The sequence below is a fragment of the Merops nubicus genome, unplaced genomic scaffold (assembly GCF_000691845.1).
Source record: "Merops nubicus isolate BGI_N331 unplaced genomic scaffold, ASM69184v1 scaffold16559, whole genome shotgun sequence".
Taxonomy (NCBI): domain Eukaryota; kingdom Metazoa; phylum Chordata; class Aves; order Coraciiformes; family Meropidae; genus Merops; species Merops nubicus.
Window position 1 is genome coordinate 30048 of NW_008630348.1, and position 62921 is coordinate 92968.

The following is a 62921-nucleotide window of genomic DNA, read 5'->3' on the forward strand; positions in this document are numbered from 1 at the left end:
AGGTAAGTGTTCGGTTGGGTATTTGTTATATCTAGATAAAAGGAAGTGACGTGTTGGATACAATTAGCTTAGAGAAGGATAGAAACTTTTTAACACTGCATAGGATCAGTATTTCAGGAATATGATTCTTTGAGATACATGTGCTGAATTTAATCAGTCTTCACTTATGCTCATTACATATAGATGCTGCTTCATCTTATGCACAAGACTTCAGCTTTCTCACAACTGTGTGTGATATGCTTAATAACTCAGAGCATTGACATGCTGCATCTATTGTTGTCTTTGCAGCTATCCATAGACCTGCAACTTTAAGAATACTTTTATATTTCCAAATCCTCTGCACCAAAAAAAAATAAGAGTCATCCCTCCATGGCTTATCAAAGGAGATTTGTGATATAGTGTCAACATATACCCCTCAGTATTTCTGCTAATTACCCTGATCTCACAAATTTGTACTGATGCCATGATTTAAAGTCCTACTGTACTTAATGAAGTCACACACACCAGCATGGAGAGTGAAGCCATTAGCTAGTGAGTCTTACAACTGTTCTGTAAAAGTTCTGTGAACACTACATTTTAGGAGCTAACAGAACGTCATTACAGCAGAAGATGTTACCTTTTCTGGAAAACAATTCAAACTTGCTTATTATGCACCAGGATACCTTTCTGCCTTTGAAGAGAGTGCCTCAAAAAGAAAGCACAAGGAGAACAATGAAGTGTTCACACTGAAGTTTGAGCTACCACGATGGGTTGTGCAGTGCTGCTTTTAAGCCCAGGTTAGTCTGTTCAGTGATTTACATCAATGTAACATTTGCTACATTCCCCTCTCCTCACCCCACAATTTTTACAGAGTGATAGAAAGCCAGACATAAAAACAACAGGGAATTCAGCTGATACCCTGTCTTTGAGCAAAGATCCACTTAAAAAAACTCCAAACCCTTTTGTAGGGATACTTTATTTCATCAGTCAGTGGTACCACAGCATATAACATCATTCAACAGCTAATGTTGTAAGCAGATGGGATTTTTTGCTAGTGTGAATCAGCATCATTTTCATGATGCAACTTCTTTAGCATTACAGTCCAAATCAGGAGGGTGTGCTGAAGTGACTCTCCTGGTTCCTGTGCTTTGGTTTGGCCTAAGAAAGCATGAATTGCATCAAACTTCAACCACAAATAGGCATACAATCCACAGGGTAAAAAAATCGCTGAGATGGAGATAGTGGGGATGCTCTGTAGAGCCACTCCTACTGCTCTACACTGATTGCTAACGTAGACACGGCCTCAGAGTGCTCATCTCTGCTCCTTTAGCTGTTTTGATTTTGGGTTTTTTTTTGGTGATCAAATCACATTACCTTCAAGAGAATATCTTCCATAAAAATAAAATGCTTTGGAGTGACAGAACATCTTTTTGGAAGGAAGGAAGGGGAGAATGATTGAAACAATTTAGGAATGTGGAATTGACTAGGGTGTGGAGGGAGCTTTTTCAGTTGGCTTATGTTCAATTTCTGGTGGGATTTTAGCTTTTGCTAGGAAAGAATATGAACATTCTAACATTATAAAAATGTATTACAAAGTTATTTTTCTGTTTCTGAATGACAATATTTTGCCTCCAAGTTAAAAAAAAAAAAAACCATATAAAATTTTCATCTAAATCTGTGCCAAAACTCCCACACTTCTGAAATATCAGAATTTCTTACAGGACTGAATTTCATTTTCCAGAAAACTCTCTTAAACTATTGCTGAACTGGCACCAGTATACCAGATACGGCTGAGTACATGTTTCATAACGAAGCTATTTATTCCAATTCATTTTGGTATCTGCTGCTAATTAGAAATACTTCAGTCAGTTGTGAGCTGTTATTTTCCAGGAACAGGCAGCTGAAAATTAACATCTGAATTTGTGGTACGTGCCCCAGGAGCCTCACCTTTATTCCCATTAGCTTGGTCTCCTACAAAAAAAAATTACACAGTGCTCTGCATTCACAAAGTTTTGTGCATTTTCAAAGAGTCAAAGGAAAGCATATTTCTTTTCTTTTGTCAGACTCTGCCCCTTCTATGGTAGCACGCTGCTGAGCACGCAGAAGAGCAAATATTCCTGTTCCTTCCTTGCCTGATGCCCTGCCACCACCCATAGCATTCAGGCTCCTCCAAAGGTCAAAAATGACAACTGTTTCTTTTTTCAGCTGGAAAGAGGTGGCATTAGGAACCTTGGAGAGCATGAAGCTCACCTGCTCTGCCAATGCAGTGGAAAGATTTATAGTTTCCAATGTATTTGGGTTGCAACACTTTTAATGTAGTAAATTATACATTGTTTTTGGACTCCTCATACTGCTGTTCCCGTACAGGAACTGAGTAAATGCTATAATGCATTTTTAAAGATAGTAGAATAACAGTGTAAACAATCAAGTTTGGGACTTGTGTACGTTGGACATACAACCAGCTACATTTTGTCCATTTGTGTGGGGCATCTTGGGTAGTTTTGCATTTGACTCTGGTTATGACCATCGATCTGTGGACATTTTAGTTTTATTGGGCACTGTCTTAGCTTTAATCTTATGTTTTCTACAACTTCTCCCTCTTGCCACCCCGCAGGCAGTTTAACATTTCCCATGGAGCAACACCCTCCTGTGATTTCAGCTTGGATGCTGAGGAAGAAGTGGTGAGAAGGATCCCCCCAAGTAAGCAAGAACCAGAGGGGGAAGAGATGCTCAGGATTAGGGCAGCTGAACTGTTCAGGCAAAGGCAACCCGAGAGAAACTGGAGCATGTTTTTCATCACCCTACCATAAGGGATGGCAGTTGAGGCTTGATCTGATGAACCCATGAGACTCAATGGCATGATTGGAGCTGGAGAGGGCCTGACTCAGCCTCCTGGTCAGTGGAGGTGGAAGCGCTGGGGCTGACCTGCTGTGGCTGTTTGGGTAACCCAAAGGCAACAACCTCACCTGGGTAATGCTGAGGCTTTCAAACGGTTTCCCAATCTCTGGGCAGGCACCCTGCTGTGTCAGGCTATTGAGGCGTCTTCTCCAGGAATGACCACCTTCATTTTTTCCTGGTTCAGTGTCAGCAGTAACTTTTCCTGCCTTTGCTGAGGCATAAAGAAAAAAAAAAATCTGTATAAAGTTGCTCTTTGTACTGGAAGGAAAAGAGAAGTTTGACATATTAACAACAAATTAAAGAACTTCCTGAAGGCCTTGCTAAAACATGTTTCCTGACATGGACTTCAATTACTGAATGAAGTCTCAGATTGCTTTGGAAATTTGCCTTCTCTTAACACTGGGCTTGACTAATTCTCAAAAATCAAATTGCAAATTATTAAAATAAGTTTGCCAACACTGTGGACGAAGCAAACTTAACTTTTTACTCTTACTAAAAAACAGCAAATCAAAATGCCCTGTGACTCAGTTATTTGTGAATTGCTCTAATTTTCCTGTGAAATCTATAAAGAAACCTTCAAATTGCTTGTATGCCTCAGCTCATGAACACATGATCAGTCAGTCCTTCTAATTTTTATATTTTTTGTGTTGTCTGGGTTTAGGGAAAATGTGTAATTTATAAATCAGTTGGTTACAGCCTTATGTTAAACATCATTGATATAAATTAGATTCCTTCATTATTTTAAATTGTACCCGTAACAGAGAAGTTTGTAGCTAAATACACAATTATATACTCATACTAACGTGGGTCTGGCCAAAGGCTAGTGAGGAGATGTCAGATACTGAGTGAGCCAACTGGTCAAGCAACAACAAAAGTTCTTTGTACAGCCAGTCCCTTTCCCCAGGGCTTCCTTGAAATCTCAAGAGCACTGTTTACATTAGAAAAGCTGCTTACAGAGGAAGCTCAGGCTTGGTTGTGACCACTGGCTAACCATTTGGTGGGGATTTCTCCCTCTCTCTACAACTCCAGCGATACTTGGCAGCTTTGGCTTTGCTCTGAATATTGGACTGGCCTTTAGACGCCAGGTCCTGTCCATGTTGCCCACCTATCCCTGTGTACATGAAATATATGATTGTGATAGTGCAATGACACATGGTTTTCCAGTAAAGTATTTTACTGGATCTCTGGGTCTTTGTTTTAGAGTTTATGGTGCTGTTTTTAAGGAGGTCTGGGGTGGTTCTGCTCTGGGAAACAGGAAGCTGAACACAAGGAGCCAAAAGTGCTTTGTAGCTACTAGTCGCCCTGAAGGATAGGTCCTGCTTGGAAAAATCTCATGAACTGAGAGTTAATCATTCAAAGAAAAGGGGAATGATAGCAACAAGATGTAGGTCATGCTCTGGAAGAGCAGATTAGGGATGGATCATTTGCAAATGCTATCCAGCTGGCAGCCATTCTCTCCCTCTTTGTAATAAAACACATTTAGTATTTGCTATCAGCAAAACACAGTTTAAGATTATGTATAGGGTGGACTTGCAAAGCATGGCTTTTCCAGAGGCACAGAATTTGTTAGCTTGTCTTCATTGCACATTTAGTAGTGTGATACATAGCCATCCATATATACTGCAGTGTAGGGTAGGGCAAGACATCAATCACATTTGTTAGTGAGTTAGGTAAAGAAATTCTTTATTCCAAAGCTCCATTTCACCAATGTTACGAGACATCTCTGATTTATGACAAGTCTCATATCAATACACATGCAAGTTCTTTAAATATATCTCATCAAAAAAACTGTTGATGAACTCAACTCATGAAAAACTGCAAATCTCCACACCTCTGCATGGTTAGTAGAGGAGACAGCAGAACATGAGCTCAGATTTTACTCATCCTGTGCTTAAACTACTCCTCAGTTAGAGCAATGCAAGGGAGATTAAAACAAGAGCCCAAATTGTCACAAACTCATTGCCCACTGTAAGAGGAAGAAGGGGATTGGAACCTACTCTCCCATTTCATTCCTTCCTCAGAAAACCTGACCTATGCAAGTGCTTATGCACCCCATGAAAGGATAAGATAGCCTCAAAGCACTGAACTACTTGTGAGAGATCCTGCCCTCCGGGCCTACTCCAGCCCAGGGGAAGAGCCCAGAGCAAAGGGTGTCAGGGTGTGCTTAATTTGCAAGACCTACTACTTTGCAACTAGAAAAACAGGCCAAAAATAATTTCCTCAGGGTCTTTCCATTGATTCTTACTTGAAGGTACTATAAAAATATAATACAAGAAATAGAATCAAGCACCACTCACAAATCCACTTCCAAATAGTGTGAAGGAGGGTGGAAATAAAGGTGCCTGAAAAACTAAGGCACAGATGCTTACACATGTATCCAAAGCACCACTATTACAAAACAATGAAAGGAGAGCCTAAGCTTGAGTAATGCTTGGCCTCAACACACAGCAACCACAGCATAATTCACACACGACTCTGAGGAAATACATCCTCCTCTCAAATCCCCTAGCTGGCATATCGTCCGAGGTCACCGCTTCCTTCGCTGTTTATTCGGCAGAGTCAGTAACATCATTTTTCTCAGCACCTACATGCACATATTTTCAAAAGATTTTCCAGGTTTATCTGGATGCCTTGGGACTCTTTGACCTTGAAAGAGAAGGTCTATGTGAACCTAGCTATTGGTCAGGGGTGTCTCTTAACTAGGGTGAGAGAAACACGTGCTGTGTGGAAACAGGCTGTTCAGATATTGGTTATTCTTCTCTGCCATGAGACACCTGCCAAGGCCATCTTATATAAGGGCGTATCACAGGGACCTGTGGAACATTCAGTCCCATACATCATCTCCATCCAACGCCTGAGGGAAGGGCTGAGCATGTCGTTTGTCAGTCATGCTGAGGAGCTGAGAGTAGAGGACAAGGATTCCCACCACCCTGTGTCAATTTAAAGGGATATGGTAAATATATGCAAACAATGTGAAATGGGATGCAATAGGGAAAGGGAAGACTCATTGTCTATGGACCTTCCAGAAGGCTGTGCTGTGCTATTGCCTCAGGGAGGGATGTGAGGGCTCCTTGGAACACCAAGTGCTCTGGGTCATGCTTGTTGTGTACTTGCTTGTAAGTAGAGCCAGTTAGCAATTTTTTTTTTCTCCTTCAGCAGTAAGTAAACTGGGGGAGAGGGGAGGGCAGGGTGAGGAAAGACCAAGAGAAAAGGCGGCCTGTTGGCTCAGATCAAGCCAGATTAAGTTATTTCAGCTTTCTTGTTAAAGTAGGGGAAAAAAAAATCATTCCGGGCAATGCAAGAATTCATTCATGCTTATAGATAGTGATGTCTATAATTATATTGTTGTGTATATTATGTATTGGCTTGTAAGGCCACAGCACATTCTCCTGTTCATTACCAGTTGACTCTGATTCAGTAAAAGCAAAAGGAATTAGATTAATATGCTTCCTCTGCTATTTTGGGGGACAGTTGATGTCTGATCATAAGGTGCTCAGAGGTACATGATGAGTCTAACCAGAGGAAATAAAGAAAAGAGGTCACTTGGTGCCCTGACTGGAATGGTTACGCAAGAATCAGGCACAAACCACTTCATTATCTAGGGCAGTCATCAGGGAAGTGAAAGGTGGGGAGCTCAAGGCAAGAATGGGGCGCTGTCAGGGACATGAGTGTGTGATACAACATGGCAGCAGAAGGAAGCTGACTGAAGAGTCATCTCATCAGATATGTGAGACGAGAAACTCTCTCTTGAGGTGATTTGGCTGAGGTGTGACCAGGAACATCACATAGGTCCAGGCATTCCTCTGCTAGAAAGCAAATTCTGTGTCAGGGGGAGGTCAAGTGGTACCAGCAATGATCTCCAGGCTGGGAAAACTGATTTAAGGAAAATTAATGAAGCTTGGGTAAGCTATAGGCAGTTTCTGGGACAAGGCTATCTGAAGGGTAGATAGGCAAAAAAGGAAAACAAATCAAACAAAGCAGTATGGCTTAGATTCTTATGTATTTGCACAGCACTTAAGGGTTGTACAGAAATTTTATAGAACAAAGTCCATAGTTTGAGATCCTTACAGTCTAGTCAGAGGCATGACAGGGTGCGTGACTTAAAGACTGGAAGGAAAGAAAATGGAGATTGATGGATATAATAATAAATAATATGCTGAAACTAGGAGGGGGCAAACTTAAACTGAACATTAATATTCAAATGGATCATTAAGGCTATATCAAAATCTCCCAAATAAATTGATTAAATGTTCCATTTGTCACACCTGACCAAAATGCCATATATGATATCACCTGTGAAATGAGTGATCTCTTCCTGGGGGAGTTCACAAACTGTTCCATGCAGGTGAAGGAGCACAGTTGGGCTCTCAGCAAGGAGCACACAGAAACAACGCAGAGAGCAGAGCACTGGACACAGGCATCAGCCTCTGCAGGCATCGTTTCCTCTGATCACAGAAAATGCAGAGTAACAACTACTGTCATGTAAAGCCTGATTACACCAGTGATACATCACTATAATGGGGTTTTCATAAATACCAGGAGTGCTTTCGGAAGCTCCATTTGTGTTTTATAGAGCGTAAGGGCTGGGAGTGTTTTCTGATTTCCAGAGAGAGATGGGCTGGATTCTTTGCCATCCTGCTTCCCAGTAAATCATTTAATACCATGAAGAAACCTGTAATACAATTCCGTGTCACAACGCTACTATCATGACTCATTTACAGCTGTTCAAAAGACAATCTAGGATGCAAAAATAACTGATCTTTATTATCCTTTTTCACTAAGACTTAAGTCTCAAATATTGGATGCATGCAAGACCAGACATCTTTTATGGCAATTTTATGTCAGGAAGTCCACTGGAGTCATTACTAATTACACAGGAGTTAGATCAGGATCAGCTCTCAGGGCAATTTTATTGATTTCCTCACTCTGTTTCAAATTTCTTACACTCGTCCCTCACTGGCTTAGCAACAGTGAAAGTAATGATCAGTGTTAATGCCTAGAAAAGTTGGGGCAGAGAGAGAGAGATTTCCTTTAATTTCAGCCAAGCAAAATGTCTCTGGGAGTGGACACCTTCATTACTAAGTGCAGTAAGGAGGCTTGCAAAATATGTCATCTTTCAAAAAAATTTCATTATTGTACTTACCAAATCATATTCTTCCAGGAAACACATTTCTCAAAGACTTGATGCATCATCCACAATTTTGTTTCCCTAAAGCCACTTGCCTATGACTCCAGGAACTGGTATTCCAGAACTGACTGAATGATCCCAGTAGTATAGGATGCTTTTTCCACTGTGGCTGAGCCTAAACATCCTTGCTTTTGAATAGATAAGATAAATAGAACAGATAAAGTTTGCCATCTAGAGGAACTGTACAGAAATCAGCTTTTCTTTCTACTGAATCTGTTCTTGCAGTTACTCATGTGAGCATGAGCAGGCCAACAACAGCAAACGACACATTTTGGCACTGATCGAATTTACTCTTTTTGCCATTGAACTTTTTAGCATCCAGTAGAAGGCTCCCTGCTCCATATTGCCCCACAGATACTCAGTGGTCATGTCCCTTTCCTACTCCTTTCTATGCCATAATGAGGAAGGACATCAGAGAGACGAATGTCTGCCTTGACATTTTGATGAGGTGAAGTCTGGAGAATGCACAAGATACCCCCTCTGAAATCTTGACAAGCCCAAATTATCCCATGGTGTTACAGAGCCCCGTGGATGTTTCCTCGACAAAAGCAGCTCCTCTTTTGCAGAGCTTGCCTTTCCCAGTACTGACACACAATATGAAAGCTCGGGGCTCAATTACATCATCTGTTTCAAGGAACTGAAATATCACCCTCTTCCTATCCAGGACGTGATTCTCTGCTCTCCACAGAAAGACAGTCTTTAGACCATGCAGAAGGTCAAAGGACAAGGACACCCTGGCTTGTTCACCTGTGGATAAATGGAAATAATTAAGTCCCATCACCTGTGTGTATTTGTCTCAAACAGCAAAGGGAAAAAACACATAGGCAGCCCTCAGAGCCAGACCTGTAACAGGATGTTAGACCACAGGGAGTTTATAGATCATAACCAAGATCTTTAACTACTAAGACCTCAGCTCCAAGTAACTTGCCTTCTGAAACAGGTTACCTGGTGGTGAATAGGGCTGTGAAGTGCCCTACTGCAGAGCCCATCACACTCCCATCGGGGCTCGCTGCTGTCTCTAGCAGCCCTAGTATCCTACTCGCCTCCAAAAGGAGCTGCAAACTGACTGAGCTGCAGGTGTCAGCCCTGGAGACTCTGACAGGACTACATACCTGAGTAGAAAGGGCAGAGGCTAGCAAACAAGCTAGCCACAGACGGAACAGCAGGTTATAGGGCAATTGGTGCAACAGGGGCATAGGAACAGAAATGGATCCAGGCCACAGGGTCCTGGAGCTACCTCAAAACCACATCTGATAAAGCAAATGTAAGGTGATAGAGCTGTGGTCTGGCGAAACCTCACAGGCACATGGCAGTCCCTCGGGAGGACATGCCTCTGTGGTGGGACTTGTAGAGCAGCTGCACGTGGCTCACTTGCTTGGTAAAGCCAGTGGAATTTCTCACCCTGCAGCGATGCGTGTGGGACCGAGTGGAAGGAAGATGAATGACTGTGGTGGGCAGGCACGATGGTGTCCAGGCAGCAAAGCCAAGAAAAGCCAGGTCTCCTGCTCTTCAGGTGAAAGCAAGCTGTCCTGGCTGTGTGCAATCAAGTGGAAGCTGCTGTGCCACTCACCCTGGTCAAACATGTAAGGTGTCTCCCAGCTACTTTCTCTTGCATAAGAGGGTGTGGGGTAAGCACCAGCGTACAGCACGGTGGTGAAATTGTTTGGTTAGGTGCAGTGCTAGGCACAAGGTCATTGCCACTGTTTGTTCAAATGCCTCAATTTCAACTCTTAGCTTCTGCTTTCAGAGCAGATGCTTCAAAGAGATTACAAGAAGAGTGAGCATCACTCTCATTCTACAGGATGGAATGTAATATCTCCTTCCAGCTTCAGGCACAGCAGGGTAAAACAGTGAACAGAGATTCACATTAGTTTCTATTACATTTGGTAGAGAGGACTTAGTATAATTAAGCAAATAGCTCTGTCCTGATTCTTTTGAAATCAAAAGGAGTTTTGCCATTTATAGAAAATAAAAACAGAAAAATGTTTGCTCTGCTTCTGCCGTTTCACAGGCACACTGGTATCAGAAGAATCAAATCTTGGTGGAAGTCAGTGAGATGCTGCTGGTTTACACCAGGGGCAAATGCTACTACTGATCTGAGCTGTTATCCCCCAGGCTGATTATGAGCTCACCAGTTCAGGGATTTTTCTCAGTTCACTTTTAGGAACGAGTGTGGTTCACCCTCTGAACCGTAATTTCTAGCACTGCGATGGCATACTTCAGGACCTGTTTAATTTCGGGATTACCACTCCTTTGGGCTGAGAAGCTGGTGACAATTATATGAGTTGTCCCCAGTTAAGCACTGGTCTGATACGTTAGCCTCCCTGCTGTACCCTAATCACTCCTCTTAATGAGTGATTTTTCTCATTTATCTTTCTTTCAAATTTCATACTATTTCCTGCTTTACTGTGATTTATGATGAAAGAGCAATGTTGCTAATTGATCCCCTTCAGGTGACATTATCTCTTGCAAGAGCATCAATCAGTGGTGGTAAACATCTGTTTGACAAGAGTTTTCCTTTCTATATTCCACTTTGGAAATTTCAGGAACAGCTAAAGCTCTGCTGATAAAGGGTGAGCAATACACAGCCTTCATCTGAGAAATTACAGGTACAGGGAACGCAGTAATAGAAATCTCTCAGAGTTCTGGTGGCTTGCTGGTGATTACAAGATCTAGTTGACCAGACTGACAAAACCTTTTCATCAAGAGGTTCCCTTTGCACGTTAGGCTACACGTGTAAAAGCTTCTGATGACAGCGTCCACAGTAGCCTGTGTGCATGCCGCCTGTGGCAGCCCATGATGGCAGAAGTTTCCACCTTCAGCCATTTATTGAAAGAGCAAGAAAGGAGCATCCACCTTTGTCCTTGGCCCACATCAGTTATTTGGCAGACAGGAAAACACAGGGAGAAAAGCAGTGGAATGGACTGACTGAGGCATCCATGCCTGTTCAAAAGCAGACTGACCACTTGGATCCTCAGTCAGTGTAGCTATCGCTGCCTTCTGACCTCGATGGAAAATGATCCTGTCACACAGAGAGCGTTGCGACCTTTAAAGAACAGTTGTCCCTAGGTTCAGGCCCTGAGGTCACTGATAACACCTCAACTGCCTGGAGCAGCTTCCCAAGGACACCCATTATCCCTTCCTGGCCCCAGGGATCTGGTTCAGATCTGTCTGGGTATCCCATCCAGCCCTTCCATGCCCTGCAAGGTGCTGGGACTGAATAATGCTAGAATTAGAGACCCTCTTCAATGTCTCCATCACCTGTCAGAAGATGTGCAGCTACATTTAGTACTGGCCTACAGCTGAGGGACTGATTTGGTAACGTCTCAAGGGTTCTTCCCTCTTCATTTTGCTATCCTTCCTTAATATATTTGGCTCACAATTCATCCTTGATCTCACAATGGCATGTCACTGCAAATATTGAATTCCAAGTCATCTGCTGGAAGAACCCAGCTTTGTGTGGCTCCTCTGTACTTCAGCTAAATAGTGTACCTATGAGGATATCGTATCTAAGGGAAGAAGAGCCCCTAGAAGCAAGAAATGCAGACTGACTTACTCATAACCTCTGTCTGGTTACAAAAGACATGGCTGCAAGGATACCCTACCATATTTTTAAGTTCACGAACTTCAGCTGCTATGCTAGCAACATTAGCCTATGCCTTGTAATACTTCACAACAGAAAAAGAAGAAAAAAAAGTTGGGAAATATTTTGTGCTTTGCAGTTTCAGCAGATAAAAATTTTTTGCTTTACAACTTCTTCCCAGTAAAACCATCCTACTGATTCTGGTCCTTCATCACCTTGGAATTCTCATCGGTTATTCATCACCTAAGTGAGGGGATTTCAGAACGATACTGAGGGAGGATTCTCTGCTCCCATGTGATTATGGTTTTTACACATGGGCTGCACTGAGACAAATAAGCAGGTGCCAGGGAGAGAAAAATGAGACTGCTCAAAGGTTCAGCTCTTTGTCCCCATGATTGCCTCAAAATCTCATTGACCTGTTGATCCCAGTTCACACTTTTTGCATTGTATTTTCTAAAGAAAGAAACACAACACCACAGTTAACAGCTGTAATGCCTTTTGCCTGCTGGCACTGAAAAAATCTGATTAATTACTCTTGGATGCAGTTAACTTAGTAAATTAGGAAGTGGTGCATATTTGTCTAATCTTTCAAAAATACTTGGGCTGCTCTTCTGCTGACCATTTGCCTGATATAGAATGATATTATCATTAACAGGCAGACCAGCAGCCGAACTCCTCCCTCTGCTACCACATCACCGACCAGAGATCCAAAGTGCCAGACAGCCAGAGAGAGGAACAAGTCAATGCACTCACCCACCACGGAGGACACGAAGAAGGGAGCGAGCCAGGCAAGGAGCCAAGCCATGGGCAATGATAGCAGCCACACCATTATGCAGTAGGGACTCAGAAACAGCTTCATGTTGTGGTCCTGTCATCCTGGGAACTCCACTTGCCATGAAGAGTCAGGGAGCACTTCTGATAGTCAAAATCCTCACACAGCACATGCACTGTGTACATAAACTACCAAAGCCCCCTGCAGGCAGCCAGCTCCTATAGAGGTGGCTTCTTGCACCACCTCCAACTTAATGTGGAAGGCACCTGGTGGTGATCTCCTAATTAGTTCCCACCCAAGGCTGACCAGACCCTGGGTGAAAAGAAATCAGGAGGGTCTTTCTTGCCTGGTTGTGGACATCATCCATATGCCAACTGTCATTCAGGTCTGGGCGTTTAAACCCCAGCACTTCAGCTGCATGGATACTTGTTTGTTGGAGTGCTCAATCAACCCAATTTTTAAAGTGTTCAGTTCATACTTCTATAAAATCAAATTTATTAAGTATCCAAAACTGGGTATACAGAAATGAAAATGCTTCAGTCACACAGCAGCTTTCTGAATACCAGAAAGATCCATTTAGACCATACTGAGGGAAGTAAATGTGATCACCTCTAATCTTCTAGAGGAGATAGGAGTTTACCCAGCAGATAGAAGGCTAATTCTGCTGCTGTCTTCACTGGGACCAAGACTGACCACATTCCAGCTTTGCAAAGAAAGTATTAAACATGTCCCTCATGACCCAAAGTAGGAAAACAAACTTTTCCTTGATTGAGTCAAAAAGGGAATCAGCCAGTAAAACAATGGAACTAAACTTATACCCTGAACTCAGTGCAAGTTTTCATTTAAAACTAAACTCAGAGCCACTCTTTGAGGAGCAAAAGTGGATGTATCACAGCCAAGTCTGTAAACTGATGGATCCAGTTTTATAATAATACAACATTTTGACCCAGCTTGCCAGAGAAATGGTACCTGTATGAACCGCTGGACCCTTACTTACCACAACTGCAGATGGAGAATGTTGTTCAACCCTGTTGCTCAGGGGACAATTTGGTGGGTTCTCTGGTTTAGATTTTCCAACATTTGGCAAAGGATATTTGAAGTCACTTACACTTCTCATTTGAGGAGAAGGTTTGAGGACTGTAGCACATGACCTTCATAAGTCCACTCAAACATAGTTTCCCTAACACTGTCAAATCAATAACCAAGAAGCCCACCAGAAATGAACGTTAACAGCAATGAAAACAAAATTTTGCGTTAATTGAATTAATGAAAAACCCACTGTATTAATTCTTTTTAACCTTATTAAGTTGATATTGCATCACAACATACTGGTTGGCTGAATAACTGAGGAAACAAATAATTTATAAGGAAAAAAGAATCACAGTGAACTCCACATCAGTGTAGTCTGATGACATTGCAGTTCATGTAGCTTTATTTTTAGATAGAAATGAGAAATAACTGAAAGTTTGAGCAGAGAGCTCACTTTTAAGGCACCATTTTCTAATTCCCCAAGTCCATTCATGAATTTGTAGCCATATTTTCAGCTGGATTCCTGAGTTTATGGTGATGCTACCCTAAGGGCATCAGGGAGTCACGGTCTCTTGGTCTCTTGTTCTACTGACAGCCTCTTAAGAGGTTTCATCTCTTCTGCCATTCATGCTCACACATCCTCTTTCTGACAGCTGCAGCTATTACTTCCACAGAAAATCCAGGTTAAGAAAGGCTGAGTGTATATCAAAATAATGCCAGCATGAAGAGGTCAAAACCTCTAAACTGTGTTTCTAAACCAGTACGTCTTGCTACAGCTGGAAAGCTTTTCAGCTTTTCATTGCAAGATTAAAGTCAGAAGTTTCCTCTTTCTGAGAAAAAAAAATGTGTTGCTTCACACGGCCTTCCCGTCCAGGTTCTTCCATATCTGCATCCAGATACGATTTTATGGTCCATGATTTTCAGGTCTACTTTGTTGTGTAGTTTGATTAGTAGCTTCATCATCATGTCCATATTCACCATGAGTTTCTTTTTCAAGAATAAGCCACCAAGAGCATGATTTCAGTGCCTTCTCTCCAGGATGCAGCAGTTAGTGGGCTGCAATAACAGGAACTGGTAGGGTGAACTATGGTATGGAGCTTCACAAACCTAGATATTGCTTTTATTTATATTAATGCATTCTAAAAGGCTTAGATAATTGTATTTAGTTTTATTATTCACTTTTATTTTTGTTCTCATATTATTTCTGAACTGAATTATGAGGTTTTTTTTTTAACCTATAAAGAACACTGTACACAGTAAAGTATCCTGTTATTTAACTGAAAAAAAAAGAAATCCATTTTTTCTCTGTCTTCTGGCACTTGCTATCTGATACCTTTTTGCCTCTCAGTCTCTGCCTGTTCCTTGTGGCACAGAGCTTATCACCAGTGACTTCAGAATAATAACACCACATACTTAAGAAACTTTCCTGATCTGGGCAGTTTCTGAGAGATTTATGTGCATAAGTTAAGGGAATTGTCTTGCAGCAAGTATTCCTCTCCACACATAATGTGATACCTGACTGCATGCCTCCTCTCTAGCTGCTGAATCACTCTGGATTTTCTTCTCTTTGACAAATGTCACACCCATTTCTCCAAATGACCGACCACATAATATCACTATGCTAACTCACAGCCTTTCAACTCAGAAAGCTGTGTCTTATTTAGGCTTTTCAAAGCTAAATTCCTCTTACAAAATGGAAATTATAATTTGAAAAAAATATTTGCCCATCAGTATTTTGGGGCTGATTGAAGAAATTAGAAGAAACGTAATGGGGTAGAATGATCCTCCTAATCCCAATGTTCTTACTTGAAGTCGAATGTTTATCTAAAAGAAGTGCAGATAAACATGCTAATTGCAGTACCTGACAATCTTATTTAAATTGTATATAGCTTCTTAAATACATGGTTTCTGGCTTGTATTGTTTTTACACTTAGAAAAAAGGTATGGTAGGAATCCACTTGCATTGTTTGTGCGAACCTCTGATACAAACAGCTCTCAATCTTGCTTGACTCATTTAACCAATTGTTTCAGTTTACCTGTTCAATGAAATGTCACAATCTCTCTTCCTCAACATATTCTTCACTTTGCACATAAATATCTCTAAATTACCATGCTGTGCCAGCAGGAAACCATGTGAGATTGAATGGACACCAAATTAATACCATGACAACAGAAAATAGCACGAGAACTCAGCAAATTACTTCCCTGAGATAAAACCTTGTACAACTAGTTAGCAAAAAATCTTCCAAGCAACTCTCGTGCTAGCAAAGCAAGCTTTGGATAGTGAGTCAAACAGAGAAATCTTACATTCTTGTTCCTTAAAACAGAATAAAGACAAACATTTTACATAAGACAAATTTGATTTTATTCAGTATTGAAGGGTTTGCTGGAAGAACCTTTTTGAATATTAAAGTACATACAAAGGCTCTGAGGATATCCTCTGTTGCTCTGAGGATAAGCAACAGTCCAAAGCATTAGGCTAAACTACTGAATTTGCAAATATCTAATACATGACTCACTGGGAATTACATCCATGAACAATGGATACTGCAGAGGTTCTTCTCCATTTGTAGAAGTGAATAGATGGGTTCAACACTGCAGGGTCTGCTGTAGTCTTCTGGTTTTGTTTTGCTTTGGGAAATAATAACTCACAAACTTTTCAACAGCTTTATCTGATTCATCCATTACAAGGACCAGAAAACAACAGACTTGACATTAGGTCACAGATGGCTTTACACAGCCTCACAGAAAACACAGCCTTTTCAGAGACCAAAAGCTGATTTCACTTCTGGACTGAAGAACCATATCTGTGTTAATAATCCTGGATGGAGTACTTTAATCCAGAGGAGACACCTCTGAAATACAGCAAAAAGTATGAGATGGGCTCAGGGATGGAATATACTGTTTATCTAGGAGGAGCTGATGTTGACACACAGATTTGCCATGTGTTGACAAGTTTTGGTTGCAAGTCTTCAATAGATCAGCTCACAGAAGAAACTGGTTTAACACAGAAATACACTTAATTATGTAATTTCAAATGTGCTATGAAACTTTTGTACCAAGTCCAACTCCATGATTTCTCAGATTTCATCTTGCCTGGTTGGTCCCTCAGCAATTTTCAGTGGCAAATGCTACAACATGCATTTTTTTTTGTTTGTTCCCTTTCCCCATCCTGCTTTTGCCATGGTCCATTCCGCAACAGCCCAATTCTTGACTATCACCCTTCTAAGATGACTTCACAGCACCATCAGAAAAATTACTGACTTGTTCTGTGACACACATTTCTGGGATTATTACATGGAGGTTTCTGACGTACCTCTGCACATGGAAGCGATGCTCAAAGATGCCTCAAGTCAAACATCTAACATCTCACTAACATCTCTCCCTGCCTGCAGTTCTAAGTGAGCCACTTTGCTCCTCCTTATACAGGACACCTGCCTATTTTCTTTTCCACTGGAGGGGATCCACAACTTCCATCACACTGAGTGAGCCTCAAAATAAACTGGTTGACATGAAAGGGAGGGAAGAGAGGCCTCTTAAATGGCACCTTGCTTAAGAGGTACCTCTCTGTTGATGACTTACTCTGAGTTCTCTGAATCCAATTTATAAGCCTAAGCACACCTATGTCCTTTCTTTCTTGAATAAATAGCACACTGGGTGGTGAAAACAGAGTACTACTTTCTTCTAAACTTTAGCTGAAGGAGATGCCACTTTTCTTTCCCTCCCTCATTTTTTTCCTTTTTGCTCTGGCCTTGCAGCTGGTGCATCTAGCAAGAGGTCAGAAATATGAGTTCATTTCTATTTCTGCTTTTGAGGATTCAAACTTGTGTTTCTCCTAATGGTCTATTCCAAAACGTTCTTGGGGCATTTTCCTCTATGCTTGCTGAAGTTCCACCTTCTACTCACACTCTGGTGGCCAGAGGAAGGAGAGAAGCCTCTCCAGCCCACTGACTGACATGCGCAGTGGAGAGGAGCACTCTGCCTTCTCCTCCCTTCTCCGGGGGCTGTGTCTGTGTTTTGCCCAGGTCGCTGCCTCCTGACAGCTGTGTAATCAGAGAGCCAGGGACATACCTACATCTTTCAGCGCCACAGGCGTGACCTGCCTGGGGGGTTACACAGACATGCTTTTCCCCTCCCGCCCTCCACGAGTCCCAAAGAGCATTAATGAGCAGCTTGGAGTCCCGTGCAGATCCCGCTTCACTGTGCCGTGTCCCCCTCTCTCTGCCCCAGTGAATCCCAGCTCATGTCCATGCAAACCTCATGAGAGGGGAGGGACAAGCCTTCCCGGGGACTCCCGCACACGCCCGGCCCCGTTCAGTGCCCAGGCTCGCCTACTGACTGAGGAGTTAGGCAGTGGAGAAAGAAGCTGTTGGATTCCTCCAGGCAAAGAGAAGGAAATGAGCCCACTCTTCTCCAACACCCTCAGTCAGAGCTCCAACTTTTAGATAACAGAGATGGCTCCAACATATTTTAAAGGAAACTGGTGATTACTAGTGCATTTTGCACAGGGCCTGAGCTGAGTGTCCAGCTGAATGGTGTGCTGACTAGACAGACAGAGGCTGTCAGTGCAGTAGGTGGAGGAACATCTCACTTGTGAATTCCAGCAATAATGAGACATCCCTTCAGTCCTGAACCACATACTTGCCCCATGAGCCTAGCAATGTCTCCAAGAAGAATTTAGCATCTCATGAGCTCAAAGGTCAAGAATGCAATCACGACCAGTAGACGTGTCAAGCACAATATATATTTTATTGGTTTAATTTCCAAGAAAGTTAAAAATGAAATTGAAGAAGAAACGCATAGCATAATCTCTAAAATTTACAGACAACATTCACGTACTTTATGGAGTCCTTCCAATTGATTTGTATATAATTTTTGACAGAAGGATGACCCAAAATTTTTGCCATATTTTGAAGTATGCCATTGAAAGTATATAAATCATAAACTGTATCTGAAATATCTTAGTCATATCAGAGAACACAGTGTTCAGAGGCTTCTCCTAAAAATGCTGATTTCTCTTCCGTGATTTCTGTCTCCTGCCTATTAGAGCTTGTAATAATCACCATTTTTGCCTTGAGATTTGAGAAGGAGTTAAGTCCCACAGAAAGTGGAATGCGTCTAAATAGTTAATTGTAAAGAAATAAGGACTTCTTTTTTCAAATATGTAGAGGATGTGCAGAAAACTGGAAATACAGTACTAAGTAAATTTCTTGTCTGTATAAAGTAAACATAAACTTTCAATTAGTCCAAAGATTTAATTTTGCAGCAATTGGGAGGATATAGATCAAAAAGCCTGAATTTATATTAAATGATATCTTTTCTATATACTCTGAAGAATGAGAAGTCACCCCTTATAGAGCATATAATCTTTCTATGTAATATATACAGTTTTTCAAAGTGTTTATGTCCTTTTCATTCTTGCAGTACCTGGCTTTACATTATGCTAAGTTTCTTCTTTCTTTGATTTTTTTTTTCACATTATGGGAGGGATATTCTTTCTACAAACTTAAATCACATGTCTTCTGAAAGTGACTCTTCCTATTGCACATTTTCCACAAAGTATTGGCACTGAAAATAATTTGTCTTCATTGATGGGAAGACATATCAATACTGGCGGGAACACTCCACTTACTAGAAAGGAAATATTATCCTTTGTTGAGATGAAAGAGTCCTTATGTCTCTTCCATCAATCTGAAGCGATGTGACATTTCCTATCACTGTAGCACAAGGATGTTCCTTCTGGGAAATGAATGGAATATACTAATGTGTATGTTCATACATCAGACAAAATCTTTTTTTTCCCCCTGTAAAATGACAAAATTATTCTTGATCTAATATTCCTAAGCCACAGCAGAAAGAAAGTGTAATTGCCTGTAAATAATAGGTCAAAATGACGAAGCATGACATTTTTAAAGTTCAAATCCTCTCATCCTTAGTTATCATACATTGCATTAAGGCTATTCACAAACAGTATTTGTCAAGCCACTGTGTGCCAAAGTGACTTATTTTGTAGTAAATCAAATAACAAGTGAAACAGAGCTTGCTGAGGTTTGCTTTCAATTTCCTTTTCTAACTTCTGTGCCATTTTAAACAAATGACATATTGGTGAGGTGAAGAGGACAAAGCAAAGCACAAGAGATCACCTGAAGGTCAGCATACAGCAGGTCTCTTCATATTAAATTTGCCAGAGCTGCACTGGCTCTCTATCCAAGAAAACAATGTTCTGCATAACAGAAAGGCCCAGAGTGAAACAGTTAAGAGATTCAGATACCAGAAAACTGCTTTTCAAAGTTCCAAAAGCTTGCTCATTACAACACCAGATAATTGACTATTAGACAGATAAAACCCCTGCTTTTCAAAGCAGACATGAAGGAGCAGTGCTTGGGCTCTGAAGTGGAAGGTACAACTCTCAAAACTGATCCTCAGTTTACATACAAATGAAACACTCTCTCCATGTATTTTATGGCAGGTTGTGAGAAACAGATAATGTCTCTTCTTATTTCCATTACAAAGCTCTGCTGGGAGACTCATAAGAGTCTCTTCCAGCTGAATTGAGTAAAACCAGTTCTTCAAAAGAACAGAAGGAAAAAAAAAAAAGAGAGAAACTAAAAAGGCCATCTCTGAATTCTGCTTCACCCACTGGGCAATGAGCTTTCCCTTTCCTATTGTACACTGTTCTGGGGTAGTTGCTCCCTGTGTGGAATGCATGCCTCTTTGACCAATTCTTCCACAAAGTTGCCTGCTCCCCTCCAGGAGCAGACTTCCTCCAGGAATCTGTCCTCCAGGGACAGACTCAAACAACTCAAGGATTGTTTCAGCCAGAAGCACTTTCACACAGTTTGAGCCAAAATTACTCCGAGGAAGACCTAAATCATTCTAGATGAGAGGTATGATGTTGCTTTTAAGAGGGTCAAAATTTCACTTCCCATATGGCAATAGAGTAGCAAATCTAGGAGAATTCCCTCTTCCAGAAGGATTTCATGGAAGCATGAAATCACCCTGTGGTTTGATGTTCGCATCATAAAACACCTAGCCTCAGTGTCTTTGGTCTTGCATTACATTGACTTTCTATATGCCCTTTGCTGTGTGGTTTGCCTTTTTTTTATTTTTAATTTTCACAGTAACTGATATTTCAGATGAAGTCCTAGATTTCAGACATTTGCTCTCAGAAATCAGAAAGCATAAGTCATATTTAGGAGAATAAAGAATCCATAAGCCTTCCAAGAAGGACATTATCAAATGCACAAAGAGTAAGAAAAAAAAATATTTTGACCTGTTCAGGTTGGAGAAGCATCCAAACTTCCAAGAGTTCCCTTTTTGACACCTTGCCATTAGATACCACTGAGGATGAACAGAGTTTGTATAGAAAATGTGACTGCATTAGCTGAAAAGTCTCTAATTAGAAAAAATGTGTCCACATCCACAAATATGTAAGGAAACAAGTGTGTGGGAAGGCATCACAAAAAATAAAACAGATGGAAAAGCAGCAAATGAAAATGAAGGAAGCTGAGAACAAATGGATGAAATTACTTCACAGGGAATATGCTTTGCAAACACCATGCTGAATCTTCATTGATCTTTGTACCTTTTTGGCGTCCTCACGCACTTCTGTAGAGGGGGAGACAGATTTCCCAGTAACTTGCCTCTTCTGCAGTGCTTTCAGACTGTCTACACATCACATTCAGTCTCATTTTTGAAAAGCTTGAACGGACTGCTGCTCTCATGCTGCTCTCCCACTGCTCCCTTCCCACCCACAGTGTTACTAAAATATGTTCTTCATCCTCTCTCCCAGCTGTGGTTTAAAGAAAGCAACATAAGGAAGTGGCGTATTGTTGTGCTTACTTTCCTTCATTGAGATGTGGGTTTCTGACAAGGATGTTTGCCTTGTTTTGGGAGTTATCCGCCAGTAAAACTTGATCAAACCTGCTGCATCCTGAAGCAATTGAGCAAAACAGAGTTATGGCTTCTGCCCTAATCACAAGCAAAAACACGTAGGTGAGCTGTAATTATCAAGGGTTCTGCCATCTGATAACATTTACAGCAAATAGAAAATGAAGACATAAACCACAGGCAAATAAGTGGAAGCTTTTTTTCTTTCTTTTTGAATAACTGACTTTTCCCTGCAGTTGCATAGGAATCTTGTCTCCACCAGAGAATCTACCCTGAACATTTTTCCTCACTGGATGTTGGGGGCTGAATTTCTGTATTCTCCTTCAGCACTGGAAGTACTTGAGAGCCGACTGATAAAATACCTGGCAAGGATGAGCACAAGGGCTGGTTCATCAGGTATATGCCAAAGTTAGTCTGAAAAAAGCAAAATATTTATTGAGACACAAATCATGTTAAAGTAATCAGATCTATAGAGGATCTCACAACCCAGATATGTTTAGAAAAACAATGCTGCTTTAAGAGTAAGGAGGTATGTACTACCTCCTTGTAATTAAGAACATTTAAAACTAATTAACTATAATAGACTAGTAAACAAAAAATAACTCCATGCTATTCAAGAAGAATACCTTAAGGAAGTGGATGAATAACATAGTATTTCATCATGAGTTCCATAGTATCATAGATGTAATTTACACTCCCTTACAGTCTTGTCATTTAGTGATTGTTCTGGCTTCTTGACAAATATTGCTAATGCATTATCACAGAGAAAGGCTAGGCAGCACGAGAATGCATGTATGTTTGAACAGTGAGGAAAAGCATTGCACCTTCTACCATGAATTATTCACTTTGGTAACAGAACTTCGTCTAGCCTTTGTGGATTTCCCTTCATTTATTTTTATGAATATTTTAGAGAATTTTTTTTTTTTAATTAGGATTACCACCTGTCTGTTATTACCTGTGAAGCCATCTGACAAAAATATTAGAAATACTTAGGTATGTGTCCTTGTGATACAGAAAAATAAAGAGGAACAGAATAACCACTTCACCCACTGACCATACAACCCTTGGAGGCACTGGAAAACTGAGAGTGTCTGCACTCTCATGTATGGTCTTGATTTTAAGCATGCTGAGCATTACAGTTGTAGCCGGGGACAGTGGAGTGTGATCTGGACATGTCACAGTAAGACAATGGTGTGTTTTTGTTGTTTTGTTTTCCAGCAGTGGAGAATCTAGAAATATGCAAGAAACAGTCTTGAAATCTCATAATAATATTTTCCAAATGATTAGAGAATAATTAATTAAAGAAATATGTAAAGCAAGAAATAAAGGAATGCTGAAGACCATGCTGAATGGATAATTGATTTGTAGACTTGAGAATGTCTTTCTCCTCAAACTGAGGACCTTGGAAAACCAATACTAATCTTCTTTGGCTTAATAACAGGTTTCAATAAAAAGTACTTCATTTTGGTAGGTTACAGCCAAAATGTACCAGTCACTCTTAGGTGTAAAATTAATAAAGAAGGAAATGAAATTAATAAAAACCAAAACTCTGTTCTTCTCAATTTCCTGATTACATTTACTGTCATTGTTCATATTGATGATCCTGAAACTGGGAGAATTAGAATTAGATAAGTTAAAAGGAATTGCAACAAACTAAAAAATATAGTGTAAGCTGACTTTGATGGAGAATATTTGTCAGACTGAATATATAGGCAGGATGTTTTCTCCTCCTCTTGCACTGTATGATTAAATAAAGATGCAGTAACACGAGGTAACACGAAACAGCTTTTAGTCTGTGAAGAATTAGTGAGAGGTAAAGGCTGAGACCTACTCCCAAGTAAGAGAGATGCTGTAAAGCAGAGATGTATCCACACACGGCCTCAGACTCTGAACTTGGGTCTTTCTGTTTCACTTGTAAACATAAATATTAAAAAGAAAAACAGTTCCCAAGCATAACATTTTTGGCTACTTCTGCTATTCCTTCATTTCACATCTCACTGGCATTTCACATATATGGGGAAGGAGTTGAACCTGATCAGGCCTATCCTATTAATGACACCTTTTGGATATCTGTGACTGTAATGGTGTCAACACTGGTGGACACAGGTTAGATCCTTTTGGTCAGTGTTCTAGTATTTAATGCTGAGGAACAACTGCAGCAGAGTAAGACCCCAATCCTCTAGCACAGTGACTGTTGGATCAACAAATCAAATGCTAAGTTAGTAACTGTTTCTTTGAAGTATTAAAGTACATAATATTACTTTTCCACTCTTGCTTTTCTCTTATCTGTTGACAAGCTGTGGTTTCTCTACAAACATTGTAAAATGAATATTGGTCCATCCTACACCACATTTCATGTATGAAGGAATTTTATAACTCATCCATGTAAATGTATTTATTTGATTATTGAGAAGTTTATATTTACTGTATTGACATCTTGATTTATCTTAAGACTGAAAAAAATCTGGGCAGATTGTTCACTGCAAGAATATTTTTCTTAAAGCACTTTAAACCATTCAGAATTATTTAAGAAAAGGCATGTGTGAATACGTCTTATCTTCACGAGTTCTTAAATAGTATTTTAATACTGGTCCTCTGTATTTCCCTACTCTGATTTGGCATCAAAAGTCCTGTATTTATTTCAGTGCTGAAACTGCTTAAGGAGTTTTCAAGGTGACAGTATACTGATAGTATACATATTTTAATACTAATACCTGCTTGGAATTCCTGACCTCTTTCTTCTGTGAATGTTCTTAAGACCAAAATTTAGCTTGTGATTACAAGAAGTGGATTTAATATCTTTTAAGTACATTTCCTTATTTTTTTCAGTAATTACAAATATTGACTCAGCAAATCCTCATAATAGCAATCCCACTGCCCCAAATAACCCCAGAAGCTGTGCATCCTGCCATTTCTCTGTTCCAAGAGAAAGATAAAATGTAGAAATTGGCCATTCTTCTTCTGAAAAATGAGACTTTCAGACACAGAGATTACAGCCTGCAGAGTTATTCCAATGAACTGCATAATCTCTCTCTGCTGTTGCTACCTTTTCCCAACTTCAAGGGCATTTTATTCTGCACATAAACTCCCCAGAACACACCAAGAACTTGGCAAGGAGTGCTGGGCTGTGAGTTCTGTGTCTTTATCTGCTCAGACTTCTGATGGCAGTAGGGGCTCTTCCTATCACTCTTAAACCTCACAGGGACAAAAATGTAAGGCTTCTTGATTAGTAAAAAGCACAACGGTTCACTGCTGGGAGAAACAGGTAAAATGTACTTATTCTTGCCAACAGTGAATCATATGATAGTCATCACACTCACTTAAAGGAGGAACTATAAAATGCTGTCATTCTTGCATGTTGTTTCTAGTACAATTACTGGATCAACAGTAGTATGCACTGCTTAGATATTCACTGACAGAGAAATACTCTGGGCACAGTGTCTCCTGCAACATAGAAACCTGAGGTGCTACATCTGACAAAGGCTGAGATGCCTTCAAGCTACAGCTCCTAAACAATCAGATAATTCAGACTAGCAATTGGTAGGGAAAATGCTCTGCCAGAATGTGTAACAAGCACGTAAGTGATACTGCATGCTAAAACTGAACTCTGGATGGATGAGTTCTGTATTTTGCTCTTGGTTGTGGTTCTCAGCTGCCTTCTCCCAGTAGATAAATTTACCTGTTCACATCTGCTCATTTTATTTATACAGCAACACAACCTCTGTCCCATACACAGATTTGGGAGATGCAGTTATTAGAGCAGAATATACATTATTTTTAATGTCGGGATGTTTTACTAGCTCTAGATTCACCAAAACTTATTAGTAAAGCCTTACAAAATAGGAGAGTGGAAGTACTCACTTTCAACAAAATGATTTTTCATACTGGAAAGAAAGGGAAACTTTTAACTTCCTGTCAACCCCCCTCAACTTGCTCTGTTGAAAAATATCTGGGCAGCAGAATGTTTTCCTGAGAACTGCATTTCCTTTGCTCTGCCTTAAATAAATGCATTTTCCAGTTCAGCCACCGGTGAGAAGAGAGAACCGTATTATTTCAGAGATCTAATAATTACAATCGCTGTTTGCAAATGTTCCAGATCTTTGGATGAAAAGCACTGCATAGTGTAAAAGCCCTGCATTACTATGAAAATGATGATAATGATGCATCAGATAAGGGAAGTCATTTGCTATCCTTGCTAACATTTCAGCAAGCGATCCAAAGGCATGGCGCCTAAGTCTGCAGAGAAAGAGGCTCTCCCAAGGCATAATGAGATACATAAAGGAGGATCAACAGCCCACAGGAAAAAAACCACAAGCATTCTAGTGCATGAGGGCATGTGCAAACCTAATGGATTTCTCTTGATGTACTGCTATCCATACATTTATGCTGGTGTGGACTGCTAATGCAATTCCCTTTGCTGCCTTGCCAGCGAGCCCCGGTTTGCAGCAGTGCTGCAGATCTATCCGCAGGGCTTCTGCTGCTGGCAGCGTTAAACTGTGTGCACGGAGCACAGGGGGTGGGCAAGAATTCAGTTCTCTCCCTTCTGTGTGTGGTTTGCATCAGGTGAAACACATGAAACAGCAACTGGCTATTTTTATGCTACTTGCTTAATTTAGTTATCTAGTCTTTTGCCATCTCCTGCAGTAACAGAGAGGGCTCTGTCACAGAAGGAGAGCTCATTTTTCCTTTTCAGTCAAAAATTACAGAAGGAATCCTTAATGAGTGTTTCTTCAGAACTGATGGCAACGGAGCTCAAGTTTGCTTTGTAGAGGTGTTTGGGTTTTATTTCAAACATTGTGATAAAAGCTTTCACAAAAAGTAGCTGGCTAGGTGTCAGCACTGTGCTGTACATTTACCAGGAAACATGCACATTGCTTGTGTGTCTAATTACAGTAGCTGGTTCTGACTTCCAGCTGCAGTCCCTCTATGGAAAGCCTCAACCTTTCAACCGGGAGCAGCAAGTTCTCAAGAGTCTAAGAGGGATGGAGGAAAATATTATTTCAGAAATAAATATCAAACCACTTCTTAAAAGCCTTACTTTATTTAGCTCATTATTGAAATTCATTGGCAGTGCTGTCATTTGAACTACCGGTTTGATAAAGTTTGATATATTTTTTCCAGGTTAGTGTTCCTGGAAAACCAAACCAAAACGGTAAATACTGACATGTCTTTCTTGTTAAGTGTTCAGGATATTGCTATCCATTCATATGTGCAGTATCTTCAATGTTTTGGAAACCGAGCAATTACAACAGCCTTTCAAAAATATCAGTTCCCTTTGTACTAGGAAATAAATCTTATTTGGCTGCATTTGTTTTTTGTAGTTAGGATCACATTGTTGACAGCTGAGAACAAACACTGCTAAATTCCTTCACTGGATCTGTATCTGGTAAAAAAAGAAAATGAAGTCTACTCGATGCCTTCTTAACAGAGAAGCGCGTGCTAGAGACATGAGTCACTGAAGGATTAGCTCTGCAGTTTAACACAGTCACATGAACTCCTCCTCTCTCCCCACCATGAACTGTGAAGGTCTGGATCAATGTCCTCTGCTAGGTCTGCTTAGTACACTGAGGATGACATAGTCCTTGAGTGCTAATCACTGGTAACCAGCTGGTGACCATCACTCCACAGATGACTTGAAGGAAGGATGGGCTCTGAGGTCTTTTCAGACCAGTTCAGGCCAACTACCAGTTCAAACTACCTCTTTCAGCTATCAAGCTAACTCAGAGGACTTGGCCTTATGCAGAGCAGGGCACGCTCACAAGATTCCATCTGCCAGCAGTGCTGAAGGCTGGGAAAAATAAAAAATGCTGAAGGCCCCATTCTTTGCAGCATGAATTTTGTTGTGCGGCTGAGGGAAGCAGAGCTCTCCCCCTCTGTGAATAGCAGCACTGTGCTGTGCAGTGCCTCGCCTTGCCATGTGTCTTTTATCTGGTGCCAGGTTGTTCTCAAGAGGCTGGAGTGCTCTCTCTGCCTTAGTTCAGTTTGAACGACTTGGTTCTCAGAGTGCTTGTCGCAAGAAATCTGCATGAGTTAATCAGAATGAAAGAGAAGCTTATCTTTGCTGCAGGAAACATGCACAGGATTATTTGCTTCTTCTTAGAATATGTGTCTTGCATAAAGTTTTGTTGCCATTTGAGATGGTCCCTGAACACAGAGTGCTGTCCCTCTGTGGAGGATTCAAGTCACAATCCAGTAAAACCTCTACTGCGCTCCATGTGGCAGCTGGGCAGCATCCCTGCCAACTGTCAGAACGTGCTCCAGTGTCACAGATTCCAGCTGTGGCTCACCATTACCTGGAGAGGGCTCTTGTCCTCAGGCTACCCACCATGACCATGGCCAGGAGCAAACTGCACAAAGGCACGTGTGCTCTGGAGATCTGGATGCCAGGGCCTGCTGTGCAACCCGAGTCATCTCAGGTCAGCGGGAGGCTGTGCCTGGACAGCTGGCCCCTGCCTGCTTGCCTCTCCCCTGTCTCAGCCCGCACCAGGCTGGCTCTGAGACGGAGCTGGCAGAGCTATTCACCAAGGATAACATCCATTGAAAATGTAGCTCTTTGTTTGCTTAATGAGTCACTGAGACAAACCAATCTATTATTTTTTTTCCAAACAAAGAACAGTAATTGTAACTTATTTGTGCACTGTTTGGGTGAATGATTTTTGACCTATTTGTTATTGCTCTGCCCCTGTGCTGTGCCCAGTCTCTGGTGTTTGGTTGGCATTGGCAAAGCTTCTGAGCCCTGACTGGCTAATGACCTTTTACAACAGGAGCTTAACAAACAGGAGGCAATGAATTTTGAGTAAGGATTTTCAGCTAAATAAATACTTATGAGGAGATTTGTGAAGCTTTGGGGATGTAGAAAGGTCTAGCCATCATCTGAGAACTCTCAATTCCAAGAAGCAATACAACCTTAAAGAGCAGGACTCCAAATCAGTGCCTGTATTTCACACTTATTCTCCAGTCACTTGCTAATCAGTTACTCTGCTTTGACTATATTCACTTCTTCTCTTGTTTTTCCTGCTAAGTAGTTTCTCGCAGAAAGAATAAAGTTTAGCCTTATGAGCTGAATGTATCCTTTCAAACACTTTCTGATTTTTCTGCAGATTTCTCTTCTTGAATGACATCAGTGCTTCAGCTTGTGTTTTTCAAGACCAGAATAAACGCATTATAAAGCAATATATATTGAATAAAAGCAAGCACAGTAAAAAATAATGCTTACTAATAGTAAATTTCTGAACAGAAAACATGTTGAGCATTTTACAGAAATAAACCCTGTCATATCTGGGTTGTAAGTGAATCCTCTTTTTACTGAGAAAACAAATGGTAAGTATCACCATAACAACTTAATCGTGAATATTCTCTCAATAGATATTTCACTATGCATGCAATAAAGCCAGTACCTCTGTATGTACAGCTATTTGGGAGTACTGTACTGACCTTTCTACCTCTGGCAGCAGACAGAGACTGCAGAAATTCTTTGTTTCGTTCCCCAGACTGTTGATCAATGCAGATTATTTGACATCTGCTACATGGACCCACAACCTGAAATTTTAGTTAAGGAAGGTTCATAGCTGTATATCAAAGTAGTACAACACAGAACAGTACAAGCTTCTGACCAGCATAATATGATAAACACATACCTTTCACGTAACTTTCCTGTGCTCTCCTACGCTTTCGTTACGTAAGAGGTCAGGCCCGTTCACCTACTGTGGTAGGCACGTTTTCAAAGGGTCTATTTGAAAAGGTCTTAATGAATTTTTAATTAATTTTTTAATTTTCTTTTTTTAAGGAAAACTTTCCCAGAGACAGAATCTGTGTAATACCAAACATTTACATGTTTGTATTTCCTGGAGGCTTCATTTCATCGACAGGCTGGCAGGGCTACTTTGCCAAAGGAGAACTGAACACAAAATTGAGCCAGCGCCTCAGGATTTAACCCAAGGAGGATTTTCCTGGGTTTGTTTTACATTGTTTCAGTGCAGCTGAAAGGCACAATATCTTTCTTTATAGGCATGGCACTTGCAGATAATCAGAATACAAAATGTGAATTTTCAAAAGTTTACATAATGAGAGGGAACAATGAGATCCTCTAGTGTAACATTATATGCAATACAGAGCATGGATCTTGAAGTTAATTGTTGTTTGAACTAGGATGTGTTTTTAGGGGAAAAAACCCTGTAACAAGTTTCTTCTTAAAGCATTACAATGAATAAGCAGGACATATTTATTGCAGTTTCACTTAATATTGCATCCCTAACTTTAGCAAAGCTGTACGTTATAGAAACAAACTGTTCCTGCAGTATCCCAATATACACATATACACATTCTACTTTTGCAAACTGTGCTGTAAATTTCAAATAGGGCAAATAATTAAACTTTATGCTGAAAACATTTTTATATGCTGATCTGAAGTGATACTCCATTTTTTTGAGATACATCTAGAACTGCTTGTATAAGTCTTCAATGTAATCATCAAACCCATACATTTGGTTCAGCTTTTTCAGAAGATGTTTTTCCACAGCTTTAATATTTTATTAAAAGAACAAGAAAGCAAGACAGAGAAGAAAATATTTTCCCTGCTTTGCTCTGTTCAACATGTTCTTCTACCATTTTACCGGCATCAAGCACCATTAACATAATTTCTACTGTTACTACATCAGTATCTGAATAAAGACCTAGCAGAGACTGAAGAAGACAATACAAATTGCATAAGCCTTTCTATTTTTGGTTTGAATTCCTAAAGTATTTCAATGCCAGAGACAGAAATGCCTTTTGTTTTGCAGTTTTACAGTATCTTCCACAACAGGATCCTGAGATGAGTTCCCTAGTGCAATTTCAGCCTCCAACAAGCTACATACCAAGGGTTTTGTCCTTTTTGTTCCTCATCTCCTACCTAAAGAAATTTTCCCTCAAATTTCTGTAATTCATACTACAGCTTACTGATCAAAGTAAACATAAGGAGAGAGCAGATATGTCATATTTTCCAGCCTTACTGAAAAAATGACCTCTCTGTCTCTTACAGTATGCTGACCAGGAATAGGAATGATGTTTATCACAGCTTCTAGATTTGGCCTTAGCACTTCTGTTATTTACATCTTCATTATCATCCCTGACGAAACAATGAATAATCCACTTTCACATCCCAGGCAATGTATTTTCAAATACATATTTCACATCTAAGGACCAGAAAAATCCAATACAACATGTAATACATGTGTGTATCATTCCCTTAGGTTTCACGTGTAGCTTCATCATGGATCCTGTGTTGAAGCTTTTCTCAAAAGAATGTATTTGCTAACAAAGTCTGAATCTTCAGCATTTTCCTTACAGTACAAAGCACATTATGTTGTTAGATATGATATGAAGCAGAACATACAAAAACTCCTATCAAGCTAAGCTTAGAAATGTGTCTTGAATGAAGACAAAATGTATACACCAGAGGGCAACAGACAGTGATTGCTCCTTAGTATTACTGTCCAGTGTTTTGGCAATCAGTTGCTTGATGTGCAGTAATCTGGTTATATTTGGACTATTACGCTTAAGAGCAACCAGTATTCTCTTATGATGTGCTGGCTAAATATTTACTGCAAACTCTGCCTCAGAACAGGGATTCTTATTCTGCTCAGTTGGATAGAGGTGCGAAATTTTATGAATTATGAAATTTTTTAAAAAAAAAGTGTGGAGAAATATGTCAAAACCTTTCAATTCTATTACAATATGTTTGGCACAGGCCACAGCATGTTGTTTTTTTTTTTAATTTTTTTTTGTTTTTTTTAAACACTTCATGAATTTCATCTGCACAAACTGTGCTGCCCGTGTTCTAATCAAAGTCTTGCAAAAATTGTTCTGTCTGTAGGGGTCAAAATACTTTGTGATATACTGGGACTAGGACAAGAGAGATGAGTTCACACCTGGAATTGCAGAGCACCTATTGAAATTTCAGCCCATTCTTCTTCTTCAAAGGACTCTGGTGCACTGATGACAAGGTTGGCACGGAAACGTCGGATTAATTCCTCTATTTCCAGTGGCTCTTCCAATCTGTCTCATGAAGTTGACAGAGAAAAATAAAAAAAAAGGTTTATTAACTCATTCTGCACTAGATGTTTGTGCTGTAAGAATCTAGTGGCTAATATAATTCAGCAAATGTTTCTCCAGAATAACGCAGACCAAGTTTTATTGCAAAAGCTATGAAAATGGCACAAAAGTATTTAACTATAATTTATAATTCTTTAACTATGATTTGTAGTTGTCTAGGTGGCTTGTTCAGAGGTGTAACATGGAACTGCAGCTATGCAAGTGTGTAGACAGGTGAATGTGAACAATGCATATGAGAAAATTCCTTATTACTTGTCATCTGTAAGGCTAATGGTAGCAAATGAAAAGATCTTCTGAGCTGGCAATTGTCTGACTCATTAAATACTTCTAAGCAGAAGGCAAATAGAAACTTATTCTGCACATGCTGCAATGGCAAAAGGGACAAAAAGAGCAGATGCTGAAGGTGAAAAAGACCAGTAAAGGCATTTTATGAGAGGATGTATTCCTCATATTATTATTATTTGCCTTTGGGATCCAGCAGATTGCACCAAATGATAGGTGTTTTGAAAAGAATTAATCTCCATGTGGCAATATCTCCACCTCTTTACAAGCATTTGAACTGTCAGAGTGTAGATTTGTGTCAGTGCAGAGAACATATATGAGGCAGACAGAGCAGCAGACTGCATACAAATATCAGAAATCTGGCTGCACCTTTGAATTGTCATTCTTTACTCTTCTTTTAAAAAAGAGCTCAAGCAGTACCAGAAAAAAAAAAAAAAAAAGACAGCTGTAAAATTTGCAAGATAGTTCTCTCAGCAGTATAGTTATTGGGGAAGAGCATTTCTTTCTTCATTAACTATTATGGACATAATTTTTGATATTCCGTTAGCTGTGCTCTGACAAGTTGGAGATATGACACCCTACAGCACAGGCAGAAACATGGGTAAGTAGTGAAGACAGAAGTTTCTGTCCTGGAAAACCAAAAAAAAAAAGTATTTCAAAAATTAAAGACATACAGTTTAAAATGTGTTTTAATTAAAATGGGGAAAACCATACAAAACCAAAGCAGAGGGAAAACCGTTCACATCACGCAGACTTGGCAGAAGAACTCTGTGAGGTGAAAAAGAGTCTGGTTTTATTTAAAATAACCTGGATGATCTTCTTTAGCAGACAAATGTGCTTAAGGATAAACTGCCTGTGCAGACTTTCAGTCACACCACACAAGCCTTTGCTGTTCACAAGGGCTCCAGCACCCTGGGGGTAGAAAGTGGGATGGGAAGCTAAAGGGCTACAGGTTTTCCCTTGAGATCCCACAAGTGATCCCCTGGCTGAGACTCAATTCATCATGATCACAGGAGATGGGAGCCAACAGAAGGTGCAGACTGTGCTGATGCTCAAACAGACAAGGATGAAAATAGCAGCTTGTCATGAACAAGATCAGTGGCACTGTTGTGCTTCCTAGATTTGCTGTGGGCTCTTGGAGCTTGGGTGCTCTGTAGCCCCTAGTTCTGAAGGCATTTTGTGACATATGAGTGCTTGCCACCCTAGCCGATGACTGTGGGGGCATCAAAAGCCCCAGCAGCCTTAAAGCTGGGCCTGCATCATCCTGAGCTTGCTACTGAAAACTATTTCAAGTTTCTACTGTTTTATCCCTTGCTGCTGATCCTCAAAGATTGCAATCCTCCTACTCCTAGTCTCTCTGCCTCCAGCCAGCTCAGGCTCACCTCCAAAATACCTCATCTCTTCTGCACCAATCCCCAGCCCTCAGAACTGCTTCTAATTACTCGGCAGCATGTATCTGAGTAAATTCCCATTATTTCCTCTCCTTCAAAACATGCATTGGTTGGATGGAGTGGCAGGCACCTTCACCCTGCAAATCTCAACAGAGATCTGTTGTGAAAATCAGTGTAATGTGCCCAAGCCAGGCTAGGTACTTTGGATTTTTCCCAGTAGTGGGCCCTGCAGTGTAGAACACATTACATATATTTAACAGGCAAATTTTGAAATAAACATTTGCATCTTCAGGGGAGGCATATTTCTGACAAGAACATTCAAACGTAAGGCCAGGCTGTGGGGATTTTCATGGAGTTGACCTGTAACAGCAACATCAGAGAGACAGATATCTCCATGTACATGTAGCTCTCCAACAGTATGTGACATTCTAATTTTTAATTACATTGCTTTTTCTGTTTCAGAACATCTCTCAAGAGCCAAGTGCAAACTGGAAGATTAATTTTTACTTACGGAAGATACAAAGAGAAACTACTAAAACTTGATTGAAGGTTCAAATTGCTTTATAAATTTTAGCAGGTTTCTGTTAAAAAAAACCAAGCCCACATACAAAGAAGCTAAATATTACTTTCTAAAAAGGAAAAACATTTTTAAAAGACCCATATGTGCAGATTCTTGAAAATACATTGCACAGTTCAGTGTTTGGAAAGTTCATACACTGATTTAGGAGCAGTGCAGAATGAGGATGTATTATCTATGTATAACTTTATGCTGAAGTAATTTCTGCAGCACTCTGCCAAAGCACTGCATGGCAAAATACGGAGGAGTTTTCCAACTTGTGCTGCAGAGTGCAAAGCAAGATGCTTCTTGGGCACCACGGCAGCTCCAGCCACTTTTGGAATTTCTTTTGAGGAAAAGAAGATTACAAGACTAGTTGTACTACAAGATGTTAGGCATAAAATCGGTGGATTATCTGACATGTTTTGCCAAAGTTCCCTGTTCTCCATCCTCACTTGATTCTCCCTCTGGTGCCTTGCTCTTCTTTGTGCCCAGATCCCATGCCTGGAGGGTTCCTCACTGAGTCTCTCCATAGAAAGGCCCAGCCTGAGTAAAGGATGCCTGAAAGTGTTGTTCTCCTGGGAAGATGAAACCAAAAAGAAGGCATTAACTATCACTGAGAAAGAGTAGTCAAAATGGATGAGATGGACTGATTTAAACCTTTCCCATGCACTTTTTGCAGAAGAGCACTGCCACGATATCCTAAAATTGCTCAGCGGTCTTCTTCTAAAGAAAGAAAACCCTCAGGCAATGCAAGCTCCAGTGGCCTGAAGCGATGCTTCATTCAGTCAGTGGTTTTAAATGCTGAAGCTATATAAATATCCTCCTACAGATATATATATATATATATATTTTCCTCCTCTAGTCAAAACAGGAATTTCAATGCAGGGGTCATGTTTGACTAAGAGGAGAGATGACTCCAAACAGAGGTAGGAAATTTTGCTGAGATAGGAAAAGTGGGCTCAGAGACAAGTGCCAGGGCTGTGGGATGCACAGCTATGATGGAGGCCTTGAGGGCAGATTTTCTGTGGAATTTGAGCATGTCCTAGTTATAGTCAAGAAACAACAACTTTTTATTGTCAGCATATGAAAATTTAGTTGGTAATGGGTGCCGTATCTTTGAACTGTGGGCCGGCTCAGTGTTTAATCTGCTTTTTCTAACTCCCACTTTTGCACAAGTAAAGTCAAATTTAAATAAGAAATTAAATTAATCCAGTCCTGCAAAGTTGTTTTTAAATAGTTCTCTTGTGACTGTTTGCTCTAAATCTTAATTCTTCCCGTAGGAAAGAAGTAGTTCAGGAAGTAGCAAGATTTTGTATTTTCAGCTGCCAGATTATTTATCTTGAGAAAACCTAATTATCCTTGTTCCCCCACAAACAGAAGCTGGCTGGTTCCCAATAATCTCCTGCCACCAAAACATTTGACAGAATTTTGTTTAAGTTTCCCCAAAGATAATTGGTAGAAATATTATGTTCAACCATTTCATCCAAATTTTCAGAAGTCATACAGGAATGAGTAATTATAGCAATTTAGTACCTGTATTTTTGTTGAACATTGAAAAGTTAACTATCTCTAAATTTCAAGATAAAACAGTTATATTGGCATCTTATGGTAAGATTCTGGAATCCAAAACGACTGAGAAACATTTGGAGACAGAAGGATCTTACCTTGCAGAAATATGTTCTTTCAGCTGCAAAATGCTTGCTACATTTATCAGGAGGTATTGTGCTTCATTCACAAGAGAGAGGGAGATGCTTGCAGCAGATGCCAGACCTAAAACAATCAGTCCAACATTGTAAAATGATCGTTAAAAATCAGGAAGATAATATTAGTAATTTCACCTCATCTTTCCTTTGACCTCTTATTAATTCTCATTAAAAAATTATTCACCGAGCTCCAGACACTAAGGAAATATTCCAAGAATCCCTTTAAACCTCTAAATGATAATGATGCCATGCATTTAGAAACTGAGATAGAGCTGAGATTTTACTAAATTTGTAAAATAATTTATAAGAGAAATATATATGGATTTTCAATGCTCTTTCAATTTGATCCTTTTTATAATGAAATTTAGTCTAAGGATAAATTCTTTATTTATAGATTTTTCATGCTCATTTTTCAAAATGATCATTGAGTTTCCAGGAAAATCATGGATATAATGATAAAAAAACCCAACCCAGACTGGCATATCTGTATATTTTCCACCAAATGTAAGAAGTAGAAGGGCACCATAAACACAGTTTAGGTTTAAATGTACTCTTTGAAACCTGCTAGGTTAATATTGGATGACTCTTTCACCCTTTATCAGGGTAGTTATATACACAGTATGAAGCCTAGGAGCCTGATGTTTGCTAAGTGAAGAATCACAACTATTAAGAATGACAACTATTAAGAATGACAACATACCTTTTGTATTTTTCTGATGTGACCTGTTTTCCATATCTGAACTTTGTCTTATCAAGCGACACGGACGACCAAGAAACACAGAGAACCAGCCAGCGATTCTTTCTCCACAGTCATATGTTTTTACCCTATTGTGAGAAAAGAGGGACTTCACAAAATTTGATTGCCCAAACGCTAATTTGCAAATCTGAAGACAAATTACAAGGATTTTTATCCTACTTCTTTCAATATGAAATCCAGAATTCGCATTGTCTGATGAGTCTGATGTGAACTTCTGCATGATTTTAACTCCTCATTTCCTCAGCTTTACTCTGTTACTCTTGAAGTTAACATTCACAAGACCTAATTTAGTTTTATACAGAAAATTACTGTGGAATAAAGGATTAAATAATCACAATGGTCAAGACACTGGCCCTGAAGTACAGTAACTGCTAGCCTATATGACAATATTACAATACGGTATTATGAAAAAGTTACTCTCTGCTCTGTTTTACTAAAACAAAAAGGATTAATCTGAGTTGAATTTAAGATTGTCCCACTATGCCACATGGTATTTAATTTTTAATGACCCCATCAGGTAAAATAATGTTAATTCCCCAATCTAGTTCATGTTAGTATAGACATTCCACATTAAAACATGGATCCACTAGCAGCAGCCACATATCCCTCTATCTAAAGATGATTTCTGTTACTTGTAAATTGAATTATGCAAGGCTGGGAAGAGAAATGCCTTCGTTACTTAGAAGGATTTTGAGATTACCTCTCTCAGTCCAGGAAGGGTACAGATCAGACCACTGCAAAGCAATCCTATTTGCCACTAGATTCCTCAGCCCAGGGTAATCTTAACATCAATCTTTTAAAAACTAGGCATCTAGCTTAAGTTAGTTGTCTGGGTTCCCCTCACAGATAATGTGAAGAGTTATCTATATTAAGCCACAGGATGGAATGACTGACTCTGGGAGTGTTAAACTCTATTGACTACAAGAAGAGATTTGACAGAGACCTAACTTTAAAATGGCTTAAATGGGTAAAAAGAATACAAATTCTCATGATGATCTAGGCAGGGTTCTTGTAAAAAGGAGAGTGAAGTACCAGTGATCACATGTTCACCTTGTTCTACCCAGCCAAAGACGGTGATCTGCATGGAAACCATCTGGTTTGTGAAACAAGAAAACAGGTCGTCACAGCAAAAGATGCTAGGATTGAGGGAGGAGGTGGCTTGGCTTTATGAAAGTCTTTGTAGGTTCAACTGAGTTACACAGGTAGAAAGCCAGGACAAGTGAAATCAAAGAGATTTTATAATCCTGCAGGGATCACATATCACTTCAGTGCTTGTTCTGAATTTTGATTGTGGTGCAGCTCTTCATCCTTCTCCCCACTCTGTGATGACAGATGCCACTCACAGCTGCACTGAGCCAGTGGTGTCCTAGAGCTGAAATGAAACTCTGGTACTATAAGATGCAAGCACTGGGGCAAGAAAGAGGCCAAAGGGTGAGTCTCCACTTGAGATTTCACAGTCTGAGGCTGCTAATGAGAAGGCAAGAACCTCTTGTGCTAACTGCATGGGTAAATCAAATTCACCAAATATTTTTTCCCACCCAAACAGAGCTTCTAGGGGTATATAAATTCTCTCCTGAGTCAACTGCCTCTAGCAGCCTGCTAGACCTTAACAGTGTATAAGTCAGCAACAAAATTTTGCCCTCTTGTTTGCTTGCTATTTTGAGTCACAGTGGCTGAGCCAGTGACATAGAGCATTCTTAGTATTTAATCAAATTTCACTGTGTAGTTTTTGTATTCTGATTCTTGTGTTTTCAAATTGCTTTCCCTTATTTTCAGATCATTTTCTAAGCAAGTACCATCATCTCTTCAAGGTCTTGTTTAAAGTCCTTCTGTCGTAGCTCAATTCTACTCATTTTCTGCTTGTGTTTCTTTTTTTGTGGAGTATTACTTTACATCTGTGAGCATTATATTTCATTTGGCATGTCAGGCAATTTATAAAGAAGGGCATAGTTCTCTTGGATTGCTGAGAGAACATCAGATTGTTCTTTGCCTTGAGTTCGCCACTCATCTTCCCATTATGTCATTGAGCTTCAGTGTGTCACAGCTGGTTCCTCTAGCTAGGAGATTTATAAAACAAGAAACAAGGACATATGAAGTCTGAATATTGAAGGGATATAATACATATATTACAAACAGGCTCAGTTCACCTTGTTTTTAACTACACCTTTGTCTTCTTCTACCACTGATGTCCACTTGGTCTCTTTGATATTGTGGCCTGCCAAAGAGGAGGCTGTGTCCCTGCCTATTTGAGTAGAACACTAACCTTGAGCATTTAGGGTCTTCTACAACATCAATAACCTTAACATCATTAACTTCTACTTACATCTGTCCACTGTTAGAGATTCTACTAGAAAGCCATGTTCTCCTGTTGTGAGCAGCACATGCTGATGGACAGCCCCTGCCAAGATGAAGGCTAACACTGATGAATCGCTTCACAAGAGAAACTCAGGCTCATTAAACTTTTGTGGCTGCTGTGAAATTAAATCTCCTCACGTGACTACTTGTGGTTTCTGCATCATCATGTGCTTTCCTCAGCTATCTCAGTGTAAATTCAGAGTAAACTAAGCCAACAAAACTGGATGAAAACACAGCATCAGAGAGCAGAATTAATCTGTGGAAAATGTCGCCAGTAGGGGTGTCTCTTGAATAAAACCTTTTTAACAAAGACTTTTGGTCACAGTGATCACCTCGGACACCTTGCAGAAAGGACACCAGACCACAAATTATCTCCTGTTCTACTGAAAAGCACTGTTTTGCTCCTATTCCCATTGTTTTTTGCCCCAGAGGCTTCCCTGCTGAAAAATGAGAACCTGGCATCAAGTGCTGTTTGATCTCTGAGCAGTTTGGGAGCCTCATCAATGCTGTCCACTCACTCTGCCTTACTTCCTGGCTTGTTTATTTGCTAGTCACAGTCCACTCTATGCAATTTGTCTTGTATCTCCCCTTCCTTTGACATTCCATCCTTTTCTTTCTCCACAGAACTGTAAGCAGTTTCCCATGAAATTTTCCAATTTCATACATTAAAAATGACAGTCGGTGACATGAAAGACAAGCTACAATAAATAGTATGGCAGCCAATTATATGCACACAGAGAGAAACCTAGGCTATTTTACAGCCTGTAATAGATGGGCTAACCATGGGGAAGCTAAGGATGAGTCACCACTAAGGGAAGTGGGACAGATGGTTAAAACAAATTACTCCTGGGTGAATTCCACTACCTGAGGAAAATTCAATTCTGAGAAAAAGATCATCTTTATCATCTGAATATCTAGTAGAAAAGAAGGAGAAGATAATTTCCTGCATGGGTTTATGAGGAAAATGGCCAGGTGTCCTGATATATGTTACTCTTGGAGAAGCAAATGTAGAGTGTTACAAAGAATTAGTAAACCTTAGCTAAAGAAGATGTAAATCTGTAAGTGGCTCTTTTAGTTTGACTTACCAAAAGATTCAATGAAAAGAAGTTTAGTAGATAATGCAAATGTATTTTACAAAGGCACTTGATACACTGCCCCTCAGGAAACTTAATGAGACCGGGAAGTAGATAGAAAATGTGATGGATAAACACTTAAGTTCACTGATAGGAAATTAATTCATGCATAATGTTATATTTCACTGAAGTGGTCTGACTCTTCATTAGAGTTAATGTTATTTCACACACTCACCTGCAATCTTCCCAAGGTTGTAAGGGGACACTGACCAACATGGGTGGTCAAAACAAAATTAAAAAAGGTTGTAAATATGGAAAGCTTTTTATAACCTCAGTGGTTTCTAGCAATTTTGAATCCTCACAGCATGAAATGAGCAAAGTTGCCAGCATCATTACTGTCAAATGAAGGAACTGAACTCTGAAGTCCAGCTGAGGTCCCCAGCTGGCATTCAGAAGTAACTGGAGATATCTTTCCCTTTTCTCATACTTGCAGCAAGTAAAATAAAGATTGCCCTTATTCAAGTGGATGCCAAGTCATCTCAGTCTGTTGTACTGTACTTCTCCACCTTTTTAACTTTTATTATTTTTTGTTTTCTACCAGACATGCTAAGCATGCCAAATTACCTATTTAAATTTGTCTTCTCCTGGTCCCCTATGTCATCCATTGCTTTCTACCCTCCCTCTCTTTTTTTGAGTACTTATGCCCCTATGTGTCCATCCAACCATATCCTGTGTGTCATTGCAGTGATTTTCCAGCTTCATATTCCTCTCAGTTCTCACTCACCTGTGTGAGCAGACTTTACTCTCACAGATCACAGTCTCTTTTGCAGTGTTTTCCTCTAGTGATAGAGATATTTGGTCCATGCCTAGATAAGCAGAGAGCAAAACGTATTTTAAAACCCCCACATTTATGCAGAAACATAGGATCATGAAAAAAGTTTTTATTTTTGTGCTTGTTCACAATCACAGCAGCCTCCCAAATAGCATGTGGCAAAAATCATTTCCTTTTTGCTAGAATTACACTCTCTGCCTGCAGGTGGCTCCAAATGATAATGCAAAGAACAAAGGCTGCAGATGACCTTGGTACCCAAAACACATTAAGGAACATACAATTTCAGCTTTGAGTAACTTCATTCTCTGTGCGTCTTGGTCAACAAAACTGGCACAGAATTATTGCCTCAGTCAAGGTTTCTGTTGAAAGGATGAGTTAATGTTGTTGTGCCTCCTCTAGAAAATCCAGATATGAGGTTAATCACTACCAGGTTGGGTTTTCTTTTGATGTGGTGGGATGGAATGATCTGAAAGATGGAGGGCAGGGGGGTGGGATGTCAGAAAAAATAAGCACAGGTTGTTCAAGGAAAGAAATATAATGCGTCATAAACCTACAATAATTTAATGACAAAATGTATGGAAACCACCACGGAGAGAATTATTCCAATTTGACCAGGTTTAAACCAGGTGAGGAATCCCTGGTAATGATCTATGTTAACAGTTTCTTCCATAGTTTTCTTATCTTGAACAGAACGAGCCAAAGGGATGGAAAGGCTACTGTGGCTTACTAGTACTAAAAGAAAGGCTGAAATATTTTCCTTTCTGGTAGTTGAAAGCAATAATCTGAAATGACAAACAAAGGGCTTTACTGTGTGGCTGCAATGAAACCAATTCTTTTCTATTATACTGCAACATAAAACAGCAAAGGCTGATCTTCTGTACCCCAGCTTTATATCAGCATGTTTAAATTTCACTCATTAGTTCTTGTTTATATTATTGTAGTAAAAATAAGAAGCCAGCTCTACCACCTCTGTAATATGGTGAAATCAAATTCTTTTATTCTCTTCTGAAGAATAATGAAATATAGCTCAGATTCATTATATCCCAACTATCAGCTCTGTGCCATGCAAGTTTTCAATACAGAAAGACATCTACTCCTTTTTTAGCTAATGATGTTAGTATAGTTCAGAACCAAAGACACAGGAGGAAAAGCTGGGTTCAGTCGGGAAAATGAAACATGTCAAGTAATAAATGCACTGAACTTGATTGCAACAACCTGAAAAACAAGTCGATGTTATCACCTTACAAACTAGAACTAACGCTCTTGTCCTTTGAAAAAATTAAGCATTAGTATCATTCTTTCTGGAAGAGTTTGAAAGGTTTAGTCCTGTATGCATCCTTAGGTGTTACATATTTTAAAAATACTTTCTATGCAAGACATACTCACAAAATTTCTTAAAATAGAGTCTCAGGGCTTTAAAAAGCCCCTGCTTCTATACACCATAAAGTGTATCACATTTTTATTTAACAGTACACATTTTACAGTGATGTTTAGGTCAGTTAAACATTGTTAATTACAATTTTATTCTATCTTAAGGCAAAAAAATAAAGCAGAATATTGCCAGTTACTAAAATGTAGAAGCTGTCATTCTCTATGGTGATTTGCTTGATAATAAAATTCACAGATGTGCTCACAGTATTAATATAAAAAAAAAAATCTTGTCTTTATAGCTCCTATTTTCAGTCAGTGAGAAAAATTAGAGGTCTGTTATTTCAATAGACTGAAATATAAACTATTCATGTATATTCTTTCATCAGTGTATGCACTTAATTCCCATTATTTTTATTGGCAGTAACACATGACTATTTGAAGGCACAATAAACTCCATAAAGTGTAATTAGTTGCTCAGTTTTGCTGGCATCTTTCTACTCCAATATTTTAAAGGGCCTTCACAACACTCAAGATTTCTCCCTCTGTGCAGTGGCAAACTAATGCCAACTTGCCAGCGTAATGCTGATTGTTAGCTAAAATGGGAAGAGAGAAATCAGTCTTCTATGGGAATGTATTCTCAGCTAAATCGTGTTTGGCTTACTTTTCTGTTGGTCAGTGTAATCAGGCCAGTGTAATCTGTGCCCCCGTCTCCTCCCCCGATGGTACAGGGCAAGAGTAGTTCTCTTCATTTTAACTCAAGTAATACAGCTTCTAGAAATAAAGGCACTTGGTCCTGCCCACCTTTAAGCTGCTGGGAGCCAAACCATCTACTGCTCCAGCTGAGATACAAGAAGTTCTCTTTCTCCACAGGGGTTTATTTAAAGTTATACCGATTTTCTCAAAGTGGGTCCTGTGACAACAAGGGTTAATTACACTCTTCATGTCAAAAAGAATAGGAAATGCCTGCTAACAGCCACACAGCCTACGAAAATAATTCTGACAAAATTCAGAAGTGCAGTTTCTCAAAACTAAAATCTCACTCCCTCTACCAAAGTAAAGTACAGCCAACAAGAGACCAAGCACAAGCTCCTCCTCTTCTTCTCCTCTCACCCCCTTCCTCAGGGATGAGGGGAATACCTGGAGCTTCCCAGCTGCCATGCAAGCCAACTAATTTTGCACATATGCCAGGGAAGGATCCTAAGCCTTCAAACAGTTCCAGCCTTGTCTAGAGCTCCTGTCTGATATCCTTGCTACCTAGAGGGATGGCAAGACTGCAGTGGGTCAGACAGTAGGTCTTCTCATCCAAGACTGGGTGTTAGCCAAGCTCTGGAGACAAGCTATGTACAGGTGTTAAAGAAAGAACATGAAGCTGTGTCTCAGCACACAGAGGATTCAGTGAAAGGTATTAAAGTAGTTAGTGTCACAATAATTCATCCTGACAGTTTTATTTTGTTAGACACAGAAGACAGAGAATATGAAACCATACTGAACTAACACAGCCATAAACAAATTTTCCAGTAATGAAAAGTTCTAGAGGGAGAGGCGACCATGCGTCTGGAGGGGGAGAGAGAACGGGCTCGTTATGTTTCAAAAGTGGCACAGATAAAGTCTTCACCATAATCTAACAGTGTTACAGCAAATGTTCTTAAACAATGCCACATAATTCAGCTATGTGGGATTTGCCCTACTGGGCTTTAGGCACTTACCAGAGGGACCTAATCCAGCAGCACAGTTGCTCTAGGCTCTCTCTACTGGAGAGAGACACCTCCAAAGCACACTCTAGGCGGAGATCATTGCCACAGCCTGCTCTCACAGTGAGAAAAGTGCAGATGGCAGCAGAGAAACTGGTAGAGAAAGCAGAGTGGTTACAGCCTCCTTGCAGAGGAGCAGGAGAAGGCAGCTCGCTTGACTGCAGTTGTCACCCACTCAGCTGGGAGCTGCTGGGTTTTCACGTTCAGCAGAGCAAGAGGTTCAGTAAAGGTGCAGCTCAAAGCTTCTGCCTCCCTGTTTTTTTCACTGCTGTCGCCTCTCATACACCCACTCCTCACCACCAGAAATGTCCCCATCACACTGAGAAGAATAGGGGGGAGGGGGAGGGCAGGGGGAGCTGGAAGAAACAAAACTGCTCTTGGAAAGATGCATGCTACTGTAGTTGAGGAAAGGCAGATGGAGTGGGAGGCATCCAGGTGGGGAAAGAAACTCACAAAGCAATAAAGCTGGAAGAGAGCTAGAGGTGGCTGTAGTCATCAGGCTGAGTGCTACAAATCTGAAACACCACTAGCCACAGAAGTAGGACAGTGGAGCTGCTGAGCTTCACAACAGCCAGCCTGGCTCATCAGAGGTCTACTGATTTCTGCTCCAGCTGCATACGTGGCATCCAGCTTCAGGTCCTACATTAGCAACAAACTACAGACAGGCTGGAGAGAGCCCTGACAAAAGTAACAGTGATTGACATGGAATTTTCAAGGAAAGAGTCAACTTCTGAAATTAGATTTGTCTGCCATGATATTATTTAAGTGGGAGATAAAACAATGACCGATGTATGTGAAGGGATAAAAGAAAAACTGAAAAATTTCACACCAACAAACAAAGCACGTATTTAGACTGTGGGTAAGAAGGAAGAAAACTAAATATTGGAACAACTTCCTACAGATTTATCTGCTCAGTTTTGCCCTGTCAGTTTGTATGTGTTCCTATCATTGTGCTAAGTGATGTGCTTTCACCTTCTAAGCAGTAACCTCTGGAGTAGTCTCCCCAAGCAAATAATAGGCACTATCCCACTGTGCAGCATTAAAAAAGTACCATAGATTGCAAGTACGCTACCAGAGTGAAAAACAGCATGACTATTATAAAAAGAAGGTCCAGATCACCTTATGAGCTAAGGTTATTGGTATCTAGACTCATACAAAGAGTAAAATGATTCCACTCTTACATGCTGGCTGTAGCAAAGCGGGTTATAAAAAAATGTCAACCATGTTTCCATTAGAGCACACAGGAGATCTGATCAATCACTTTGGGGTGTAAAAGGGATCCATGGGCTTGGTCAATCACTTCTGCATGGAAACAGTTCTCACTTTTGTAGGAAGGAAAGTGAATGACAGTGAGAACTCCAAAATCAATATAATGCAAAATGTAGGATTTAAAGGTGAATTTCACCCTGGCACTAACTATGGCAGGAGATTGTAGAGCTCAGTGAGAAATGAGTTCCTTGGCTGTCATTTTTGTCTGAGGAAACTTCTTCCTGGCTCTCTGAAGTATGTCAGTGCAGCTATTATTGACAAGCAAACATACTAATGGATATGCACTTGTCTGAACAATGTGGTACTAGGAGGGAAAAATATCAAGAACATACTTAGAAGTGCAGAATGAAGCAATCAAAAGGTCCAACAAAGCCGAACCTCTGAAAATATGAATGATAAATGGAGAAGGCTTGGACATGACTTCACATGTGGTATCTGCAAGGAAGAGGTACCAACAGAAAGGAAGACTGATGGAAAGGAGCTGAATTTCTAGAAAATAGTTCCGAAGCACTTGGTAATTTTAAAGTTGTGTGAGAGAGGTGTCTATGTGACCATACTACAAAAATTTGAGGCTCAAAGTACTTCACAGAGAACTGACATAATGTAACAATACCTTTGCAAAGAAAGATTACAAAGGAAAAAGTGGAAAACACAGCATTTGTGCCAATGAGCCAATCTGGAATCCCTAAGAAGAGACTAGATTGTGTTTCGGATCAGAAACACACACAAAATCACACAAGACTAGTGGAAGTACACAAATCTGACAAACCTATTCCACACAAAAGAAATCAGTTGGTCAGTTTTATGCAGAGTTCTCGGACAAGTGGAGAGGACAACAACAGAATGCACAAACAGAAAGGAGACTGCAGTTACATATCCACTCATAAAGATTTCTAAAAAAGGGTGAAAAATCTGAATATAGGTTCCTTTGTTTTGCTCTAGCTGCTGAAAATGTGGGCACATATATTATTAATGGTTAAGATATACAGGCTGAGTAAACGTTAGACCCCAAGGAAATAATGAACTATTCAGACATTAATAATGAGTTTTGTGGAATACACAAAATGACTTTTGTGGAATGCTGTTCCAGCATTGAGTGCTTACAGCACTGTTAGCAAAATAAATATTTTCGACCCTCAGGTAGCAAAGGTCTTTCCATAATCTTTCCTCAAGTTTTTTCTTCTTTTCTTTCCCCGTCAGCAGAGAACAAAAAGAATTTTGATGAACCCTGAGAAGCCCAAATATCATGAAATATTTGCCTGCTAGTGTGAGTACTTGGCTAAATAATATCTTACTTTAATCCTTATTTTAATTCTTACTAATTTAATTCATAAACTGAAGACTCCACACTTCTAGTCCCACAGCTGGAAGGAGGGTAAGAGTTATAAAATGGGAAGGTCTTTGGCCAAGGGTATTCATGTTAGACTCCATTCCTTTACCTTTGCATTAGTAACAGTCCCTTCAGGCTGACAGACCTCATGATGTGGAGAGATAGACTAGTCAGTAAATTCATTACTCCTTCCTGGAGCGTCCACTTCATGATTGCATACAGGGAGTCACTGTCTACTCTCTGCCCATCCCAACAACAAATCAGGAAAGTACCTGGGACTGTATTTTACAGTCTCAGCTTTCTTTGCCCACAGCTGGTAGCAGACTTTGTCCCTGAAGTCAGTAAGTACACACAGCATTCAGTAGTTTGGTGGGTGCATGCAGATGTCTCTGTCTAGAAGTTTGACATGAATAATGAAGGGGAGAAAAGGGTATTTGGTACCTTCTGCCTGGATGACCATAACCTTTTTCTTCAGATCAATTGAGGGATTTACAAGACACAATCTTGGCTCCTGTTTCTGAGTCATGCAGACTCCATTCTGGTTTACAACCATCCAGTTACGGTCATACAGCAAACCCTGGTTCCCCACTGGCCATTCTGTAACCTGGAAAAACATCAGGAGGGGATACGAGGTTTAGAAAATGTTAGTTGCATTAATAGGTTCATGCTGAAAAGAGAGAGAAAATAAACCATTAATGAAATACTTTGAAATCAGGAAAACAGCATTTAATAAGACAAACTAATTGCAAATCAAAGATAAAGATATCACTGCACAAAGCTGACAAAACCAAATGGAGTTACTATCATTTGTTCCATATTATCATACATTTTGATAAAACAGAGCTATGAGAATAGAGTAAATAACCTCTGAAACACTCTGAAAACTGCTTTCAGTTTTATATTCGTCCATCTCCAGAATTTTTCTGCCTCTAACAATTTTCTTTTAATTTACAAAGAATGGACATTACATGGAAGTTGTATGAATTAAGGCAAAACCAATGAACCAAAAAGCAAGAAAAATGTGAAATTCAGAATTCAAAATTCTGAATAAATGGCCATATTTTTCATAAAACTGGAACCACTTTATCAATTAATCAGTTTGAGAAAGCCTCCACCACTGAGGTTTCTGGTTTAGCTAGGAGCATAATAGTTTCTACAGCTCCCCTTACAATACAGCACATTGTCCTCTTAGCTATCTGTTCTTCCATTACTTCTATAACACTTTTACATTCAATAGCCTATACAAGCATATTGTCCTTGCTTTCGTGTACATTTTTCTGGTGAAAAGAACAGCTGTTACTGATGCTACACAGATGGTAATCTTGAAATCTAAAAAGAGAACAATTTTACTAATGCCTTTGGGTGATATTAATAACTGCTTTCTCCTTGAGAATGTTAAAACATTAATACCATTCTTTTAACATAAAGCTGGGCATTTAAACATATTGCTTCAACTCATGTATGCTTTCTAGTCACAGCTGAGTGTGGAGAAAAGTTAACTACAGCTGAACTTTGTTGAATTTTTGTAAAGAATATTAATGAAGCCCACATAAATTATCTAGCAAAAGACTTTAGCAAAATTATTGAGAAAAAGAACTGTTAGCCACAGTCTGATGCTCTGAAGAAAAGCATGGCCGGAAGTACTGGGTAGATTAATTAAAAATCACATTTCTGTTTGGCATGTGCTCTATCCAAAACTTCACAGAATCACAACCAACCATTTTTAGAAACTTTTCCAGGTTTTATAGGAGCTTGCAACAGCAGCTTGCCACTGACAGCCTGCCTAAGGAAAACTGGGGGCAGGCACTCTGCAATGGAAAACTTCAAGCATTAAAGCTGAACTCTAAATTTTGTCCACAGTCCACAGTCCTATCAACTGTATTGAGTACAGGAAATACATGGAAAAAAATGAAATATAAGAAATGTATTTTATCAATCTAATTGATTTATAATATTCTTTGGCAGTTTTTTAAGTGAGTGTGGATGAAAAATTCAGTCAAAAATGGAAACTTTGGGTCTGACAATGTCATCTGAAACCATGTTGTCCCAGCACCTCAAACTGTCCGCACCTAAATGATATGAACCTTCTCCTTTCTTTGTAGGACAGGAATCATAGCCCAAAGACTGCAATATCAGCTGTAGAACAGATTTTCTTCTTGTTGGAAATCATTCTTTGGAGAGGCCAGTTGTTGTTGGATTTTTTTTTTTTTTCATAATTAAAATAATTAATAAATAAATAAATTACAAAATGTTGCTGATCATCTGAGAGCTGCAAGCATTTCCTGCTACAAATCTCCCTTCCAGAAAAAAAAGATCACTCATTGGTAATAAATCCTTCCATGGATCCAACAGATCTTTACAGGTTTTGCAAGACGTAATGAACAGAATAAACTAAAAGAGCAGAAAAATAGAAAAGGAGCACAAAGACAAGAATTGCTAGCTCCCTACTGTAACTTTCTGTTGTTTGGATTCTGCTTCAGGACACCAATCTTACTCAGGAACTAACTTAAGTGTTTCCTTACTCTTCACTGAAGGTAAGAGGTTTTATGAGCAAAACAAAACATCTCTTTAATCAGAGCTTCAGCTAATTCTTACATGCTGATAGGCATTGTTGGGAAAGCTCAGCTAACTAGGTAGGAAATACTTGGATATAACTAACACCTTCCATTCAAAACACCCCTGGGTAGGTCCAAAATAATGGCAAGTAACTCCATGCCCCACTCTGAGATGCAACACTTGACTACAAGTCCTCAGCTTATTTTCCCCCTTCCTCTGGGTATTTGCCATTTTAACAAGAATCCCACATACACGTGCCCAGCAGTGAGTCTGTATCCTCTCACAGATGTTCCCTGTACCCTGTCAATGCCCTGCTCCTTTCAACTTACTGTACTGCATATGTTAGGATCCTAATAAATAAAGTTGCAATGAAAAAATAAGTGTGTAACCTACCTTGGACAGAGAGTCACAGGTGATCATGAAAGAGTCAAAGCTGGTTTTTTGCTAATACTGATACTGGAGATGAGCACGGAAGAACATGCACATTTCTAGTCTTTGTACTTAGGCATGCGACCTGTGTAGACCATTTCCCACCATTATTTCAAGGCTAAAAGAATGTTAAATGATTGCAAGGAATTGAATTAGAGAACTTCAAGGAAATTCTCCCTGCTCTGCTTTTATTTGAGACATGAGAGAAGTGGTTCAATTTGGCTCCCTTGGATTACCTCTGAGAGATATGTCTGCCCAAGGTTAGCAGAAAAAAACAAGGGCCACAAAGATGATCCACAACCTGGTGGACCAGCAGCAGGAGGTCAGTCAGGGCACTCAGATGTCATTAAATACCTATATTCAGGCAACAAATACAGTGAAGCAAAGCAACCAGTGAAACTTCCTGCAAAGTCAAGTAAAAACAGGTTAGTTGTTACAGTGCAGTAAGCAATACTGTATTATGTAGCTTCTAATTTGATTATCTGAGGTTGTCTGGCCATCCCTGACTATTGAGGCAAAGTAGAAGGGGGAGAACAGAAAAAAATCAGGGACACCATGATTTTACTGATAGATGCTAGCATACACCTTTATTCCCAGCATGGCAGGTATGCTAATCATAGAATCACTATGGTTGGAAAGGACCTCTAGGATCATCAAGTCCAACCTTCCTCCCAACATTTCCCTAACCACTAGACCATAGCCTCAAGTGCCACATCCACGCGTTTTTTGAACACCTCCAGGGATGGTGACTCCACCACCTCCATGGGCAGCCCGTTCCAGTGTCTAACCACTTTCTCACTGAAGAAATTCTTCCTAATATCCAATCAAACCTCCCCTGGTGCAACTTGAGGCCATTTCCTCTTGTCCCATCATCAGTAATTTGGGAGAACAGACCAACAGCAGCCTTACTACAACCTCCTTTTAGGTAGTTGTAGAGAGCAATAGAGCATACAACATAAGGTCTCCTTTACCTATCATAAGGAAAGTACATTGCACAGTACAGGCAGTACATGGTAGTAGCCTATTTTTTCAGTCCATTTTCCCTTTTGTAACATAAAAATACTAATTGCAAGAACATGCTTTTTGTTTTCTTTACAATTTTCTTTAAAACATTTTGGGCTGCGTTTTTCCATAGTTCACAGTAATATCATCATGAAGGCTAACACAATTTTCCAACACATGAAAGAAATCACTGAACAGGCTTTAAATTATGCAAGTTTAAAAATCTTTGTGGTCGTACATATAATTTATCCACTGATCACTAGCAATTTGCATTGTATTTTAAATGAAAAGCTAATTTGTCTTCTGTGTTGAGATGTAATTTTTATACTCTGAAATCTACTGCATGAATAATAAAGTTATTAATGTTTAAAGTCCTAACCTTTTTCACTGGGCACACTGCATTATGTAATTATGCAAAATTCATTGACACGAGAGATTTTCATGTTTAACAATGCAAGTTTAAAATGTTTTTTTATGTTGGAAAAGAATAAAAAAAGTGAGCTAGGATAGAAGTTACCTTTCTTCTCTGCTTCTCTCCATTTAATAACATAAATGTAGGGGGAAAAAAAAGCACATTTAAGAAGCTGAGTTAGAATATTCTGTCCTCTGCTTCCTGTGCCTTGTGTACAAACCCCCATGGAAGAACACTGAAGAGAAACTGTCCTGTGGCCAGGAACACTTTATAAAATGCACATGCAGGAACTAACTGACCTGCAGTGCCCTGGTGATCATGTCAAGCTTCATCCCCCCAGCTGCCAAAGCACTCTGCACTCTCGTTCTCCCTAGAGGTCAAGCACCTCCCACACTAAACCACTTAGAACAGAGCAGAGAAACCAGAATTTAGGAGGGGAGGAGATCATGCAGCCCTAAAGAGGAGATAAAACAGCTGTGAGTTTGTACTCGGATCGTTATCAAGCTTGTCCTCCCTCCACTAATCAGCTCCTCTCTCCTGCATCCAGTAAGTCAGCAGGCAGACGTCACTGGCAGACGGGCTGGGTCCTGCACACAAGGTTAGCTGGAATTTTCCACTGCACATAATTTTAGACAAATGCAAGCCATCATGTACTAACAATAAAGCCCATTTACTACACATGCTGAAGGCCTGACCTACCGTACCAGCTGGAGGCCTGCACTTGAACTTACAGATCCATGAGATTCTGATCTCAAGTATCCAAGTACAAAATGAGTGAATCTATTGCTGCTCAATATCTAAACCACTTTCATCCTTTCACACCAACTAGCTTAGAGTTACCTTACAACTAGTTAAAAAGGGAAATATTTTTCTAACTCTCCAACAACTACAAAGCATCTAGAGGTAATTTAGACTAAAAACTTGAAGCTGAATTTAATCCCTAGCTTCTAACTGAAGATCACTAAAAGAAGAAATTACAAGCTCCATAATTATTACTTCAGAAGTTCATGAGTTTAAAATTAAGAAGATAATACAATGTTAAGTGTAAGGTCTGTATGACAAAGACCACTAAGAGACTTGCAAAGGAATACTTTTCTATGGGATTCAATCTTTTAATAATAAAGCCTAGAAATTAGGGTTTAATCAATATTTTAAAAGGCAAAATGATTTTCAGGAGTCAATTCCATCTAATTGTGATGAGATTTCTGTAGCATGTCTTGCTTGACAGTCCAGTGCCATGATGCATGGCTTATTTTCCCTTTTCAAAGTGATATATATAGATCTGTGGGGGGTGATGTGCAGCACTGGCTTTCTATTCTACTTTTAGACATTGGGAAGAGACCAGACAAATTTAGAATGGGATTAAGTGATTTTTAAAGCTCATTAGAAATGGTGGCTTGTAAGTTGCCATGTGCACCTCTTCTGTAGGCAGACAATGAGATCAACAGATCTTTCTCAGGCTGGTTATAAACATAAAACATGTCTAGATGTGTCACTGACACCTTTGGGAACAAAAACCTGAAGAATGCCTAGTGGACAGGAAGAAGATCATGAAAGCAAACACATTTTCTTTGGGGATTTACTTCAGTACTGAAAATGACGAAAATGAATCAATCTTTTTGCTTCATCTCCTGGCCTGCTCTCCTTAGGCAATGAAAGTCCTTTTTCATCATATCTAGTAGGTCAACTTCTGTTCTTTCACAAGTACTCATGTGTCTTCTAGGAACAAAGTGGAAATGCACAAAAAATGTTCTTTGAGAAGAGGAGGAGAAGAATTACATTATATTGATAGCGAACCTCCAGTAATTTCCAACACCATATAGTAATGTACTCGCTGTACAGGCTCTGACAGTGCTTACCTTAGTGGGTTTTAATGTGCTTGATACTTTGTTACAAAAAAAAATCAAACCAGAATACAGCAGACTTCACAAATGATTCTAAGCATGCAAAACTAAACTTCTTAATGCAGTTGTGTCCTTGTTTGAGCTAGAACAGAACCAAATTTGTTCAGTGATTTTAATTTTCAGCCAAGTCTCTTCTAACTAACTGCACTTTCTGAAGTTAGCAGCATATTTTTGCAGGCAGTGTCTGTTTCTAGCAGTGATAATGCTTCATGTTTAGACCTATGACCAAGGACTTGTGTGCAGGAAGGCTCTTGCTTATACTTGCTCTTATAGAAACCAGGGTCACTGCTAAACCTTTTGCCCTGTGTTGAGGGTGCAGAACATAAAAGGCTGCACCTTCAGGGAGGAGCAGATAGGGCAGTGACCCTAAACTGACCAGTGAGGTGTTCTATCCCATATATGTCATATTCAGTACAAAGCTAAGGGATCACGAAGGTCAAGCCCTCTTCTTCAATGGCTGGTGTCCGAGGAGGACTCCATCCATTCTGCCTTTGATCATCATCATTTTCATTAAAGCTGTTTTAGTTTTCTTCTCTAATGCATAAGTCTCTTTCCCATATTCCCTTTCCTTCCCCTTTGGGAAGGGAGAGGGAATAATAGAGAGCATCTGTCATTTGTCTAGTGGCTGACCCAGCCCTAACCCTTAACAAGCTGCAATTCTAATATCTGTATTTTTTAGCTATTCAAATCAGCTAGTGTTAGCTGTCTAATACAAGTTGCTTTGGATTTCTCCTGTAGTCAATGGAAAGAGACAGAAATATCTAGGAACAACTCATTTTTTCCTACAGCAGATGTCTGTTTTATGATAAGATGAATTAGGAGGTATCTATCTCTTACTGCTTACAGAATATTATCTAACTTTGGGGGGGTAAGTTGAGGTATGATGAACCCTGCTTTCATGCTGTGTCTGTTAACACATGCCTGGCACAAGAAGCATTCATGAGGAATAGAGATTTTCCACCTCCACATAAAATTGCAGTTCTGTCTGCCAGGGAGTACCAGGTTTGTATGAATTGATCACCTATGGTTGTTTCCCCCCACAGAGCTTGAAGAGAAGAAACCTGGTTCAGCTTGTGGGGAAACATTAGCTGTCTTTCACGCTGAGGTACGTCTTACCTGCTCCTGGGCACAATCACTTCAAAGCCTTCCTAGCACTGAACATTGTGGTGTGTATCACACAATACCAGCCTGCACATTAAAAATAGCACTTAACCCCAAATGGCCCCAGAAAGCTCTACAACGTATTTCAGCAGCTTCTGTAGTGAGCATTTGTAATGCACCTGTAACAAGTGCAACACTTTAAAAAAGGTTAAAACATTTTCACATGAAATGCAGGAATACTTTGATTTTCTAAACAGTTTGATCTAGTGGGAGGTTAATAAGGCATGGAAATTGTTTGTTTAGGTCTCATTTAATGCTCAGAATTGTTCCTCTGAATTAAAGGCATCAAAAGCCCAAACAAATTTTAAAATATGGGTGTTTCATTGACCGTTTAACAGTCTTTGCTTGAATTCCCCAGCCTCTTTTTGCAGTAAGAAAAAAAATCATGATGAAATCAGTAGAGATGCCATATTTTAAATGCAGGTAATTTATCACTGGATTTGACCCCAATTTTCACTCAGATGTGAGACAGTGACCTATACCAGCAAGTTTTCATAGGGAAAGTTATACTGATATTGACATTCATTAAATCACTTCCCAGTATGGTACTAAGCAGAGTCTCATTCTAGGTCATGTGTGGGCCATACACATATTTCATCGTGCATTATTTAAAAAAAAAAATAGTCACAGCTAAGGTGACAATATTATTAACTTGGTAAAAAAGCAATTAAAATCTTCAAAGAGTGAACTTTCAAATAGTGCAGCAACACTTAAATGTCATATTTCTGTTGCAAATGTATTTTTAATGATAACATTTCTTTGTAATGTAAATCAGCCTCCTCTCAATTATAACATGTTAATCAAGTTATTTCTCAATTGCTGCCTACCCTTCAATGCCTACAAGTCCATCACATGTCATTCTGTAAAAGCATACTAATTACTTGATTATATTTTAGTCAAGTTTTGCAAATCCAACTATTTTCTTCAAGACTGCATATTATGTGCAAATGTGTCTGTTGTGGAGGAGGGGACAGAAGAAGACATTTGCATCCTGCAAATTCAGCCTAACTGAAAATCCTTCAAAGTACCTTAGTATGCAGGATTTGATCCTAGAAACAGAAGAAAAGGAAAAATGGGTATCCACATACGGCTTCCTAATATCTCATGCACATGCTATTCCTGGTTGACCTGTCTGAGAAGGGTAAGGAAAAACACAAGGCTGAGATGAATATTTAAGAATTATTCAAAGCATATACCTCAAACGCAGAGCAGGATTTGATTGGGTAGAGGTAAATGTTGGTGACAGTGATGGGCTTGCCACCTCTTCTACATGTTGGCACTGCAGTCTCCGAAACAGCTGCCCTTATGCTTTCCGCCTCAGCCTCCGGTGGCTGCCAGCCGGGAGTCATCCTGGCTGCAGAGGAATGACTCCTGAGTTCTCTGTCCAAGACGTGTGGTATTGGAGACAATTTATCTGCATTGTTAAAGGAAGAGTGGTCACCTGGGACAGACTCTGTTGTCAGCTTTGTAAGAGAGGACTGGAAAGGAATCTCAGTGTCCGACTTAGAGAGCCTGGTGGCTATGATGAATTTCAAAAAAGTCTGAGCATCTTCAAAAGAAGACATGTAGCCAAAGGATATCCTCACGGAACCAGTGGGGCGTCCATCAACTAGGTCTATGTCATCTCCACAGACATGGCCAGCCTAGTTTGACATAGGAAGAAAACCAGAGAGTTATTATAAGAAACTTTGCTTTGTTGCCCTCTAATTTTCCAGTTATTAACAAGTCTCTTAATTCTAACCCAAAAAACTGTTTTGAAAACAGTTAAAGTATAAAGTTAACTCATGGATACAAGGAGAAAAAAATTCCAACTATCTTATTACTCACTCAAACTGCGAATAAGATAATTTTGAGATGCTTGTCCTATTCTATCCAAAGGCAAGAGTGACTTCTCAAAAGCAAGTCAAAAAACAGGAAAAGTTTGTGTGGTCCAGGATGGCCTGCTACCTAGAGCAGTCTCCAGGTATATTCCAGTCTCATCTGCTTAGTTCACTGGGATTTAAACTGGGATATTATATTCAGATAGGTGAACAAACCATGAGACTGCTGATTCTTCTGGGGCAGTTTTCTTGATATTCGGTGTCACAACAGTTCCATTTTATACTGTCAGTGGCTTATTCTTGGCTTGTGTTAAATAGTCCAAAGAAGCTATACAGCCAAGAACTGGTCTGCAATATTAGCAAAACAGACACTTGAAAAATCCAGAGTTCTAGCATCCAAAGTGACTTCCCTCACCACTGGGATATGCAGGAAATCTGTCTTGCTGATTCAGTCAACACATTGCTTTCAGGACAGAAGGAACTGGCCTTCCTCCTCTCCCCCTAACATTTCCTCATTGAAGAACACAAGTCACCGCTCATGAAAAATCTTTGTTGAAAAATGCTGTAAATACCCTAATAGTAACTTCCACATAGATACCCCTCCATTTTTCTGGAAAGCTCTCCCTTAGGGTAGAAGTTTCTCCTTCAGTAAGTGAGTCAGTGAATTCTACCACTCACCTCCAGCGAGACAAGCTAGAGAACTTTGCTCATCCATCTAACATTACCAATGGACACAAGATTTAGTCCTAAGTCAGCATCTTTATTCCTGTAAGTGCAGCAGCTTTTTTTTTTTTTGTTTTGTTAGTTTTGCCTTTTCTTTTTTCTCAGAATTTCATTTATTTATGCGTTTCTATTACATAAAAATGGAAGTGTGAATAGATTATTTACATGAAGGCTTTTTTTAAGCAAGAAATGTTCACAGTTCAATGAACACAGATGCCATTTATGCGAGGAAAAGTAAAACAAGAACTACCCTCTTTGTCAAAGCATGCAATACAGTAGTAAATATTTTAATGCAGCGTGATGTACTTTTTATTCTTGACAATAAAGCAGAAGTAACATCTGCAAAATTAGGTTGCATCTGTTGATATCCATGTAGCCCTTCTGCCAAGTACTGATTGATTAACTGAGGAGACAGGTTCCTGCTGTGCAAGTAAGTGAATTGAATTTCCACCTAAAATCCTAGGAAAAATAACCACACTTCTCCAGGGACCCTTGAGGACTGAATGTCCTCTCTCACAGGCATTTTATACATGGAAATCTTCATCAGGGAAGAAAGAACAGTGAGCATGCTGGGAAAAGGCAAAACTGATAGAAAAGGGTAGAATTTTTTTACTTTCTCAGAAAAAAAAAAATTTTTTTACTTTCTTTTGGGGAACCTGCTCCCCCTATGAAATTCAAGTATCACTGTCTTCCTCTTAGACAGATCATGCATGAGGAGACTACGGACATGGAGCTTTCCACTGTAAATCAAAGCACCATTTTGCTAAGGAGGTATTAAGGAGCTCTCACCCTTTAAGAACTTGTGCTATCAATCTGGCATATAAACTTGTTTGGAAAAGTTTCTAAAAGTCTCTTTGAAATTATAAGTGAGCTATAATACCAATACAGCCATTATAATTTTTTATCTTTTGAAGAATACCTTTAATACAATTTTGGATTGTTCTGTATTAATTTACTTTAATTTCAAACTCTAACAAGTGGGACAGACAAGGAGCCTCCCCCATTTCCTTGTAATACATCCTGCTATACATCTTTTAGTGACCACTTATAGAAAATATCAGTAATTTGGAAAAAAGTCTTTACATTCCTATTCTAACTATCTAACACACCAATAATCTAGGTAGATGTCATCTAAATTTATGTCGCTTTCTGAGATTCACTGTGCATTCTCATTTATTGTTTCCTGTGCAAATTGTGTATGCCTTTTAAACTATAACATCCAACAGCAATATAATACTTGAACAGTATTAAGTATAATTAAAGATACTTAAGGAACAACATGAGATAAATTGTCCAGAAACTTCTATTCTGCAGGAAATCTGCATTTCACCTATTTCCAAATCAGAACAAGAAGACAGAATTTCATATTTTCCAATTAAATAAAACCAATAAGCATATATTGCTTTATGTCCATCAAATGATTTTGTTTCAATACCCTGTTTCAGTGAACTGAATTTCAGTTCACTTAGTTCTTTAACATGGCAATTGAGTTGAACATCAGAGAAAGCAAATCAAATTTACCTTCATTCTTAAAGTCACAGAGAATCAAAACCATAGGATGTGGTACACCTATTTTAGCTTTTAACTAATTAGTGACTTTTTTTTTTGATACAAAGCCAGATTTTCTTCTCCCCTTCAAACCTCCCATCCTTAGGAAACTCAGAACTGATAGACAGAAGATGTCTCCTGGGTCAGTGAATATAGGTGTTTTCCATGGGAAATACATCATGTAATCTTATTCAGAAACTAACCTGCAGATGCCTTCGGATGTCCTCATTGCTTATACCCAAGTGCATCTGGCAGGCTCCTGTGTTACAGAAGCACCCTGTGCGGACGTGTATGTTGTAGAGGCTGGCCATCTTGTCCACCTTCCCAATTCAGCAGGAGATAAGACATCGGAGAAGAAAAAAAAAGAGACATTTTAAAGTTGTGGTAAACAACATACAATGTTTTAAAGGTGCAATTCATTTGGAGGCAAATTACCTCTCTAAATTATTAACAATTTACTGTAGCTTTTAGTATTCCTATAGACATTTAGGATTTTTCAGCCTTGTTATTCAGCTGAAAGGAAAAAGTGGTGGAAGCAGAATGGCCTATCTTGGCATTGAGAGACCATGCACACAGCACCACTGAGAGTACATCAGTTCAGGTTCTGATCCTGTTAATGCTAGTACATGTGCTTAATTTCAAACCTGTGAACAGGTTCATTCACATCAGTAGTGCCTGCAGTCAGGTGTCATTCAGTGACAGAACCATCACTATCAACTGCATCTGCAGAGATTGAAGAAAGACTAAAGAAAACCTTGTTCTCCAAGGATCTGAAACTGCACCTGTGGGATCTGGCACACAAGTGCTTGAAGAATTATCCCCTCAGTAAACAATAACATCTGACAGGGCAGGGACTAAACTGGAATACCTCCTTGAGTCTTCTACACATGACCACTCAATCCACCAGTTCCCTGGTGTACTTTTTCCTCGTGCTGTTCCATGTCGTACCACTTCTTTATTTTCCACTGTATAATGAATGGGCAGAAATACAATACTTGATAACAAACTGGTATGAATAAATCACGTGAACGAATGAAAAAGATGTGAAAAGAGAACAAGAACAGAAGCACATGTTTATGTATGCTTTGGAAGAAGAAACATATATGTGTGCATTGGCAGGATGGCACTGGCAGGATGGCACTGCAGGGAAGAGATATGGATAGTCAGGGTTTCATAGCACAGGTAAGAAACAATGGAAGCACACCATGGGGATCCTCTTAGCACATCTAAGAAACCATAGAAGTATACTACAGGGAGCTGAAAATGCTTTATGTTGATTTCAAAAAACAACAACAGCAGCTGGTAAGGTTAGCTGAGTAGGTATAGCTACTGACAGTGATTTCTTCAGCAATAAACAATGAAAATTTCTGGTCAGGAGTGGGGGAAAGGACAATCAGATGGTCAGAAAGGTAGCATGAAAACTAGCACATAGTATCTCTACCAGAGACTTCCAGAACAACCTTGCAGAAGCTGCATTGATCTCTTTGTGCTTTTGCCCCTCTTCTGCAAGATGGAGAGCTGAGCTCTGACAACAACCACGCTGCAGACTGAGAGGACCCCACCATGCCAGTGACACAACCCTCCTCACGGGGAGCTCAGGCTCAGCTGCACCAGCCTGACAGCTCAGCCTAAATGTGTAGGAATGGAAGGGTCAACCACCTCAAACTAACTACTTTCGTGAGCTCATGATTTACCTGCCTGAAGTATCAAAATAAACATCCAACCTAGACTTTCTAGCTGGCTTAATCTCTATTGGCTTTTTCTTGGTTTTTTTTTTTTTTTTTTTTTAAAACATAAATTCCGTTGTATAGGAAAATAACCCAAGACATGTAGCAAAGACTTTCTGGTGTAATTCAGCCTATCTTCTGACTTCATCTATTTTCTGATGTCAGTCTATCTTCTGACATCTCTGAGTTTAACTGTGTGAGATACCAAGCACCTTAACTTCACCATCTTATCAGCTTGAAAAACCAAGCCCTCTGTTAGAATTTACTCTAGGCTAAAATAAGTCAAGCTAAGTGGCATTTAGCTCTCCTAAAAGCAGGTTAAACAGCATTAATGTGTGGGTTGTGTTGGTTTTCTTTTTTTTTTTTTTTATGTGTGGGGCACAAGGTACTCCACACAAAAATGTGCTGTATACACAGAAAAAACCCTACATAATTATAGTGCACAAGTTCTGAAGTTCACATTTAAAAATACTCTGCCCCACTAGTTTAGTTCAAAACCATTCATTTCTCAAATGGAGATACAATCAAAATATCTCCCTATATCCAGACTCAGAAAGCAAAGAATAGAGTGAGTCCCGAGATCCCTGTTCACAATTAATGCCTTGGAGAATATCTTGTGTTCAAAACATGTTTCTCAAATCAGAGTTATAGTAAAAGGCATTGAGAAAGACTGTTGTGGTGTCACTAGTTTTGTTTTGTCAGAAGGCTTCAGTCTGGCAACAGTTACATTTTCTTGACTTCTTTTTCATTTAGATGAGAAAAACTGTCATGCTGGCATAATGTGGTTTGTCATGGTGCTAGTGACTCGCGGGTGGATCTATCATTCCGTTAACGATGACAAGCAAGGCAAAAATCACGACAGATACTTCGCTACTGAATTCATACAATGTTTGACTTTATTTGCTTGGTATACAAAAAGCTTTAAAATATATATATTTTTTTTTCTTTTTACTGTGTTTTTAAAGAATCATTGCTGGGGCAGCCTTGCTTATCAAAGTGTATGTTGTGTAATGAAGTTTCCCTCTCCCAATTTCAAGGAATTGCTAACAAGATTTAAAAAAAAATCTTTTTAACTTTGTCAAACAAACTATTACTTTCTTTAATGAACAGTAGCTTTCATTCTCGCTTTGGACCTGACACCATTCTCCAATAACACTTTAAATTGTGATATATATTAATCTGTACGGAAAAGATTAACGATACATAAAAACATATGAACACTTGAGAAATATGGCAAATTGTGGTTCAGGATAAGAGAGATGAATTATCCACAGCTTTAGTATTTATTGATCTCCGTTATCAGCAATGTGGTAACGCACACAGGTCTTGGGACCATGGTGGACAGTGCTCAGTGAAAACCCACAGCACGTAAAGGATCAGCAGGGGCAGCAGTGCAGCTCTGTCTCCCTTGGCAGGCATGCTTCACTTCCCCCTGGACAGAGGCTTTGATCTCCTCTTGTTGTACCATCACCCTAGAAATATGCTACTCAGGGAATTTAATTTCTCTCTGCAGTGCCACCACATAGCAAAACAAATAGAACATAAAACATCTGTTACAGTTATTCCAATGAAGAAAAGCTTATTTAGATAAAGCACATCTTTAAAATTACCATAAGGACCAATAGTGGCTATGGAACCCTGGGTTATGAAATACAGAATGCTGATTGCAGCTCTGTCTGTAACAGCAGCAGGCAACTTTTGGGAGCCAGGAATATCTTCATCAATGAAGGCACAGAAGCATGAATGGTACTAATGGTAAGTACACAGCTTAATGTATTCAGCTTGTCAGTTTTGTTGACTCCCTGGATCTGGTATTTGGAACTATTGTGCCTTGGTCTTTCAGAGCTTAAAGGCTACAATTAAATGGCAAAACACATGCAGAAAACTTGTAGCATTTTTACTGATTTCAGTCGGTGAGGCCATAGTAATTAAGCCATCATGACATCTTGGAGTCCCACCTGCTCTTCAGAGACCTTTTGCATTCATTACTTTTTCTGAAGCTTTCTGTGGGCCAAGCCCTGTAGGTTGCTTCACACCCCAACACTTATGATGTCAGATTATCTTGATTTTTGACAAACAAAAGGTGCTTTTCGCACTTCCAGACTGTGGTCTATGAGTTCAATAAACACACATGAACAAAGTTCATCTAAATCCATTTTTAAAAGAATTTGGTTTTTTTTTCTGAGATAGTTCCTATTTTAAGCAGAGTTACTTTCCTCAGTGAGCCTTCCTCTAGTATTGCATATTGACCAAATACTCACAGTCAGGGTTATTTTCATACCACTATCTGATAAGTACTATTACTTCTTTTTTTTTTTTTTTTTTTTTTTTTTAAATGCAAAAAATATTAAGGTGGAGTCTTTCTTTCTCATTTTAAAGCATTACCTTGCAATAGTCTCTCTTGGATATCTGGTATTTTATTACCCACTGAGAAGATGGACAGCTCAAAAAAAAACCCCATAATTTGATTCTGGTGTGTTCTGATTTCCCATCCTCTGTTACACGTTGCACTGGTGACTGTTTTGCCTTTGCTAAATGACTGAGTTTTGCAACCCATGAACTTTAGGGCCTCTGTGGTGGTCAGCTGAAAGGTGTAAGCTCTTCTCTGGCTTCAGGCTCCATTTAAGTAAGTCTGAGAATGATGCTTAGTGTAGGTAGATAAATACTAAGTGATAGTAAATATTTACAAATAGCACATAGTTTTGCATTATATCTAATTAAGTAAGTTTAAGACTTTCACTAAGAATGATGGATTCTTTAGCAACCTCTGCTGAATTCATTCCCATAGGATACAATTCTGTAGCTCTATCAAATACTTCTTATTTTTGCAAGTAATTTTACTGAATATCATAGGAATGAGTTACACAAATAAATGAACTTTTTATAATAGCTCATGAAGTGTCCAAAATCATATAAGTCAATACTTACAGGAACTGGAATTCGGACTTCTCATTCTACTTTCTACAATGCTCAAATTTCTGAGCAGTTTGTTTGTCTGATGGATTTGCTCATTACAAGAATTTCACTGCACACCATTGATGGCTGGTTATAAAACAGGTTTCATGACACCATTCTCCACATCCACTGGTAAATTAATCCACTGACTTATGGCATGGAATTGAAGAGAAAGTAAGCTAACTCTTTGTGTCATCCAGACTGAAATGTTGCTGATGCAAATGCATAGTTAATTTTGTTTAATACAATTTAATAAGAAGTAGGTTAGAAGAAAAAAAAAAATCAGCACGTTTCCAAATCATTCAGTAGAAGGAAGAAAGCATTTTAGCTACGTTACAGCATACTTAAACTGGTTTAACTGTATGATTTCCTGCAAGAGAGGAATTTTTCCCCATCTCAGGGAAAGAATTTCTGCATGGGCAGGTTCCCACAGTATTGATGAGTCTGATCTTCTCCTTCTTACGGCATCTCAAGTTGACAATGGTTAAAATTAACTGGAGAGTGGATGCAAATCTCTCTTCAGTCTACACCCGTTGATCACTCATTCTGGCAAAAAACCATAGAATCATAGAATCATAGA

The 62921-nt window shown here is 39.5% G+C and overlaps 1 protein-coding gene across 1 annotated transcript; it reads right to left on the bottom strand.

Annotated features, from left to right (window-relative positions):
* Positions 1 to 21606: 21606 nt before the first annotated feature.
* On the bottom strand, positions 21607 to 57979 carry MOCOS (molybdenum cofactor sulfurase; the record flags this gene model as incomplete). Its single annotated transcript, XM_008947271.1, has 9 exons — positions 21607 to 21753; positions 28774 to 28878; positions 31248 to 31374; positions 35328 to 35433; positions 36067 to 36191; positions 40336 to 40417; positions 46546 to 46708; positions 54765 to 55211; positions 57863 to 57979. Coding segments are annotated over 9 exons (1419 nt in total), but the record flags the coding sequence as incomplete, so codon positions are not given.
* Positions 57980 to 62921: the final 4942 nt, after the last annotated feature.